The sequence below is a fragment of the Dipodomys merriami genome, unplaced genomic scaffold, assembly GCF_024711535.1.
Source record: "Dipodomys merriami isolate MVZ:Mamm:240054 unplaced genomic scaffold, mDipMer1.0.p SCAF_150, whole genome shotgun sequence".
Taxonomy (NCBI): Eukaryota; Metazoa; Chordata; class Mammalia; order Rodentia; family Heteromyidae; genus Dipodomys; species Dipodomys merriami.
This window is the reverse complement of record NW_027202827.1, coordinates 1,593,263-1,665,351: the sequence shown is the minus strand read 5'-3', so window position 1 is coordinate 1,665,351 and position 72,089 is coordinate 1,593,263.

Below are 72,089 nucleotides of genomic sequence, written 5' to 3'. Positions count from 1 at the left end.
TTCCCAGTTCATGAAAGAAATATGCTACTTGATGCAGGAATTCACAAAATTACATTGCTAGGAAGAACTTAAACAATCATCCAACATCACAGAGTTGAGGGAGATGAATTGATCTCCTGAATAATTTACTTTTGGGTCAAATAAAAGCAGGCTGCCATGAAGAGAGTAGACTTTAGAGAAACATGATGAGTTGTATGTAAATAGTTGCTTTGCTAATTTTGTTAATTTGTGAACTAATACAGGGAAATAAAGTACAGCAAGGTAAAAAAATAAAGAACTCTGCATTGAAATACTCATTTGTGTGTACACACACGTGCATGTTCATGTGCTCATGCATGCATTCATCATTCCTGCTCTAAGCTTCTGTGCCCCAGGATAGTGGTCTACCACTTGAGCCACTGCTGCACTTCTGGTTTTTTTGGAGATAATCACATGTTTTTTCATGATTGGACTGGCTTTGAACAGTGGTCTTCTGATCTCGGACTCCCGAGTAGCTAGCTAAGCTAATTCAACCTCTGAGTAGCTAATTAAAATTCTGTCTGTCCTCTATACTTCACTGCTTTTTTATCCTTTTCCTGAGGTAATCACAAGCCTGTCATCTATGTGTCTAATTGCTTTAAAAATACTGTTACTGCTTGGCTTCAGGGGCTCCAATCTCTACTTTTAACTACTTAGGACGCTTGAGAACAAAGAGCAGGACAAATTTTAGGGGAGTTCCTTCCCAATCTATACCTGGGTGCATTGGATCATTTCCACCATCCTGCATTATCTAGAGACTAAAATTGGAAGGACTGCAGGATCCAGGAAACTAGACAAGTTGGTGTGCAACTCGGATGCCATTGATGCATCAGGTGCATGTCCTTGTGGAAAGGGAACCCCTGTCCTAAAATTAACCACTGATATAATGCCAGCCTAGCATTATTGTTCTTGTTAGGCTGGAATTATATTAGTGGTTAATTTTAGGATAGGGGTTCCCTTTCCACAAGAACAAGTTTAAAATCTCACAATTTTCCAAAACCAAAATAAGTACATACATTAACATCCCAAAACTTAGTACAATCTGTTCTTTGCTCTAATATCATCTTTAACTAATTATCATATGATGTGACAGAATAGCTTCTTCATTAAATTTATGATATATTTTAAAAGACCTAAAAAATTCTTTCTCACTTATTAAGTGCAAACGAATGGCATATTGCCTCATTTCTTACATATGTGACTGCCATTAAAAATCCATTCAATGATTATTATAGTAATATATTCTAATTTATTACTTTATTTGTAAAAGATTTTAAACATTTTGCTTTTCTGCTGAAGTTTATGTATTTAAATAGTATCATCAAAATATATTCCTTGGTTACTTGGGGCAGTTTTTTATAAAGTTTTTAACTAATGGCTCCTAAGAATTCGTAATTGCTATATTATCTGTTTTATTTTTAATTTCAATATAATTTATTTAAAGGTAATGTACAGAGGGGTTACAGTTACATAATTAAGGTAATGAGTACATTTCTTTTGGAAGGAATATTGTTATCCCCTCCATCGATTTTTTTTTGTACACTCAATTACTGATGCTTTTGCTGTTGGTATTGTTCAAATGTACTTTTGCTTTCTTTTTCATACTTTTTTTATTATAAAATTGATATAAAAAGTGTTTACAGTTACTTAAGGCAACTAAAGGGTACACTTCATTTTATTTTCTATATTTCAACTTTTGGTCTTAATTATTTTCTTGTTTTTTAAGATAATTCTTTTTTCAGAGTTGTAGGATTAGTTCATTTAATTTTGCATGATTTTTACACATGTAAATTATTCACAAATATGTTACTTTTAAAATATTTAACATATGAATATTTAATATTATTTTCTTAATTATTATATGGTTGGTGAATTTACATAAATTGCTTTTCTTATAGTTCTAAACATATTTTTCCAGGTAACAAATAATTACTGTATTTTCAAGAATCACATACTATATTAAGAAAGGCTTCATTTCCTGGTCACTTTTTTGTAAATATTTGTACTTGAATTAAAAAAAAAGTTTGAGCTGGGCATGGTGATTTGGGTGTTCCGTTTTCTACCTATGGTAGTAACTGTGAATAGGGTTTGTAATTCGGGAGAGCCTGAAAAACTATGAGACCTTATCATAAAAATATCCAGAGTGAAATGATTTGAGATATAGCCACTCATAGCGAGATATAGAGCACCTGGTTATTGTATTCTAAATCTTGAGACTTAAATACCAGTAATATTAATCTTTTGTCAAATTTAAAGGATACATGTTTCAAAATGTTTATTATTTAAAACTTATTTACAAAGGTTCTCATGTCTTCTATTTCTTAATTTTCCATTTACTTAATCTATAAGAATCCAAGTATATTGTGATCATTTGATTTCTACTAAACGTTTAAATAATATGAGCAATATTATGATTTCATATATTAATCTTTTTATTATTTGTGATAATTTCCTCTATTTAATATTATAATATCAATATTCCAAATGTGTGTATGTGGTATGTGTGTGTATGTGTGTGTGTGTGTGTGTTTATGTGGTTTTTGTGTGTGTGTGCTTTGTGTGAACCTTTGTAATGCTTGGGAGATCACATCATTATTTCACATATGCTAAGTCAAGATTTTACCACTGAACTATACTGTGTAGTTATAATGTAAATAGTGTTTTAAATTATGGCTTTAAAATTTTCATTCCTAGTATGTTTTTTCAAAATTATATATGATTAAATGTGATCCATTTTCTATCCATGTTAGCAATTTGTATTGTTATTTAGAGTATTTCCACTGCTTTTTCACTTCCAAATTCTTGTGTTTGTTATTGATAAAGGTTTTGCTTTGCTTCTTTTCTCTCTTCATTCTTTTTGCCTTTAGAGTTTAGCTATTGTTTACTTTATTTCTTTGGAAATTAATTATCATATTGCTATTACAATTTATTTACATTGTAAGAGGTCTATATAATGCTTTATTTTCTATTTTATTTTTCCTATATTCTCTGACTCTCAGTCCACACTATTAGGTGGATTAAAAAGAACTTGATTAAGGACCCTTTGATTATTTTCCTCCTTCTCTTCTCTGAAGTCTTTCTGTTTTTGAAACACAATAACAATGACATACAGCTCCTAGGTGGCCCATCACTCTATCCCCTTTCACTCTTCTCTGTAGTCGTTATCATTCAACTTTATTATTCTATAGTGCTATCTAAATCTTAACTCATTCCTAAATTAATTTTAGTTGTTTTAAGCATTCTCTAAAGACATTTTTCACTATATAATATCTGGGGTCTTGTGTTTTCACAAGGTGCAAAATATGAGTGACTATCAAACATCTAGATATCTGTAGAATATTGGTCCACCTGCTCAATAAACTTGTATGTAAATTCAAGGAATACAGGTCAATCAGAACAATCTTGTAAAATGGTGTAGTTTGAGCACTCTAACTAGATTTGAATCTTATTACCATGTTTATTAGTGAAAGAACTGACACATAGAAGAATGTAACAGATTTATCAAAAATAAATTCTTAGTTTTATTGTCAATAGATTTTGAAAAGGATGCCATGACTTAATAAAAGAAAAATAGAATATTAAATGGGTATATTGGCACTACTGCCTCTCTAGTTTTAAAGAATGATCTTAGACTACTACCTCAAACCTTATACAAAAATTTTTAAATAAAAAATGATTATCAAAGTAAATGTGAGTTGTAAAATCCTACAAAACATACATGTAAAAATTCATGACAATGGATCAGTAACGGTTTCCAATAATTTGACATGGAAAGCATTAGTGGCTAAAGAAAAGCAAGAATGAACTAATATCAACTGATGATCTTTCTTAATTCTATGAAAGTAGTGAAAACATATCCAACAGATAGAGGGCACATATTTGTTAATGCTACAATGTTAATGCTACAGTGATCCTGAATCTTAAGTACTATTATATCTTCTAATTCTGTATAAATTTTTCCTGAACAGGATATTTCTATAAAGGACATATATAAATTAATAGTCAATAGGAGGAGCATATGAATTAAGCTCCTCTTTAGTATCTAAGAAAAAAGAAAAAGAAAATTCAGTAATATGACCAAAATATAAAAAGATGACACCAAATATAGTAATGCATTTGTGGAGTAATTGATATACTTCGCATAGTAGAATGATTTGTGTAATACTGCAGTCATTTTATTAAGCAATTTTTCAAGTCTTTAAAAGGTCAAAGAGAATTGTATATGTTCTAACTATTACACTTCTATGTATGTATTAAAGAGAAGTAAAAAACTTGAATGGATCGGGAATGTAGTTCATTGACTGTGCACTTGGACAGTATGAGTGAGAACCTGAAATAATTCCTCAAAACAAATTTTGAAAAGATACCCTATAGAAGATGTATGCAGGACAAATTCCTGTAACTCAATTTTATATCTATTTTAATATCTGTTCTAAAATTTATAGCATTTCTATTTGAAGAAATCCAAGTTTGTGAAAATTAGGCTTGGAAAACCTAAGAGTGTACAATTCACTTCCAAAGCACTAAAACGTATACAATGAAAGGAGATAATATATTGTATGTGAATTTCATGTCAGCAAAAAAATAAAACTATAGTTAAAAATACTTCCTACAAAATGCAAAATGACTAATGTTTTTGGTGTTGGCTAAAAATTCTTTGTAAACTGCAGTTTCTAAAACAAAGATGTGAGTTCTGTTTATTTTGAGTTTTTTGTCTGTTTTATACTTTATGCAGAGATAACCCAATCAAAAAATGTATGTGATAACTGGAATATCTAGGAATTATACATCACTTATACATAATTGATAACCTTTTCTGGAAGAAACTTTTAGCAAATGATAGAAAACACAAATCTATGCATCTGCATTTTTTGATAGCCATATGTTACTTGCTCAATCCAATTGCTTTTCTCTACTTTGCTAGAAAAAAGTATTCTCAGGATAAGAGCTAATAAAGTGAAAAGAAACAAAACATACAATCATCTTGATTTATTTGTGACAAAAACAAATGAAATAAAACAATTCCACTTAAGCGACTCCATTATTAGTATCTATGAAGATGATCCTGAATGCCAACATCCATTGAATTTTTGGAATTTTAATTTCTACGAACATATGAAAATTAGAATAAGAAAACAAATATAGTTTTAGAGAAAACCAGCCTTGGAATAATTTTCTTAATTGTTTTGAAATTACAAAAGAATTAATAGCATTAAAATTATACTTTCCTATGGAAATCATTTAAAAATGTATATCACTTATTATAATTCAAATACCAAGCCAGAGTAATTTTACAGAATAATTACAAATATTTTATTACTATTGTAAAATAGAATGAAAGACAGTCCCAATATATTATCATTATTCTTAATTTTAAATCATTACCTAAATATCTTAAACAATCTAAATAGTCATGTCTTTAACATAGATGTAAATATTCTATACTTTTTACCTAACATTTTCCATGGGCATGTATTCATGTTTCTAAGAAATGTTCACAGCAGGTAAAAGATGCTTCTGTGAAATTAATGTGATATATTTTGTTGTTGTTCTAGATGTTGTTTGCAAGGTTATGCATTGTCCCTAAGCCATTTTGTGTTCAAAGCCAGCAATCTACAACTTGAGGTATTGAGCTAATTCCTGGTTTTAGTGGCTAATTGGAGAATCTAACAAGTACTTTTCTGTCTGGGCTAGTTTCAAAAATAATTCTAAGACCTCATTACCCAGAATAGCTCGAATTATAGGTGTGAGTCACTGGCACTTGGTTTAATGTATTTTTTAATTTTAATTATGTTTCAAGATTTTTGTTTCATTATAATGTATATCGTTCTACACATAAATTTAGATATATGTATGTATTTCTGATGACAATCTCTAAGAATGTATGTCTTTCTACACATAATATATATATATATATATATATATATATATATATATATATATACAAATACATTTCTGAAGACAGACTCCTTCTAAAACTTCTTATGCTACTATTTTTTTACCTTTTTATTTCAAAGATATACAGTATGTTTTTCCAAAAGTTTCCTAGAATAAAATATCTAATATTTCTATAGAATGTAGCGTTTATTACTTTTAAGGGAATTTTAGATATACACATGATATTGTATTATATTACTGGAAATAATTCTGTTCAAACTCTTAAATATTTGTGTGTAGTGGTGAGGAGAGAGGAAGTTAATTCGTACTTGTTAGGAAATTGCAATACTTCAAAAATCTATTCTATAATATGTTATAAGCACATAGCCAAGCTACGTGCTATGGTTTAGTCTTTTGTTTCTTTGTTCAAAATTTTAATATAGATGCATTCACAGTGGTAACATTAAAATTATTAATCTAAAGACAAAACGAATAATTGCAAAATCATAGATACATATCAGAGTTTCAATAGTTACCACTTATGATTCTAATAATAATTTTGATGAGGATAATGATGATCACAGAGTACCCTGATAATGACAATATTGTGATTGAAAAGGAAAAAACTTTACACATTTTTGAAGCTATATTTCCCATTTTAAATATATAGTAAAAAATAGCGTTGGATTACATACAATAAGAATAACAAGAGGAGAGTTTCAATATCAAGAAATACTATCACATAAATGGGTAGAGACAGTAAAAACCCTAATGTTATTCCTGAAGTCTCTCTAATGTATACACACTTTTCTTGGTGGTATTATTTTCTTATAAATAAAATTATTTATTTCCATATTTTGATGGACTAAGGTATAGTTTTCAGCTTAGTGTGATTAGTTCAAAAACATTCTCCTATAGATACTATTCAGTAACCAATGTTTCCAATGATATATTAATGGTATGTTCTTCAATACATCTGAAAAAACATGACACTATTTATTTTTACATAGTACCACTTACATATCTGTAGTTACCTTAAAATGACATAGACCTTAGAGCCAGGAGGTAAAATTTATTTTTATTTCTGCAGGAAACAATTTGTGACTTTATACCAACAAACTGAATTTGAGTCTTTCCTTATTTGTAAGGTAAGGTGGAAAATGTAAGGACTCTTCACTTTTCTTTTTTCCTGCTCTAGAAGTCAACCCATATATTCTTCATTATTTCTGGTAGATTACATTCATTTATAGATGAGAAATGTAAGGCCAACAGTCAATGTAGTGAGTAAATAATGATACTAGAATTTGTGTCTGAGTTCTTCACTCTGTGTGCTTACAAAGAGAGTAATTTGGTGATGGAGGGGACCAATATGAAAAGACTATGGGAAAAAAGCATACTTTGGATACGGTTGTTTTAGGACTAGGTGACAGTGTTGAGTAAATGAAACAGGCTGGTGTCAGGGGCATAAAAAGTAGTATATAGAAATCATTTCAGTGGGGGCTGGGAAGGTGGCTCAGTGGTAGCACGCTTGCCTTGCATGCATGAAGCCCTGGATTCGATTTCTCAGCACCACATAAGCAGAGAAGAAAGCCGAAAGTGGTGCTGTGGCTCAAGTGGTAGAGTGCTCGTCTTGAGCTGAAGAACTGAGGGACAGCTCCCAGGCCCAGAGGTCAGGCCCAACGAATGCACCCACCCAAAAATTAGAAATCATTTGAGTGACAGAAACTGAGAAAATCTGGATCATTCATCTTATCTAATGGGAGGGAGTAGAAGGGTAAGAAGAAATCTAATGTGCTTCCACACGTTTGACTGGCAACTCTGTTAGTTCTACTCTTAGTTATAAGGACCACAGGTGGAAATGATGGATTTAGGGGAAAAATCTGATAGTTCTAAAGTTTAGTTGCAAAGATGGGTCTGTTTAGACATCATCAAAATATCCACAACCATGAATATGAAAAAGAATAATAAAATTGGGGGCATTATTGAAAGGAAAAGGAAAAGGAAAGTTCTGACACAGGTGTGAGCAATGTGGGCACCACTGTAGACAAGATTGGAAGAAAGAGATAAATAAGGAAATAAAAAAGTAACAAACACAGATTTACAGACGTAAAGGAAGGAATTTGAAAGAAGATATTGAAAGAAATATGCTATTTGGATTTGAAAAGTAAAAGGACATAGACAAGTTCAATAAGATCATTGTTTTGGTGAAAGTCATATTGATAAAATTTTGGGATATGAATATGAAGCCATAAAATTCTGGATCCATAAATTCAACAGATCCTGTTGATTTTAAATTTTGGGAACCAATGTTTTTATCCTGAACTTAGAAAAATTATACAGATATAACTGTCATGAACTTTACTCATAGGTATTGTGTGAACATTTTTGAAGGCTTTGTTTATTCAGGAGATTGTAGATTGAACTACAGCACAGACAAGCCTAATTTGTCCTACAGTTCCAATGTGTGGCCCATGTATCCACATCAGTTTGGGATTTTATTGAAATATTTTTAGATATGTTTGGATGTCTTATGAGCCTATTTGTTATAAATGTAAGCCAAGTAACACTAAGTATTAGGTTGAACAAACAGCATTACTGATGTGACTGAAGACTCCACGAACTGATTCTTCTTTAGAATAGAAAATGCCTCAATAGTCATTGACACATCATAACTGCCATATACTCCATTTAACTCTAGTTCTTGTTAGGGATATCTCCATGGTGAAATAACCCTGTCAATCATCCTGCCACAAATTCTTATATGTAGGGAATGCTTTTATAAACTTCAAGCTTTTATTGAATTGGAGAGTTCAGACTTTACCCTCACCAGTACGACTGAATGCCTAAAAAGGTAAGATATTTTGCTGTAATGCCTTCCTTTCATTTTCTCATACCCATTGGCAAGTAGGGAAGGATTCACCTACAATGCTGACTTGTACTAACACAACATCTTGGATCTAGTGTTAATAAGGATACTTACTAAATAGCTTTAGATTTTGTGGATATTTATATTTCTCATGGGAAACCTAATGAGTCCCATGGAAATTGACCTAAGGAGATTTTCAATTCTAATATCAGTTTTTCTCAAAATGCTTTAAATTCTACATTCTCTAATGTGGGCATAGGGTTACACTGTGGAACTTTTCTCCTCAAAGAGTGAGTACTACCCTATTGCTTAATATGGACAAAGTACTTTCATACATAGACTGGTCTTGTGCAAACAAGAAGTGGTAGTTGAACAATGTTCTTAGCAGTTTGTATAGATGAAATGGAAAGAGAGAAACTATGAACTCAAAAGGAATGTGCAAAAAAGCGAAAGGCACAAAGTGGAATGTGCCAAGGAAATGCTGAAGTATAATTTCAAATTATGTGCTCAGGTGTGAGGGTGGGTTCAAAGTACAGCTTAAGAAAATGTAGTTGGGTATCTTGGGGAAAAACTGCTTTAAACTCTTCGGGGATAATTGTACAAGTAGAAGCCCCTAACTCTGACTCTAATCAGCCACATCATCAACAACTTAGGTACTATTTTCCAAGTGCAAAGTGAGAAAAAGAGGGCTCATCTCAGTTAGTGTTCAGGTTGAAGTAATGGAAATAACATAATTTTTCCTATAAGACTTCACTTATTTTGGAGGGTTAAAGTAGGAAAAACCCAAGTAAATTTTTTGCATGTACCTAAATTAAGTGGGACATAGTATATTACTCTCCTTTTAACTGGGAAGTTGTAGATTATGTCTTTTTATACTCTAACTTGGGAAAATGATCTGCTGTCAGTCGTTTTCTTTCCCCTCCCCATCTTTTGCCCTAACAATTACATAATTTTTATTTAAAGAGACATACTTGAGCTTGCATTTCTAAATCCTTCAAAATTATCTGAACTAATTCATACTTCTGGAAGCCTCCTCTATCTTTCTCAAGGGAATATTTTGTCACTACCATTTTAACCCATATGATATTGGATATCTTCCTGCCTAATTCAGTGCAAGATATACATTAGACTCATCTAGATATCTCAACACTTGTACCAACATGAAATCCTATCTTCATAAAAATCATGATTTTAGTATATCTGGGGAGGTGGCATCTGTCATTTTTGAATGACCCTAAGTGATACTTACATGCAATCATGTTTTAAGTCAATATGCCTCTCAGGAGATGAACGAATTGACAAAATGTGATAAATATATACACTGTGGAATTCTATGCTTGCAATTCATATGGAAATGGAAAAATCCTACTAAGTAAAATAAACAAGACACAAAGAAAGAGATTTCATGGTTTCCCTAATTTGCAACAAGTAGGAAATATCTAGGATAGTCCTAGCAGATGAGCAGAATGGCTCAGTAGCTATGTATAAGATGATGATGAACAAAATGAACTTCTACATATGGAAACAAAGGTTTTCTTCGTGGTTGTTGTTTTTAATGTACTCTGTGATTCTTATATCTTTTGTGTTTTCCCCTATGGCTTGTCCCTTGCTGTATTTGATTTCAGTATCATGTGTTATTGTATATATGTTTATCTTAATTAGGGAAGGGAAGAGGAACAACAACATGGCGTGACAAAGGACAAAGTATAAACCAATGTAATAGCAATGCTCACAAGACAACATAATGGAAATTTACATTACAACTAGTGAAGGGTATTGGGGTGATGGAAAACTGTTAGAAAAGTGAGGTAGTGGATAAAAAGTTCTACATGTTATGTATTCACCATCTTACAATTACGGCAACCTCTTCTATATATTACCTTGATAATAAAATTAAATAAAAAAATAACTTACATAAAATATAATTTCACTGTATTGGTATAGTAAATACCATTCTATTCCCCCTTTCTTTATCAGAGGGTCATCAACTTGAATGTTATCAAACTATACAATATCTTCACAATATATTTGCCTTTATGTTGAAAAAACCATTACCTCATACTAAAAGAGAAAAGTTTAATTCTACGGAAACTCCTAACTTTTAAAACTGAATAATTGTTACGACAACAGAATATATGTATTCTTCAAAATTCAGATGACTACTAACTAATCATTTTCAAATTCTGATCATGCCATGCCAGAGACATTTAAAACAGTATCTGTTTGCATTTTAATTAATTCTGCAATAGATGAAATTTCCAATGTGATGTTACATATGTAAAAGTGAATAGAAAAAATAGCCACATTCTGGTAGAAGATAAAACTATGACCTATCTATAATAATTAATTCCTGAAGAGTAAACATTTGTTCATCAGAATAAACTATTATTTCTATGAGAATCAATCCCAAGTTTTTATCCTAGCCCTACAGTTTACAACTTGTAAGGTGCACCTTAAAATTGCCTAAATTCACATCATGACTAGCTTATCACTATTGTGAAATAAATACTACACTTCTGCTGTGATGCCCTCCCAATTGTGCAAAGAACACTACACTAAACTTTTCTGCATCATTTTCCCTCCAGTGGTATTCTTGAGATCAGAACACTTGCAAATAGTATTATATTATTATTTCATATTAATTTTATTATGTATTATTTTTATCTATCATAGATATTCAGGAGATCAGAATATCTGAATATTAAGATCTGAAGATTATGGCTCAAACCCACCTAGGTAGCAAGATTCCTTAGATTCTTATTTCCAATAAACTCATAAGGAATAGCCAGACACAAGTGGCACTGAGGTTCAAGTGGTAGAGCAGTAGTCTTGAGCAAAAACAGGCTCAGGGACATTGCCCAGACATAGAGGTCAAGCCCTAGCATAAACTAAACAACAAAAACAAAATATAAACAAGCATTAAATGTAGCTTTTTTCCCTCATTGTATGAGTATTTAAGAGGTATGTGAGGAAATTTCTTCCTGTGTTATGTATAGGTAGAAGAAAAAGATGTCATACAATTACTCTCTTCATACAATGTTACACCAAAGCCTCAAAAAATTGCTCTTTTTGAGGGGAGATCCGGGAAGATGGCGGAGGAGAAGCTGGAATCTGAACAAGCTCTCGCATAGAAAGCAGTTTTAGAGTTCTAGTGAACAGTCCTAAGCCAGAGAATCACACCAAGTGTGCCATCACAGGACAGAGAGTTAGACAAGAGAGGGGAAGCCAAGGAAACACATCAGCTGCCGCTACGGCAGCAGGGTCGCGGCGGCGACCACCGCCGCGGGGTCATACCTGAGACACAGAGAGTCCAGGACAAAGGAGCCAGACGCAGCAGAAGAGCGGATTCTACTCAACACCAAGAAGAACCGACAAGGAGCAGACATCTTCATCCTGCTGTTTGCAGACCAGAGACGACCCAGGATCCAAGACTCGGTGTGAGTACAAGCCCGACATCCTCACTCCTTCTCAGGAAGCAGAGGAGGGAAGGCTACCCCTCCCGCCCCAGCACTGTTGATCTCCATCTTGGATACCGACAAAGCTCAGAGGAGCTGCTAGCTCCAGCTCAGGCCTTGGAATAAAACGAGTCATTTAGCAGGTCACAAGAACTTAATGGCGAAGTGACCTGCCAGACTCAGCACCATCCAGGGAAAAGTCACCCAGCTCAGGCACCAGCCATTGGAGTGCCTTGCCTCACTGAGTAACCAGAGCCAGAGGCTGCCCCTCCCTCTAGCAGCCACCACAATCAATTGAAAAACAGAAACCTTGAGAATGGCTCCCGGCTGGGCGCTGTGAGCTTTATCACAAAATAGCCCCAGGGAAAAGCTACTGTTTGTTGAAAGGCCTCAACTCTACCCAGAACCTAGCCCCATCACCACATCCCCCTCTTTTGTGATTCTCAAAGCAGATCACCCTCCCAGAAAACTAACCTGGGAGGGGGATCTCAAAATCTTGGGTAAAGCAGAGCATTTTTCTGCCTCTTCCAACCAACCAACTTAAGAAACCAATCAAGCCATAGGACCTCAATCTGACCAGAGACTCCAACAAGAGACTGGTTAGAGACAAAAGGGAGATACAGGATTCTTCTCACTCCTCCCCCCCAAAAAAAAAATCAAAAGACTTTTTTTTCTTTTTTTGTCTTTTTTTTCTTCTTCCTTTCATTTTTTGCTTGTTTTTTGTTTTTTGTTACCTTATATATATATTTTTCCCTTCTAAAACATTTATTGATCTTTACTTTTTGCCTATTCTGAAAAAATAATTGTTTTCCAGTAACTTTTTTTTTTCTCATCTTATAATTTTTATTTTAGGAATATGTGAATGAGCGTTTTCCTTTCTTTTCTTGTCTTCTTTCTCTTTTTCTTTCTTTCTTATCTTTTTGTTTTTTGTCTAGCTCTACTGAGCTTATGATCTTTTCTTCTCCCTTTCCCATCCTTAAAGTTTTTCACATCTCCTCTATGTCCCTCTCCTTCTCGGAACATATTCACATTCCTCTCTGAATAGACGGTCTTTTAACCTCTATAATAACATTAATTTTTACGTTTCTATTTTTTTCTGGTCTCTCTCTCTCTCTACTTGCATCCTACCCAACCCATTTCCTGCATTGTGATTAGGACATAGTTAACTCTCCCTGTGCCTCCCCACACCAATCTATTCCTATTTTTTACCCACATCTCTCCCTAATCCTTACAATTTCTGGTTTTCCAAATTCTTTTCTGCGGTTCGAAGTCCTTTAACATATAGTTGTTTGATGTTGAATAGATGTATCTGTTGAACTAGATTGTATCTGTAGACTATTGACTGTACAAATGCAAACTTTGGTTGAGGGTTGCCTTAAGATAGTGTTCTAGAATAAAACTGGTGCAATCTTTATCTCAAATGGGCCGAGTAAGCCGGAAAAACACAAGAAAAATGGCAAATTCGGGCATCTCAATTCCCAATCTTGATAATCAGGGATTAGAACAGATAAAGAATAATCCAGAGGAGAGTTCCCAAATAGCTCAACAAACACTTATAGCAAACATGATAAATGAGAAGTTTGACAATGTACAAAGGACTCTGTATGAGCGTGATAGGGAGAGAGAGGAGGCATCCCAGAAGTTTATACAGGAATATCATAAGCGTGAGGAAGCTACTCAAAAACTGATACAGGATTTGCGTGAACAACTTGAGAATGCTCAAAGAGAAAGGGAGGAATGGCGTGAGCAGGCAGAGAACACTCAAAGAGAACTGCAGGATTCCCACGAACAGGAAGAAAGAGAACTGCAGGAATCCCACAGATGGGAGGAAGCTAATCAAAGAGTAATTAAGGAATTGAGAGACTAGGTAGAGAATACACAAAGATCACTAAAGGCATTCATGGAATCCATTAACAAAGAGCTGAAGGAAGTCAGGGAGACCACAAAGGGAATGCTGAATGGAACCCAACAGAAGAAATGGGAGTCCAAAGAAACCATAACCAATTAACTAAGTGATTTGAGAACAAACACTGAACACCAAATTAAGGAAGTAAAGAAATTCATACAAGACCTAAAACAGAGCTTCAACAAAGAACTTGAAGCCATCAAAGCTGAACAATTAGAAGGAAAAGAGATAAAAAACAAAGTAGAGAGTCTTGACAGCAGGTTAGACCATGCAGAAGATCGAATCTCAGGGATTGAAGACAGCCTAGATATTATAGAGAAAGAACATACAACCATCCAAGACAAGTCCAAGAAATATGATAGGTCTATCCAACATCTGGAAGACACCATCAGAAGGCCCAATCTCTGGATAATGGGTGTAGAGGAGCAACTAGAAACAGAAGTTAATGGTCTAGGAAATTTGTTTAACAGGATCCTAGCAGAGAACTTCCCAAACATACAAAAAGATAGGCCTATTCAGATACAAGAAGCTTTTAGAACCCCAAATAGACCAGACCAGAATAGGACATCCCACCGTCACATTATAATCCACACAGGATCAACCCAGACCAAGGAAAAGATCCTTAAAGGTGTCAGGGACAAAAGGGTAATCACCTACAAAGGGAAACCAATTAGAATTACCTCAGATTTCTCAGCAGAGACAATCAAAGCAAGAAGAGCCTGGAATGACGTATGCCATGCCCTAAAAACAAACAATTATCAACCAAGAATACTGTACCCAGCTAAACTCTCCTTCATAACTGAAGGCCAAATAAAAACCTTCCATAGCAAAGAAAAATTGAAACAATACATCTCCACCAAACCAGCCTTACAAAAGATTCTTAAAGATGTCCTACACATAGAAAACCAACAAGACCGCAACAAAGGCCAAGAAACTGCTCCCAAACTGAGAATCCAAGAACCTTAGGAAGAACCCAGTTTTCGCAGCCCCCAAGAAGGTGGATAACATGGCAGGAACTCCCAAATACCTCTCAGTCCTATCTCTTAACGTTAACGCACTGAACTCTCCAATTAAGCGATATAGACTGTCTAGTTGGATTAAAAAACAAGACCCTTCTATCTGCTGCCTGCAGGAGTCACATCTTGCCCGTAAAAACAAACACATTTTCAATGTTAAAGGCTGGAACAAAATCTACCAAGCAAATGGCCCTCATAAACAGGCGGGAGTTGCAATCCTAATATCAGATAAAATAGACTTCAAATTAAAATTCGTGAGAAGAGATAAAGAAGGTCGCTACATACTAATTAAAGGATCTCTCTTTCAGGAGGATATTACAATTCTAAATATCTATTCGCCAAACAATGGAGCACCCAAATTTATCAAAGAAACACTACTTTCCCTCAAATCCCATATAGATCCAAAGACATTAATTGTTGGGGATTTTAACAGACCACTCTCCCCACTAGATAGATCAACTCGGCAAAAACTCAACAGAGAAACCGTAGATCTAAACAGCTGCATAGATCAACTAGACTTAACAGACATTTACCGAACATTTCACCCAGCAGCATCACAATACTCGTTCTTCTCAGCAGCACATGGAACGTTTTCTAAAATAGACCACATTTTAGGCCACAAAGCAAACTTGTCTAAATTCAGAAACATTGAAATTATACCTTGCATTCTCTCTGACCACAAGGGAATAAAATTAGAACTCAACACCAAAAGCCACCAAAGAAAGTCCGGTATCACATGGAGGCTGAACAACACACTGCTGAATCATGAGTGCGTCATGGAAGAGATTAGAAAGGAAATTCAAATGTTCATGCTATTCAACAAAAATGAACACACAAATTACCAGCTCCTCTGGGACACAGCAAAGGCAGTACTCAGAGGCAAGTTTATAGCTCTGAGTTCCTACATCAACAAATTGGAGAGATCGGAAACTAACAATTTAATGACACATCTAAACCTCCTTGAAAAAGAGCAGCAAGATAAACCCCAATCCAGTAGACGGAAAGAAATAATCAAAATTAAATCAGAATTAAATGAATTAGAATCCAAAAAAACTATAGAAAGAATCAACAAAACAAAGAAATGGTTCTTCGAAAAACTTAACAAAATTGACAGACCCTTAGCAAACCTTATCAGAAAAAGGAGAGAACACACCCAAATTAATAAACTCAGAGATGAGAATGGAAACATCACCACGGAAACAACCAAGATTCAGAACATTATAAGGGAATACTTCTCAAAACTTTATGCTAATAAGTTTGAGAACTTGACAGAAATGGACCTTTTCCTAGCAAATATTTACATGCCAAAACTAAACCAAGATGAGTTAAACCAGCTTAACAGGCCCATATCAAGCATTGAAATAGAAACAGCAATAAGAGTCATCCCAGCTAAGAAAAGTCCAGGACCAGATGGTTTTACAGCGGAATTTTACAAGGCCTTCAAAGCAGAGCTCACACCAATACTCCTCCAACTCTCCAATGAAATTGAAAGAGAAAGCTCACTACCCAACACATTCTATGAAGCCATCATAACCCTCATCCCAAAACCAGGCAGGGACTCATCAAAGAAAGAGAACTATAGACCCATTTCTTTGAGGAACATTGATGCAAAACTTCTCAACAAAATTTTGGCCAATCGACTTCAACAATTCATCCAAAAAACCATACACCATGATCAAACAGGATTCATTTCAGGGATGTAAAGCTGGTTATCTCAATAGATGCAGAAAAAGCATTTGACACTATCCAACACCCCTTTATGATGAAGGTTCTGGAAAAATTAGGAATCCATGGAACATTCCTCAATACAATAAAGGCTGTATATGACAAACCTACAGCCAGCATTATACTCAATGGTGAAAAACTAAAGCCATTTCCTCTTAACTCAGGAACAAGATAAGGATGCCCACTCTCTCCACTTCTGTTCAATATAGTATTAGAATGCCTAGCTACAGCAATAAGACAAGAAGCAGACATAAAGGGGATCCAAATAGGGAAAGAAGAAATAAAACTCTCCCTCTTTGCAGATGACATGATCTTGTATTTAAAGAATCCCATAGACGCCACTCCCAAATTACTCAAGCTGATTCAAAACTTTGGCAAAGTAGCAGGTTATAAAATTAACCCCAAAAATCAATGGCTTTTCTATATGCCAACAATGAGAAAAGTGTGGCTGAAATTAGGAAAGCAACTCCATTTGTAATAGCCCCACAAAAAATAAAATACCTAGGAATTAACTTAACCAAAGAAGTGAAGGACCTCTATGATGAAAACTTTAAAATCTTGAAAAAGGAAATCAACACAGAACTTAAAAAATGGCAAAACCTCCCATGCTCCTGGATTGGCAAGATTAACATCGTGAAAATGGCAATACTTCCCAAGGCTATCTACAAGTTCAACGCGATACCTATCAAAATTCCACCCTCATTCTTCAAGGAAATAGAAGAGGCAATCCAAAAATTCATATGGAACAATAAAAGACCCCGAATAGCAAAAACGCGCCTCAACGGAAAGAACACTGCTGGAGGAATATCAATACCAAATTTCAAACTCTACTATAAAGCCATACTAATCAAAACAGCTGGGTATTGGCATAAGAACAGACCTCAGGACCAATGGAATAGAATTGAAAACCCAGAAATGAACCTACAGACCTATAGCCATCTAATCTTCGATAAGGAAGCTAAAACAATAGAATGGAAGAAAGACAGCCTCTTCAGTAAATGGTGCTGGCAAAATTGGTTAACTACATGTAGAAAACTAAAGCTAGATCCTTATATATCACCCTGCACCAGAATCAACTCCAAATGGATCAAAGACCTTGAACTCAAAGCAGACACTCTGAAAACATTACAGGATGGAATAGGAGAAACCTTCGGTCTCCTTGGCTCAGGCCGAAATTTTCTGAATAGAGACCCGGAAGCACAACAAATCAAAGAAAGGTTGGACAAATGGGATTGCATACGGTTGCAGAGCTTCTGCAGGGCAAATGACATAGCTAGCAAGATCAATAGAAAGCCCACCGATTGGGAGAAGATCTTTACTAGCCATACAACGGACAAGGGTCTCATATCTAAAATATACTTGGAACTCAAAAAATTAAACCACCCATCAACAAATCCTCAAAGAAACAACTGCCCAATAAATAAGTGGGTGAAAAACTTAAAGAGAAGCTTCTCTGAAGAAGAAAGTAGGATGGCCAATAGACACATGAAGAAATGTTCAACATCCCTAGCCAGAAAAGAAATGCAAATCAAAACAACATTGAGATATCACCTCACTCCAGTTAGAATGGCAAAAATCAAGAACTCTAACAACAACAGATGCTGGAGGGGATGTGGACAGAAAGGAACCTTTCTTCATTGTTGGTGGGAATGTAAACTTGTTCAACCACTTTGGAAAGCAGTATGGAGGTTCCTCAAAAGACTTCACATAGATCTCCCCTATGATCCAGCAATCCCACTTTTGGGCATTTACCCAAATGTTTACAAACAAGACCACACTAAAGCTACCAGCACAACTATGTTTATTGCAGCATTATTTACCATAGCTAAGATATGGAACCAACCCAGATGCCCCTCAGTAGATCCCAAGAAAATGTGGTATATATACACAATGGAATTCTATGCCTCCATCAGAGAGAATGGCATTTCCCCATTTGTTAGGAAATGGAAAGGCTTGGAAAAAATTATATTAAGTGAAGTAAGCCAGGCCCAAAGAAGCATAGGTCCCATGGTTTCCCTTATTTGCAATATCTAGTATAGGTATGAGTCAATCGGAAAAGGTCAGATAATGTGATGTTAGGAAAATGAACCCTTAAATATGTATTTTAATGTTTTCGTTTCTTTCATGCATGTTTCTAACGCATTTATAAGATTATTTCTTTGTTGCTTTGTATGTCCCTCCCCCACAGTGTAACCCCCGCTTTCACTATATTTGATGTCAGTATAACATGTGGAGGAGATGGGGGCAAACAAGTCGTTTAAGGATTCAGGTGGACCTGTTGCAACAATGAGAAGTACAAAATGTCATGTCAAAACCAGCTTTACAATGTCGGTGGGGGGGAGGGGGGTATAATTAGGTGGGGGGAGGGGGGAGGCTGGGAAGGGAGGTGAAGGGTAAACAAAGGAGGAGGCTGCAATGCTTGGTAAGAAATGTATGCATTATCCTGCCCATGTAATTGTAGCCCCTCTGTACACTATGTTCTCAAATAAAATAAAATAATATTAAAAAAAAAGATTCACAAAAGTATAATTTAAAAAAAATTGCTCTTTTTCTAAATTTATATATTAATAGCATCCATTTGTTGGCAACTTTGTCTAGATTATTCAGATTATCATGTTATACATGATCTGTTGGAATTATGTATTAACTAATTTCTAATTATACCTCACTTGAAAGAATATTCTAGGCAATTAGAATGCCAGAATCATTTGTGAATTTCTAAATTAAATCTTCTACTTGAAAACATTTTTGTAGTATCCTAGAGAATATGAAATTACAAACAAAAAGCAATTATTTCAAATCTAAATTCTAATTTAGGCAGGTCTCCAAAGTCCTACATTAGATGAACTTTGCTATTTCTCCAGGCTTAAGCTTTTGTAATCCTTCATCATTTCTTTAGAATCCAACAGAATGGTGCTTACTTTTTCAAATTTTTGATTGGGAATCATGAGCTATTTTGCATCTAGCAATGTTCTGTAATGAAGAGAGCATGTAAAACAGAAGTGAGGATGATATATGAGTTGCATTTCACTAGGAAACTTGACTTATCCAAACATAGTGAAAAAATTAGCCCAAACTTCCAACTGGGTATTCCTTTCTTGTTGTTTGGCTTGTTTTATTGAGACAAATTATACTACCTGGTCCAGGGAAGGTATCGCTATGTAATTCCACTCTCTAATCTCCTATCTTAGTCTGAGTGCTAGAATTCTAGGCTTGTATCACATTGCCCTGCCATAGTTTGTTGGTTTATTTAATCTAGAAACAGGCTAGCAATTCTGAACTTCTCCGATGATCTTATCCACTAGACTGACTGGTTTGACTGTTTATGTACAATTTTCAAAGATGTTCTAACATTTGACACAGGATATGAACATTTTCAGATGCATCTGCAGGGTTCTCTGATTCATTCCTCCATGGATCTGATCCCTTTAATAATGATTACTTGACTTTCTTAATATCTCTGGTCCCTATCTTTGTAATATTCTCAAGCTTTTTGGGGGAAAGTTCACTTGAGGACTTTCTAATATTTAAAATTATCACTTGTTGTAGTCTTACTCAGGACATATTTACTGTTATTTTCCAACTTTTTCTACACATTCTGAGAGTTGTTTTATATGTGTGTTTACACATATAAGTGCCTCTGTGTATGTGCATGCTTGCGTGTATTTATGCCAAAACCTCAAGCTCTTATTCAGCAGTCTTGCTCATACCTAGTATTCCATCACTTCAGCCATTCTTACAATGCAGGTTTAGGCTGATTAATTATAGGTATTGTGGCAAATACTTTTTTTCCCAGGCTGGATGCAAACTGAACTTCCCAGAATCCTTTACATTCTTAGGTTTTATCTTTCCAGGAGTATCATTTTTTAAACTTGAAACAGTTTTGTGAGTGTAAAGTCTAACCTGTAGCCCAGATTTTTAACTTAAGAATTCATATAAAAATAGATTAAAATACACATTACATACATTGAGTGTACACTGCTAGATAAGTGATCTTAAGCCAGATGACAGTGGCTCACACCTATAATCCTAGCTACTCAGGAGGCTGAGATCTGAGGATTGCAGTTCAAATCAAGCACAAGTAGGAAAGTTTCTGAAGCACTTATCCCCAATTAACAACCAGAAAACTGGAAGTGGCACTGTGGATCAAGCGGTAGACTGCTAGCCTTAAGGTGAAGAGTAGAGGAAGTGTGCCCAGGCCCAGACTTCAAGCCCCACAAATACCAAAGGAAAAGAAAAGTAAAGAAGTAAAAGATATGTGAACTTAGCCAACAGTTCATTGCTAGTATAATTCCTGCTCTCTCCACATGGCTTTCTTTTTCCAGTTAAGTTCATGCTCTTATATATGACTTGCTTTGAAACTAGAATTATTCTTCCATTCTAGTTTTTACAAACTTGCATGATTAGTTGCCATGATTTAGAGATAGAAGAAGAAACAGAGTGGCCTCATCCTTCATGTTCCACTGAGTAGTAATGCTTTCTCTACATCACTCCCATAGATATACATACTGGCCTTGGCTTTATTGTTTCAAATTTGTCCTATTTGCAGAGTCTTCTATACTGTTTTGAACAACCATACTTAAACACAGAACTTCTTTTTCTCCTATTATTCATGTTGTTTCTCCTACTGTTAACTTATGTACACTTGTGAAAAAATGTACAACACACACACATATTTCTGAGAACCTTCTTCTCACTTAAAATTGGTCTTAATTTATAGAGCACTTAGGAAATTTGAACTTAATGTACTCCAGGATAATGGTTTTTCATGTTTTTTTATTGGAAAAATGTTGTTCAGAAGGTTTAGAGTTATATCTGTAAGTTAATTAGTACATAATCTATTAAGCATTGTTACCTCTTCTTTTGTTTTTCCCATCTTCCCTTTCCTCCTCACCGCCCCAAATCCCCCCTCCCCTCCCCAAGTTATAAAGTTCATTTTCTACATAGTGTCTTGTAGAACTCATTGTTACAATGGGTCATACTCTAACCTTGTTTCAGCATTTTATTATTTCCCTTCCCCTACCCACATTAGAAAAAGGTATATGCAAGATGCAGATCACCGACATCAAATACAGTAAAAACAGAGTTTATACCATGGTGGTAGAAAATAGAAGAGAAAAAAAATCACATAGTACCTGTTAGGTAACAATAAAGAAAAATCAAGTTGTGTCCTATCTTGGAGTCCCTTTCACTTAACATCATTTTATATGGCTATATGTACATGTATAATGTTTTATAAGTGATTTAAATTCCGTATTTTCTCATGACTAAGTTGTTTCTGAAGCACTTTATCTCATGTACAAAGATGTGCTTGTGCTATTTCAATGAAGCCACAAAACGTTCATTTTACCTGGAGCAGCACCATAGATTGTTACTTGAAGTAACTGGAAGGAACTGTTACTGGAAGTGGAAACTGATTCCAAGAGAGGAATTGACCATAGAGAAATGACAAGTTCAACTTAATTTGTGCGCTCACTTTACTGTACAAGAAAAGAATTCAAAGCTTGAAGGAAACTCTGTCCCTGACTTTTTCGAGTGTGTTCTTTACTCACATAAAACTTGTCTGTAAATTTCTAGTTGAGAGTATTACAAAAGTAAACAATATGCCATTTGAAGGCCAACATAGATTAAAAGGAAATAACCTTGTTTTAAAAGTGTTCTACTGCAAAGAAACAAAGACATGTAGGTTTAAAGGTAACATGCCTAGATATTTCACTCCTGACATGATTGTCTTGTTGCAGAAGTCAGTTATCCATTACTTTAATCTGGTCCTGAGTTCACCATAGCAATAAGGATTCCAAAAAGCAGGATCCAGTGAGTATGATCAGCAAAAGGAGCCTCTTTTCAAACCAGTGCTTTAAGGATGGTCCAAAATAAATATGTGGACGTTTTTTGCTTGCTTGTTTGTTTAGTTTGTGCTGGTTCTGGGGCTTGAACTCAAGTCTGGCCCCTGTCCCTGAACAGTTGTCTTTCCTGCCCTATTGTCACCATAGCTAGTACTCTACTGCTTGAGCCAAAACTCCACTTCTGGTTTTTTGGTGTTTAATTAAAGATAAGAGTTTGACAGACTCTTCTGCCTGTTGGCTTTGAGACTGTAATAAATCCAAGTGAGATCAACTGTATGGATTTCTCTTTTGAACCAATACATGTTAGATGAAGTTTATTATAAAGCTTAGTATTCGACAAATTTTTAAAAGAAGAGAATATGTTCAGCAAAGAAATCATAACTTAACTCAGCAAAAGTAGGTGCGCTGAATTATTATGGAATTATGTTCTCTGTTTGGGAAGATTAGTATTGACTTCATCGTGCCTTTTGAGGAACTTTTTCTGTTGGTCATGGGGCTTGACCTCTGATCCTGGGCGCTGTCCCTCAGCATTTCAGCTCAAGTTGAGGGCTCTACCACTTTAGTTACAGCACCACTTCCAGATTTCTGGTGGTAATTGAAGATAAGATTTTCATGAATTTTCTTGACCAGGGTGGCTTTGAACGACCATCCTCTGGTTTCAACCTCCTGAGTAGCTAGTATTACAAGTGTGAGTCACCAGCACCCAGCTCATATTTGCATTTATGTACACCTAATGACACTATGTTGACAAAGAATGGAAATTTGAATCAAATGGTGTGACATTGCAGCTTTTCAATAAAATGGAGGTAGCAATAAATATGTCCTCTTTTTCCATGTTCTTACATTAATGACTCATGACCTATAAGGGACTCTTACATTAGCATCCTCTGTTGTCTGCATTTGTGGACTTAGTATCAGAAATTGTTCATAGAGAAATAGAGAAAGACAGATTTGTAGAAAGCAAAGGAGATCAAGTTTGAAAGAGCAGCATAGAAGTATATACAATTTATCACACAGAAATTACGAACTAGCCTAAGTTATTTGGTTATTTATAATCAAAAATGGTTCTCTAGAACAGTATATGGTATAACTTAGTTATTATTATCATTTATTCCTTCCATCTGGAGTTATTCCTTCTGTCAAAACTACCAATTAACCTCTGCCTTTTTGGTGTCTTAACTTACCAAAAAGATTTCCAAATTCCACTTATACTACCCTTCTGATTGTGATTAGCAGTGGCCACTCAAGAGCCTGGAATCTTTAAATTTTCAGGATTAATCTTCACTGATATCTAAGCACATTCTTGGTATTAATTGCCATGACCTATTAACAAAACGGTTTTTTTTTTGTTCAACACAGTATTCTAATATAGGTTAAGTACATGAATTAAGGACTATTGATAGGTATCAGTTGGAAGGAGCAATTATATATTCCAAGTATGGGTTCTTTATTTTGCATTTCCTAGCTAAATGACTCTTTTGACAGTCCTGGGGCTTGAACTCAGGGCCAGGGAACTGTCCCTGAGCTTCTTTTTTTATCGAGGCTAGCATTATACCACTTGAGGCAAAACACCACTTCCACTGTTTCTTTTTCTGTTTATGTGGTTTCATGCATGCTAAGCAATAACTCTTCCATGAAACCACATACCCAGAGCCCTAAATGACTTTCTTTTTTTATATTAATAAGTTTTTTGTGTGAAAATACAGTACAGAGGGGTTATAATTACATGAGCAAGGTAATGAGTACATTTCTTATCAAACATTTTTGCCTTCTCCTTTGTTTCCCCTTATCATCCCTGCCCTCCGATTCCCCCCCATCCACCGCCAAAGTTGTAAAGTTGTTTTTTCAACATAATGTCTTGTTGCAATAAGAATTTCTTTAGATGACATTACTTTTTTATTCGGTTAATATGTATTACAATTTTGGCCAAGTGGTAGAAAAGGAAGTGGAAAACAATACTAAGTCCAGTAAGGCTGACATTCCGATCACATCACTAAGGAAGTAGTGTTAAGACCTTCAGGACTCTTAGGGCTGTTGTATGTGACATTATTATGTAAAACACTATTAACTGTCATCCCAGACATCCATAACATTCTGCTTCCACTTTCCAGGTCAAGAACCAAATATGTACGCCTTTTTATTGATTGGGTGTGTTTCCTAGGAAGGAAGAAAGAGGATGTAGTAAGTGATGGTGGAAAAAGATGTATATTGGGTCCCTGTCCACATTTTTTGCATTTTTAAAAAGCGCTACTGATGAACTCCCACTTACATCTAATTGACTTGCTGTTTGCACAAGATGCAGATAAATGAAGACATTTATTCTGGTGGATAGGCACATATATTAACAAAATCCATTTCTGGAAAAATAAGATACTAGGTAAGAAATTACAAATTATTGTCTATAAAATGGTTTCTTTTCTTGGAGAACAAAAGGTAGTATTGAAGTGATTACTCCAACTTTCTTTGAAATTTTATGCTGTTTCAGTATCAAAATGTTCTCTAATTTCTGTAACATCCAAACATAAACGACATGATTTGAAGATCTCAGTCGTTTTAGAAAATAAGGAACGTAATAGCATCCTTCCTGCAGAGACATGTGATGGCAAGTATGATTGTATTATGGTTCTCTTTTTTTTCCCTCTTTATCTCAAGTGTTGCATATCTTGGCATATTACTCTATGTCCTGAATCAGCTTCCTGTAGGTGAGATTTACCTCTACTCTGCAGTGTCAAGATGGGTCATGTGACTTACTTCAGCTTACAAAAGTGAACCAGAAGTCGTGAAAGGTTATTTCTAGGGGAAGATTTCTATCTCATTATCTGTGTCTTTTTCTCCTTAGCTATAAAAATAGCATATTTACAGAGGGAGTCTTCTTTCAACTTATGTGTTGGAAGAGTGTAGCATGTGAAATTGAGGCAAAACTCAAATACATCCTCATACATATAACACAGGCAGAACTAAGCTAATATTAGAATATATTAAGATGCTAGTTTCTTACCATTCTTTATATATATATATATATATATATATATATATATATATATATATATATATATATATATATATATGATAGCTGGCTATAGCACACCAGAATTCAACAAATCCTAAACAAGAACTAAACAAATTGATAACATTTCCTATTGGAAGATATTATTTTTTTTTCAGGTAAAGGGTAGGTTTATTCAGTAGACCTTCTGGGACCAGGCAAGGTTGGCACTCCACGTGGCTGGAAAAGGCCTGGGAAAGAGCGAGAGCTGGGAAAGAGAGGAAAGAGAGAGGAAAAAGAGATAAAAGAGCAGAGAGAGAGAGCGTGTCTGCAAAAAGTGGGAAAGAGAGAGAACTAGGAAAGAGAAGGGAGGTAGAACAAAGAGAGGAAAGAGCTAGAAAAGAGCAGAGAGAGCAGAGAGAGCAGAAAAGAGCAGAGAAAGCAGAGATTGTGCAGAGAGAGAGCAGAGAGCAGAGAGAGCTAGGAAAGAGCAGAGAGAGAGCGTCTGGGCCTGAACTAGGCCTTATGTGCGGAGAAAGGTATGGCCACATCAAATTCAGATGTGACCTCTTCCAGGTGTCCAAGTTGCCTAGGTAACGCAGGTACTACATGGAGCATTCCAGCTGGCACCAGGCCATTTTGGTACTCAATGCGATGGGGAAAGGCCAGGGAAAGAGAGCTGGGAGAGCTGGGAAAGAGAGAGAGCTGGGTAAGAGAGAGAGAAGAGCTAGAAAATAACAGAGAGACCAGAGAACAGAAAGAGCTAGAAAAGAGCATAGAGAGCAAAGAAAGCTAGAGCAGAGAGAGAGAGCAGAGAGCTAGAAAAGAGCAGAGAGCAATATTACAATTTTTATAAATAAGCATTCTCCATGTGATCACTTGTGGGGTTATCTATTTCTATAGATGTTTTTAATCACTCTAGAGCACTGGATCTAATATCCACAATCATTATCCAGATCTTGTGATTGAGATGAGGAAGAAAAAAAATCTAGATTTCTCCTTCTCTTTTCTTCTTCTCCTTTTTCTATTGTGGATTCTCATCTTTTCTCCAAATTCTCCCATTAATTAAGGAAGAATGACACATTGTGGATATGAAGCAAAAGGCTTCAAAGCCAGAATTTTATTCTTTCAGTAAATCAGAGTGGCTCAAGCAAGAATAAAAACATGATTTTTTTTCCCTTTCTGGATTTCACCATAGACTCTGAAGATGACTCTAAATAGCTAGTGAACCATTTGCCTTGGCTAACTTTTTAAAAATACTGTTTTTTTTTTAAAAAAAGATAATTAAAAAAATTAAAAATAATTTTAAAATAAATAGTAATTTGTTGTTTGCTTTTGGGAGGCATGAAATAAGACTGCATTAACATTGTGTGAGTTGAGAGGCTTAATTTTATCAGAATCCAAACATAATGAAAATTAGATGATTTTAAAATAAATAGCCTGTAGATACATTTTTACCTTAACATACCCACAGAGACATATTTTTTTCTTCTTTTCCTCTCCGTGATGATTCAACTTCAATAAGCAGTTAATGTAATTCAAATGGATGTGTTTCTTCCCGAAATAGAATAGACCCAAAAAAGTTAGAAAAAGAGAACCAGTATTGGGTAATGCATTTTTAAAAATAGCAGTCAAATGAATATTAACCATAATTCCAAAATAATAACAATCAAATGCTCTTGAAAAGAGAAGATTGTAAGCAGAATATACAAAAAGTTATAGTTCCATAACTACTTCAGGAGCTGCTCTCTGGCATTTAGGATTTCTAGTACATGACAAGGTTTTAATGATGATTAGTTGCTTTCAGGGATTAATTTTTTTCTAGTTATATTTCATTGAAGAAATATGTTGTTCAAAATTAATGAAAGGATAACAGTTTATATTAGAAAGAATGCTATACACTCATTTTACATAGCAAAATACTTTTCCATAATATCTGTCTTCCCCAAATAACTAATCCCTCAAATGTACATTTGCATTATATGTATATAAGTTTGTAAAATAATCACCTTTCATAATCCAATGAACACAAATATGAAGAATTATCAGATAGGGGAAATATAATCAAATGCGTACTTTAAAGTCCCAGGTGTAGTTTGAAAGGACATGATGAGGTTTCAACCATCAGAGACATGAAAAGATGCTACATTAGAAAATAAAGAAAACAACAACAACCCAGATTCTGAATTTCTGGAAAGCAGAACAGCAAGTAAATGCTTTTTCCACTAGAATCATTTGAAAAATATTTTAGCTCTGTAGGTGGCTCGATTTTAATCTAGTGAGACTTCTTTTAAATTTCTGTCCTTTAGAACTGCAAAATGATAAATACGGATTATTCAAGCCAACTAACGTGTAGAAATATTTTACAGCAGATTTAGATTAGTAAACTAATTCAACTACAGCCTTTTCCTGATGCAACTACAGGGACACCACATTTCCTAGTTTTTGAGAATATGAGAAAATGTTGCCACTGGCTTTGTACACATGTATGATGTGAATACTACTTACGGGCCTTACATAAAGAAAACTTGAAATTCTAAATAATATTTAAATAAGAGATTTCCTATCTTTATTTTCACATTTGGGGATCACTAAATACCAAAATTATGTAGAAGGCTAGGGTAAGAATATGGAAATGAAATCTGTCTCCTAATATTATAAAGATAATTTATGTCATTTTGAGTTACAGTTTTTAAAGTAATAAAAAAATAAGGTAAAACAGATACAAAAACTCAATTTTCTATCCCTCCTAACTTTCCAACAGTAATTAGAGAATCCAGTAAATGTACAGCCATCCCAGGATGGTATAGGATGGTATAGGATCACTAGATGGTCAAAAAGAAGATAACAAAAATGGTTCCCCTGGAACAATTTGAAACAAAATGTACATCTACAGATTGTGATATAGCTAGAAAATAGTTTCCACTATTCTAAGTCTTTGATATTTTAGGTTTGTTTGCACAGCATCTTTCCACTCTTAAGAAATGACCCTTTATTAACACTCAAGTGTTTGCAGCTTATAACCCAGAAACAAACAATGCTTCTAAATGTAAAGAAGAATGATATTAAGAGTAATCAAGGATACTTCCATAGTTATAGCTGATAAATAATAATGATATTGGGGAATAGTCCCATAATCTTGAACTTTTTCATGACTGTACTCTTCTCCAACACAAGAAGTCCTAATCAAAATATGATAAACATTAATAGAGGATTTTTATATTTTTATTGTTCACTCCAAAGCAAATACACTTTCCTCTTTGCAAGCCTGGCTTTGAAAGAGTCAGATCCTCAAAACTATTTTATAGACAAAAGTTTACTTCTTTGACTTAGGTGTTTTCCTGCCTTTGGGTGTTGCTCTCCATTATTTTGGCAACTGCATAGAAAAACAAGATAAATCCATTATGCTTGTGTTGAATTGTTCAAAGTCAAGCTGTCTTCAAACAAAGTTTTCTGTTCCCTTCTTCACTGCTAATTAAAGTTTAATTATTGCTCTTTAAATGCAACAAAACGTGATACTTTTACGTACATTCTCATTGAAATTGATGATAACAAGAGTGTCTGTGATTGCTTTTTTAATAGATTTCAAGTATTTTCCTTGGCTATTTTCATTATTGCCTTTGTTCCGGTCTTCTAATCAGAAACAGAGGGTTACCAAAAATATCTTCCTAAGATATAGGATGTTATGTAGAAAAAATAGATGTATAATTAAAGATTTTCATCTCCTTAAAGACTGAAAAGCTCAGAAGACATTTTGCTATTACTGGCATTATTAATATGATTTGAATGTTTTGGTACTTAAACTAAGTGAAATACATGTGAAATGTTACTTGTTCTAGCAATGATTATGGCTTATAGTTTTCTTCTCCAATGAGTTGAAATCTCTGACTATTTTGGAGGGCATATTGATTTTAGGGTAGGAGGCTTAATTATAGAAAGCCAAGGGAGATTCCTAAAACAGTATTGCCTTTCACTTATCACTTAATTATACTTAAAGTATATAAGTATAGAAATATACAAATATGAATTGAGTAACAAATGTGCGATTTACAAATTTGACTCAATAACAACTAATCCAGAAAGCAATTCTTTATATTTATATAAACTATTATACTTAGTAAGGATTTAAAAATTGTTAGAATATATTTTTAACATTTATTTCAAAATATTTGTTTATTTGTAACTGTTTATTTTTAATTTTTGTTGTTAGTGGGGATTGAAATCTGGGCCCGGACATTGTCCCTCAGCTCTTCAGCTCAAGACTAGTGCTCTACCACTCGAGCCACTACCAGTTTTCTGGTGGCCCATTGGAAATAAGAGTCTCACGGACATTCCTGCCTAAGCTGGCTTTGAACCATGAGTCTCAGCTCTCAGCCTTCTTAGTAGCTAGGGTTATAGCATGAGCCACTGACTCCTAGCTACACAATTATTTTTTACATAGCTATGAAATATTGCTTGATAATCCCATTCATTTATATGTTGTGTAATAATAAAGCTACATCATATCCATTAATTTCTGCATGTAACATTTCTTTTTAGAGAGAATGCTCAAAAACTTATCTTCTGGCTAGGATGAAATATCTATTCTTAACTATAATCACTTTTCTTCTTGTGGTATACAGTTAATATATTTAGTTTTAGTCCTGGAAGTCTGCTAATTAAAGTTACATAAAACATGAATTGTAAAGTGAAAGAAATTCATGGTTCCATTACATGTTTTAAGAAAACAATTATGCCTTTTGTTTCCAATTATATTTCGGTGGGAATGTGTAATATTCATTGATTTAATTGTTAAAATTTATTACCGTTACATTATATCAAGTTGATTCAAACTTGTTTGGTCCTGGGGTTTGAACTCAGAGTCCCTGAGATTTGTTGCAATTTTTTAACAATTTACGATTTCAGTCATGCCTCACTTCTGGCTTTTTTGCTGATTAATCAGAGATACGATTATCAGGGAGTTTATTTTGTGGGCTGCCTTCAAACAGCAAAACTCAAGTCACAGCCTCCCAAGTAGCTAGGATGAGATACATGAGCCACCTGCTCACCACTTTTTTATGAACTTTCATAGGCTAAATTGTTTTACACTTTCCATGAGTTCAACTCTTTCATTTTCCTTTCCTATAATTTTAATGCCAAATCTCAAAATTGTCAAAACATCTTCCATTGCTGTAAATTCCCATCTCTCTTTTTGTTTTATATGCCACGTTTTAATCCTGCTTGAAGTTAACATTTGAATAAATTGTTATGTTTAAGTCAATGTTCACTTTTTAATTTTCCCAAATACTGCCTAATGTATCACCGCTTATTAAACAGAACATCATTCCACAAATGTTTGGTTTTACCCCTTATTAAATATTCCTTGATAATATTTAATGTGGATCTAATCTGGTGCCCTACAGACCCATTGAGCTGGATAATCTTTCCTCTACAAATATAACAATTTTACACTAATAGCTTTAATATTGGACAGAGAAATATATTCCAGATTATTTTTCTTTGTCAATGACTCAAATAGTGCTAGTCAGGTGTTCTTAGAAATTGTCATAAGCATAAATAAAACTGTGAAGCTGAGTGCTGTTGTCTTATGCTTGTAATTCTAGCTGCATAGGAGGCTGAGATCTGAGGATTGTGGTTGAAATTTAGCTGGAATGGGAATGTCTATAAGACTGTTATGTCCTATTAACCACCAGAAAACCAGAAGTGGCACAGTTGCTCAATGAGTAGAGCATTCACTTTGAAATGAGTAGCAGAAGGACAGCGCCAGGACCAGATTTCAAGCCCCATAAATGACCAAAAAAAGGGGAAGAGACAATTTATATCTTTTCTCAATTGTATCCTCCAATCGACAAAAATTATGTCTCCATTTATTTAGATGTTTGCTTTTATATTCAGCATTGTATAATTTTCAATGATGGTGAGTAAATAGCACTTTAATACATTTTGACAATGTGTGAAGGTAACATAAAGAAATTCAAAGAAAACAGTTGAAATATAAAGAGCAATGGAAATGGAGAAAGCCAGAAACGGGTTAATTAGGGCCTTCATCAATATGTGAGAATGTAAGATATTGCAATAAGATATCTTCATATAATTAATATGCACCAATTAATATCTATCTTCCAAAGGCTTTTTTATTCAAGTATGACATAAAGGATAAATACACATTCTGTGGTGAAATGAAAGGAAGATAGATGAGAAAATGCATACTTATAATGATTGTGTAAATAAACTAAGAAATTCAGTCAACATTCTGAGGGCTCATGGCTCATTGGACTCGAAAGTTGCTGGTATCTAAAATAATTCTAAAATGTTAGACTTGATCCTATCTTTAAAACTGCTTAATACTATTGCTTTTTGAGTCAATATTCTTTTCCTTGTTGCTGGTTGTGGTGGTGGTTCTGGGCCTTGAACCCTGGGCCTGGGCTCTGTCCCTCAGCTCTTCCACTCAAGGCTAGAGCTCTACCACTTGAGCCATAGTATCACCTCCGGTTTCTGGTGGTTTATTGGAGATAAAAGTCTCATGGACTTTTCCTGCACAGGCTGGCTTTGAACCATGATGCTCAGATCTCAGCCTCCTGAGTGCCTAATATTACAGGCATGAGCCATTAACTTACAGACAAATAAAAATTATAATATATGTATCTGTATATATACATGTATGTACACATCTATATATTCTTATATATGTATACATATATAGGTATTTGAATATATACACATATAAGTATGACTATATGCATATGTACATGTAGTGTGTACACATATTTATTTATTTAAATAAACTTGAATCAGAAATATATTAAGAGCATATTAATGCCAATGAAATACTTTAACCATCCTGAATAAGTTATCCAAAAATCCAAATACATATCTCTATAGTAATATAATAACAATCAAGGAACATATGGAAAGATCATAACATACCTAGACATATAGAGATTAGTGGAAATAGAAAGAATAAGATAGCCGTGCACAACCATTATGTAGAAATTGCAATCCTTATACATTGGTGCTTGGCACTTAAAATGGTATAGTCAGTTTCTTAAATATACTGGAGATCTTTAAGACATTACACATAGAATTGTCTCTATGATCCAGTATTTTGAATTATAATTTTATATACAAAATAGGTTACAACATATGTCCAATGAGACACATGTACAAGAATATACATAGCAAAACCCTTCATAATATCATATAATAAGACATGGAAATGCTCATTGAGGATGTTAATCCAATATACACAAGCATACAAAAAATATGCTCTATCCATGAGAAAAATTTACAGGGACTTACTTTGGAAACAGTGATATTACATGGGAGAAATGGATAAAATAGACTACATTTTCTAATTATATGAGGTTTTTAAAATTGGCACATCTGTAGAGGTAGAATATGAAATATTAGCTGCTCAAAGGGAGAGTAGGTTGAAATGATGACAGGAAATGACTATTAATAAATATTTGAGTTTTTTGAGAGTGTAGTAATGATAAAATGTTCCTGAACTGAAGGTGATGTTCTTACTCAACTCTTTAACATTCTAAGAATCATTGGACTTTATCGAAGAATCACAGATTGCATTTGCATTAACCTTAGGAAATTTTTTAGAATAGTAGTGGGTTAATCTGAGTGATAATTTAGAATTTAAAATCACAGAATTCTATAATGCACAACTTTAGTACACTGATGAATAAGACTATCAAGAAAATATGATCTGTGATATGTCCTCTGAGTGCCTATATATGACATTAAGAGACTGAGTATTCTACAAATTCATGTAAATTGAGCTATGAGATAGGATTGAGAAGGATGAGGGATATTGATCATAAGATGCATTGTATTGGCCATGGAATGTGGCTTAGTGGTAGATGCTTGACTTGCATGTGTGAAGCCCTGGGTTTGATTTCTCAGTACTACATAAACAAAAAAGCAGGAATTGGCACTATCACACAAGTCATAGAGTACTACCATGAGGAAAAAAAACTCAAGGACGTTGCCAAGGCATGAATTCAAGCCCCAGGACTAGGCAAACAAAAAGGTGCATTTTATTAAGCCAGGCACTAGCGGCTCACGGCTGTAATCCTAGATAATCAGGAGGCAGAAAATTGAGGTTTGAAGCCAGCCCAGGCAAGAAAGTCTGTGATATTCTTATTTCCAATTAAATCTCAGAAAAATCAGAAAGTGCTGCTGTGCCTCAAGTGATAGAGTTCTAGCATTCATCCAAAGGAGCTCGGGGACAGCCCCCAGACCCAGAGTTCAAACCTCAGGAGAGGAAAAAGAAAAAAAAACTCACTATACACTGTTAATATACTGCTTTGTCAAACAGCAAGTCCCACACAACTACTTAAAGTTAATTAAAAATATGATAAAATACAAGTCATTTTGGGAACCAGACAAAGATGGTATACAGGGAACAAAGTATATATTATATCATGCAGTTTGAGTTGAAATTTGTTCTATAGTCTTCTTAAATCATTTATGAAATTGACAATACTGACAATTATAGGTCAATTTCCTTGAGGAACACATTGTACGCTGCTGTCTTTTATACGAAATCATAGAGGTGATATTTTGCCTTGTATTGAACTATATCTGATATTTTAAAGTAGATTTGTCCTAATATAATATTAATTTAATCAATCATTTCATTAGGGTGAGGTTGGTTAGATTTTTTCCAGTAAATCTTATCCCTATAATAAATGAGAGCATGCTGTGACAGTCTTCTATTAATATGAAAAAATACTTTATAAAATTAACTTAAAAGGGGGAAAGATTAAACTTGACTTCTGATTTTATACATTTCAGATTATGTTTCTTATCCTCATTGACATGGGTTGGTGGTGGCACAGTACCCCATGTCAGGAATATGTGTTGGAATATGTGTATTCGTGAACGACAAGAATAGGAGTGGGAGAGGGCGAAGGAGGAAGAGGGAAGAGAGAGAAGGAGAAGGAAAAGAAGGAGGAGAAGGAGACAGAGAAGAAAAAGAAGGAAGAGGAGGAAAGGACTTTGATCTGAACACCTTTGATCACAAGTTCTCAGCGACCAAATCTCTACAACTATGCCCACATGAAAGGTTTCACCTCTTTATGGCAACTTAGTGAAAGCTAATTATTAATCTCAATCCTTTATGATTTCAGATTCAATTTCTAGAGTGGTGGGTAGATATTTCTATACATTGTGATAACTTCTGTTCCTAAATATTTACTTGAATTAATCAAAGAAGCTATTTGGCATGGAGGTGGTTTGGTTATACCATTGCTGGAGAAACATTTTGAGTGCAAATACATTTTATTTAACAGATAAGGAAGCTTCAGAGATTTCATTTGGTGACCTTCAAAAATGACGATTTCATCTAACTCATAATGACTTTAATTTTTCATAATTTTATGACATTTCTATTCAAGTTTTTGTCATCTATAGTTAGATTCTTTCTTTCTAGTTGAAGGAAAAATAAATACTATCACAATCATTTACTTCTTAATCATTCCATAGAGTAGGAATAATATGAATTTCCTACCATTCAAAAATAAGTTATATTCAAGTCTATAGGAATAATTGCATGTAATGGAATATCTTGCTCTATTTCATATGGAGACCGATTCAATTTCTAAAAATCACTGTTGACATAAAATACATGAAATTCAGTGTTTCTCTGAAATGTCTCGGTACTCAAACCTCAGAAATAAATAACTAGTAATTAAGATGTTTATATACTCCAAAAATGTATGAATCTATATTTTATGCCAAAAAAGTTTTGGTTTAAAAGAAGAGAAAATTATGTGACCAGAGTAGATAATATTTAATTTAATGAAAAATTACTTCATTCACCCTAACAGAGCCTATTGCTTTTAGCTTACATGAGAAATTTGATTAACGATCCCTTCATCACTTTTGAATATTAGAGTATTTCAATTTGTGCAAAGATTCTGTCATTTAAACCTTTGAGTGTATATTTTTCATAAAAATGAAAACGTTTTTTCACACTGCAGGTTCAGATTCACTAACTAAATAAATATCTAAATATTAATTGGTTAAATTGAGCCTCTAGAATTCAAATAATAACAAATTTATTTTATTCTTACATATATTATATCAGTGCTGAATATGGGTATCTCAAGCTTGTGATCCTCACTACTCAGGAAGCTGGGATTCAAAGCCAGCCTTGACAACAATGATATCATCTTATAAATATGTTAGAAACAATTACAAGAAAAAAAACATTTGAATACTTATTTTGGGGTCCATTTCACCTAACATCAACTTATCTGACCTTTGCTGCTTGTCTCAGATATGTCCCTCATCCACTTCTTTCATTGTATTTGATGTTGGTACAATTTGTGGAGTGGAAGGGAAAAACAAATGGTTTAAATAAGGATAAAGGTGGACCCATTAAAACTATGAGGTGTAAACGTCGTTATATTGTAAAATGAACTTTACAACTTTGGCCGGGTGAGGGGCGGAGGAGGGGTAAATGGGAAGGTTTGGGAGGGGGAAACAAAGGAGGAGGCAACAATGCTTGATAAGAAATGTACTCATTACCTTGCTCATGTAATTATAACCCCTCTGTACAGTATTTTCACAGTAAAAAAAATAAAAATAAAAAAGTCCAGACTTGCCAAGAGTTTGTGAGTCACATCTCAATTAATCACATACACATCAGAACACATGCACACACACACAAAGCCAGAAGTGGAGTTGTGGCTCAAATGTTAGAGCAATGTCCATACTAAGTAAAAAATCAAGGGATAGGTCTGGAGTTCAAATCACAAGAACAACACACATACAATATTATGTATAAATTGTTATTTTAGTTTAAAGAAATAAACAACATCATGGAAAGTAATATTTGTTACATATCCTGAAATTTTGTGAAGTTGTTTTTATTATCATTTGTCTTAAGATATAACTTAGGTTATTAAAATTAATGTTAATATAGTATATTTATAATTACTCATAATATCTTGGAGTATAAGAGTTGGTATTTTTTCTATAGCCATAAGAGATAGTCTGAGTAAAAGAAAGAAAGGAAGAAAGGAAGAAAAAGAATGAAAGAAAGAAGGAAAGAAAGGAAGGAAGAGAGAAAGAGAGAGGAGTAGGGATGAAGGGAAGGAGGGAGGAAGGAAAGAAGAAAAGAAGGAAGGAAGGAAAAAAGGAAGGAATTAAGGAATTAAGGCACAAAGAAATGAAGGAAGGGAGGGAGGAAGGAAGGGACAAAAACAATTTAATTCATAAAATGTGCTATTTAGCCCAACATAAACTTGTAATTAACCCTTTAGTACATGCAAGTTTGCAATTTTCATTTCTCTGCATGTTCCCAATGCATGAATGAAACCAACAAATGACGGTTCAGAAATAACCAGGTGAATCTGTTTGCATCTGTAGTAAAAATGTATGCAAATATTTTTCTCATTTTACATCCATCATCAAATAATTATTTGCAAACAATTTACATTTAGTTATAAATATTCTAAAAATTCAAGTAACCAAGAGATGTCAATATATTATATAATGTGAATACTAGTAATTATAATGCTATTAATATTAGTCTTTATGTTATATTAATTGTAACAATTTTCTTATGTGTTTTATCAGCGAAATTAGCATACTCTGATTTTGGTTTTATCTCTTTTCACAAATTTTAATTTGAAGTCTATTTTATCTGATATTAGGATTGCATCTCCCGCCTGTTTATGAGGGCCGTTTGTTGGTAGATTTTGTTCCAGCCTTTAACATTGAAAATGTGTTTGTTTTTACGGGCAAGATGTGACTCCTGCAGGCAGCCGATAGAAGGGTCTTGTTTTTTAATCCAACTAGACAGTCTATGTCGCTTAATTGGAGAGTTCAGTGCGTTAACGTTAAGAGATAGGACTGAAGGTATTTGGGAGTTCCTGCCATGTTATCCACCTTCTTGGGGGCTGCGAAAACTGGGTTCTTCCTAAGGTTCTTGGATTCTCAGTTTGGGTGCAGTTTCTTGGCCTTTGTTGCGGTCTTGTTGGTTTTCTATGTGTAGGACATCTTTAAGAATCTTTTGTAGGGCTGGTTTGGTGGAGATGTATTGTTTCAATTTTTCTTTGCTATGGAAGGTTTTTATTTGGCCTTCAGTTATGAAGGAGAGTTTAGCTGGGTACAGTATTCTTGGTTGATAGTTGTTTGTTATTAGGGCATGGCTTATGTAATTCCAGGCTCTTCTTGCTTTGATTGTCTCTGCTGAGAAATCTGAGGTAATTCTAATTGGTTTCCCTGTATAGGTGATTACCCATTTCTCCTTGACAGCTTTAAGGATCTTTTCCTTGGTCTGGGTTGATCCTGTGTGGATTATAATGTGATGGTGGGATATCCTATTCTGGTCTGATCTATTTGGGGTTTTAAAAGCTTCTTGTATATGTATAGGCCTATCTTTTTGTAAGTTTGGGAAGTTCTCTGCTAGGATCCTGTTAAACAAATTTCCTAGACCATTAACTTCTGTTTCTAGGTGCTCCTTTACACCCATTATCCTTAGATTGGGCCTTCTGATGGTGTCTTCCAGGTGTTGGTTAGACCTATCATATTTCTTGGACTTGTCTTGGATGGTTGTATGTTCTTTCTCTGTAATATCTAGGCTGTCTTCAATCCCTGAGATTCGATCTTCTACATGGTCTAACCTGCTGTCAAGACTCTCTACTTTGTTTTTTTATCTCTTTTCCTTCTAATTGTTCAGCTTTGATGGCTTCAAGTTCTTTGTTGAAGCTCTGTTTTAGGTCTTGTATGAATTTCTTTACTTCCTTAATTTGGTGTTCAGTGTTTGTTCTCAAATCACTTAGTTGATTTGTTATGGTTTCTTTGGATTCCCATTCCTTCTGTTGTTTTCCATTCAGCATTCCCTTTGTGGTCTCCCTGACTTCCTTCAGCTCTTTGTTAATGGATTCCATGAATGCCTTTAGTGATCTTTGTTTATTCTCTACCTAGTCTCTCAATTCCTTAATTACTCTTTGATTAGCTTCCTCCCGTCTGTGGGATTCCTGCAGTTCTCTTTCTTCCCGTTCGTGGGATTCCTGCAGTTCTCTTTGAGTGTTCTCTGCCTGCTCATGCCATTCCTCCCTTTCTCTTTGAGAATTCTCAAGTTGTTCAAGCAAATCCTGTATCAGTTTTTGAGTAGCTTCCTCACGCTTATGATATTCCTGTATAAACTTCTGGGATGCCTCCTCTCTCTCCCTATCACGCTCATACAGAGTCCTTTGTACATTGTCAAACTTCTCATTTATCATGTTTGCTAGTAGTGTTTGTAGAGCTATTTGGGAACTCTCCTCTGGATTATTCTTTATCTGCTCTAATCCCTATTATCAAGATTGGGAATTGAGATACCCGAATTTGCCATTTTTCTTGTGTTTTTCTGGCTTACTCGGCCCATTTGAGATCAAGATTGCACCAGTTTTGTGCTAAAACTCTATCTTAAGGCAACCATCAACCAAAGTTTGGGTTGTACAGTCAATAGTCTACAGATACAATCTAGTTCAACAGATACATCTATTCAACATCAAACAACTATATGTTAAAGGACTTCGAACCGCAGAAAAGAATTTGGAAAACCAGAAATTATTAGGATTAGGGAGAGATGTGGGTAAAAAATAGGAATAGATTGGTGTGGGGAGGCACAGGGAGAGTTAACTATGTCCTAATCAAAATGCAGGAAATGTGTTGGGTAGGATGCAAGAATAGAGAGAGAGAAAAAGAAGAGACGGAAAGGGGAATGAAGAGAGACCAGAAAAAAAATAGAAACGTAAAAATTAATGTTATTATAGAGGTTAAAAGACCGTCTAATTAGAGAGGAATGTGAATATATTCAGAGAAGGGGAGGGACATAGAGGAGATGTGAAAAACTTTAAGGATGGGAAAGGGAGAAAAAAAGATCAGAAGTTCAGTAGAGCTAGACAAAAAACAAAAAGATAATTAAGAAAGAAAGAAAAAGAGAAAGAAGACAAGAAAAGAAAGGAAAACGCTCATTTACATATTCCTAAAATAAAAATTATGAGATGAGAAAAAAAAAGTTACTGGAAAACAATTATTTTTTCAGAAAAGGCAAAAATTAAAGATTAATAAAAGTTTTAGAAGGGAAAAAATATATATATATGGTAACAAAAAACAAAAACAAGCAAAAAAAAGAAAAGAAGAGGAAGAAAAAAAAAGAAAAAAGTCTTTTGATTTTTTTGGGGGGGGTAGGATTGGGAAGAATCCTGTATCTCCCTTTTGTCTGTAACCAATCTCTTGTTGGAGTCTCTGGTCAGCTTGAGGTCCTGTGGCTTGATTGGTTTCTTAAGTCGGTTGGTTGGAAGAGGCAGAAAAATGCTCTGCTTTACCCAAGATTTTGAGATCCCCCTCCCAGGTTAGTTTTCTGGGAGGGTGATCTGCTTTGAGAATCACAAAAGAGGGGGATGCGGTGATGAGGCTAGGTTCTGGGTAGAGTTGAGGCCTTTCAACAAACAGTAGCTTTTCCCTGGGGCTATTTTGTGATAAAGCTCACAGCGCCCAGCCTGGAGCCATTCTCAGGGTTTCTGTTTCTCAATTGATTGTGGTGGCTGCTAGAGGGAGGGGCAGCCTCTGGCTCTGGTTACCCAGTGAGGCAAGGCGCTCCAATGGCTGGTGCCTGAGCTGGGTGACTTTTCTCTGGATGGTGCTGAGTCTGGCAGGTCACTTCGCCGTTAAGTTCTTGTGACCTGCTAAATGACTCGTTTTATTCCAAGGCCTGAGCTGGAGCTAGCAGCTCTTCCGAGCTTTGTCGGTATCCAAGATGGAGATCACCGGTGCTGGGGGGGGGAGGGGTGGCCTTCCCTCCTCTGCTCCCTGAGAAGGAGTGAGGATGTCGGGCTTGTACTCACGCCGAGTCTTGGATCCTGGGTCGTCTCTGGTCTGCAAACAGCAGGATGAAGATGTCTGTCTGCTCCTTGTCGGTTCTTGTTGGTGTTGATTAGAATCCGCTCGTCCGCTGCGTCTGGCTCCTTCGTCCCGGACTCTCTGTGTCTCAGGTACGACCTCGCTGCGGTCGTCACCGCCGTGACCCTGCCGCCGCAGCGGCAGCTGATGTGTTTCCTTGGCTTCCCCTCTCTTGTCTAACTCTCTGTCCTGTGATGGCACACTTGGTGTGATTCTCTGGCTTAGGACTGTTCACTGGAACTCTAAAACTGCTTTCTATGCGAGAGCTTGTTCAGATTCCAGCTTCTCCTCCGCCATCTTCTCCTAGTCATCTTTTCTACCGCCATAGACTCCTATCAGTTTCCCAGGCTCCTGAACCTCATAATTAATTTTTTGAATATTTTTATTTTCTTTAGTTGTACAAAGCTGTTGCTATTCACTGAAACAGTATATGGATACAGTGCATCTTGATCAGTGTCACCCCTTTCAACACTCTCATCCAATCCTTATGTATCTCAATATTATATTATGGAATTTCTTGCCATTTAACAAAGCAGTTTAGGTATACAATGCACCTGGAATTGTGTCACCAATTCAACGTCTTCAACCTCATTTCAAACTACCCCGTGCTTTGTACATTTCAATTCTGGGAAGCATACAATGGATTCTTGCCTGTATTCTATCCATTTCCCCTTCAATTTCCTACCCCTCTCACATTGCCCACCTCTATCCTCTCTTTCACTACACATTTACTGGTATTCATTTTGTTGGTTTTCACTTAGCCTTTTAAGAGAATTATAGTATTTTCACTCTCCATGGACTCTGACACTTCAGCTAATTCATTTGTACCTCCTTGCATACCATCCAATGTGTTTACTTTTACATTTAGAGACACTCCTATCTACCACAAGTGAGGAAAGTCATGCAAAGTAAGTTTCTCTGGGTCTGCTTTATACACTTAATATTATTTCTAAGTGTTTCATTTTTCCTTTAGAATGGTGCAATGTAATTCTTTCTGATGAATGAACAGAATTCCATTATGTATGTATTTATATGTTTGTACATATATATATATGCATATATGTTTGTATACATACATTTATATACGTACATATATACTTGTAAATTGGGACCAATAAAATTATATATATATGTATATATATATATCAAGAAATATATATGTATATATATATACATATATATATATATATATATATATATACATATATATTTCTTGATCTCTTTTTACAATGAGAGGCATCTGGGCTGATTCCATATGTTGGCTACAGAAAATAATGCGATAATAAACATGATTATGCTGGTAACTTCAGAGTGGCCTTGTTTCTGCTCTATTGGAAAAATGACCATAAGTGGAATTGCTGGATCATAGGTGGGTAGCTCTCTATTGAGTTCTGTGAGCAATTTCCATACTGTTTTCCAAAGTGATTGAGCAAGATTACATTCCCACCAACAGTGTAATAGAGTTTCCTTTGGGCCACATCCCTATCAGTATCTGTGATTTTTCCTTTTTTCATAATGGCATCGTAAGAAGGGTGAGATGAATCTCAGTGTTGTTTGGATTTGCATTTCTTTTATGCAGAGAGATGCAGATATTGGTCATTCTTACTTCTTCTAAGAAGTTATCTTTAAGTCTTTATCCCATATATTAATTGAGTTCTTGTTTATTTGAGGGTTGATTTTTGTTGGGTTCAACTTTTTGATCTCTAAATATGGGTTAGTTATGAAAACATTTGTCTAAAGCTTAGCTAATAAAAATCTTCTTCTATTCTGTTCTCTTTCTATATATCATGCTTACTTTTTCCGTTGCCATGTAGAAACTCTTCAGTATGATGCGATTCTATTGATCCAGAAAGAATGATATTACACCATTCATAAGGAAATGGAAAGACGTGGAACAAACTTATATTAAGTGAAGAAAGACAGATTCAAAGAAAAATAGGTTGGAGTTCCGGGAAGATGGCGGAGGACAAGCTGGAATCTGAACAAGCTCTTGCATAGAAAGCAGTTTTAGAGTTCCAGTAAACAGTCCTAAGCCAGAGAATCACACCAAGTGTGCCATCACAGGACAGAGACTTAGAGAAGAGAGGGGAAGCGAAGGCAAAAAGACACATCTGAGCTCTCACCAGCAGCCGCCGCGGCAGGGGCGGCAGGGTCGCGGCACAGAATGCAGGGGGCCATAATTGAGTGCTCACATGGAGAGTCCCTGATGAAGGAGCCAGACGCAGCGGACGAGCGGATTCTACTCAACACCAACAAGAACCGCAAGGAGCAGACATCTTCATCCTGTGGTTTGCAGACCAGAGACGACCCACGATCCAAGACTCGGTGTGAGTACAATCCCGACGTCCTCACTCCTGCTCAGGGAGCAGAGGAGGGAAGGCCACTCCCCCCCCCCCCCCCGGCACCGGTGATCTCCATCTTGGATACCGACAAAGCTCAGAGGAGCTGCTAGCTCCAGCTCAGGCCTTGGAATAAAACGAATCATTTAGCAGGTCACAAGAACTTAACGGCGAAGTGACCTGCCAGACTCAGCACCATCCAGGGAAAAGTCACCCAGCTCAGGCGCCAGCCATTGGAGTGCCTTCACTCACTGGGTAACTAGAGCCAGAGGCTGCCCCTCCCTCTAGCAGCCACCACAATCAATTGAAAAACAGAAACCCTGAGAATGGCTCCAGGCTGGGCGCTGTGAGCTTTATCACAAAATAGCCCCAGGGAAAAGCTACTGTTTGTTGAAAGGCCTCAACTCTACCCAGAACCTAGCCTCATCACCACATCCCCCTCTTTTGTGATTCTCAAAGCAGATTACCCTCCCAGCAAACTAACATGAGAGGGGGATCTCAAAATCTTGGGTAAAGCAGAGCATTTTTCTGCCTCTTCCAACCAACCGACTTAAGAAACCAATCAAGCCACAGAACCTCAAGCTGACCAGAGACTCCAACAAGAGACTGGTTAGAGACAAAAGGGAGATACAGGATTCTTCCCACTCCTCCCACCCAAAAAAAAAAAAACAAAAGACTTTTTTTTCTTTTTTTTTCTTCTTCTTCTTTTTTTTTTTTGCTTGTTTTTTGTTTTTTTGTTACCATATATATATATATATATATATATATATATATATATATATATATAAATATAAATTTTTTCCCTTCTAAAACTTTTATTAATCTTTAATTTTTGCCTCTTCTGAAAAAATAATTGTTTTCCAGTAATTTTTTTTCTCATCTTATAATTTTTATTGTAGGAATATGTGAATGAGCGTTTTCCTTTCTTTTCTTGTCTTCTTTCTCTTTTTCTTTCTTTCTTAATTATCTTTTTGTTTTTTGTCTAGCTCTACTGAACTTCTGATCTTTTTTTCTCCCTTTCCCATCCTTAATGTTTTTCACAACTGCTCTATGTCCCTCCCCTTCTCTGAACATATTCACATTCCTCTCTAAATAGACGGTCTTTTAACATCTATAATAACATTAATTTTTACGTTTCTATTTTTTTTCTGGTCTCTCTTCATTCCCCTTTCCGTCTCTTCTTTTTCTCTCTCTCTATTCTTGCATCCTACCCAACCCATTTCCTGCATTGTGATTAGGACATATTTAACTCTCCCTGAGCCTCCCCACACCAATCAATTCCTATTTTTTACCCACATTTCTCCCTAATCCTAATAATTTCTGGTTTTCCAAATTCTTTTCTGCGGTTCGAAGTCCTTTAACATATAGTTGTTTGATGTTGAATAGATGTATCTGTTGAACTAGATTGTATCTGTAGACTATTGACTGTACAACCCAAACTTTGGTTGATGGTTGCCTTAAGATAGAGTTCTAGCACAAAACTGGTGCAATCTTCATCTCAAATCGGCCGAGTAAGCCGGAAAAACACAAGAAAAATGGCAAATTCGGGTATCTCAATTCCCAATCTTGATAATCAGGGATTAGAACAGATAAAGAATAATCCAGAGGAGAGTTCCCAAATAGCTCTACAAACACTAATAGCAAACATGATAAATGAGAAGTTTGACAATGTACAAAGGACTCTGTATGAGCGTGATAGGGAGAGAGAGGAGGCATCCCAGAAGTTTATACAGAAATATCATAAGTGTATAAGTTTATACAGAAATATCATAATCCTGTATCAAAAACTGATACAGGATTTGCGTGAACAACTTGATAATACTCAAAGAGAAAGGGAGGAATGGCGTGAGCAGGCAGAGAACACTCAAAGAGAACTGCAGGAATCCCACGAAGGGAAGAAAGAGAACTGCAGGAATCCCACAGATGGGAGGAAGCTAATCAAAGAGTAATTCAGGAATTGAGAGACAAGGTAGGGAATACACAAAGAACACTAAAGGCATTCATGGAATCCATTCACAAAGAGCTGAAGGAAGTCAGGGAGACCACAAAGGGAATGCTGAATGGAACCCAACTGAAGGAATGGGAGTCCAAAGAAACCATAACCAATCAACTAAGTGATTTGAGAACAAACACTGAACACCAAATTAAGGAAGTAAAGAAATTCATACAAGATCTAAAACAGAGGTTCAACAAAGAACTTGAAGCCATCAAAGCTGATCAATTAGAAGGAAAAGAGATAAAAAACAAGGTAGAGAATCTTGACAGCAGGTTAGACCATGCAGAAGATCGAATCTCAGGGATTGAAGACAGCCTAGATATTATAGAGAAAGAACATACAACCATCCAAGACAAGTCCAAGAAATATGATAGGTCTATCCAACACCTGGAAGACACCATCAGAAGGCCCAATCTAAGGATAATGGGTGTAGAGGAGCACCTAGAAACAGAAGTTAATGGTCTAGGAAATTTTTTTAACAGGATCCTAGCAGAGAACTTCCCAAACATACAAAAAGATAGGCCTATTCAGATACAAGAAGCTTTTAGAACCCCAAATAGACCAGACCAGAATAGGACATCCCACCATCACATTATAATCCACACAGGATCAACCCAGACCAAGGAAAAGATCCTTAAAGCTGTCAAGGAGAAAAGGGTAATCAACTATAAAGGGAAACCAATTAGAATTACCTCAGATTTCTCAGCAGACACAATCAAAGCAAGAAGAGCCTGGAATGACGTATGCCATGCCTTAAAAACAAACATCAACCAAGAATACTGTACCCAGCTAAACTATTCTTCATAATTGAAGGCCAAATAAAAACCTTCCATAGCAAAGAAAAATTGAAACAATACATCTCCACCAAACCAGCCCTACAAAAGATTCTTAAAGATGTCCTACACATATAAAACCAACAAGACAGCAACAAAGGCCAAGAAACTGCACCCAAACTGAGAATCCAAGAACCATAGGAAGAACCCAGTTTTCGCAGCCCCCAAGAAGGTGGATAACATGGCAGGAACTCCCAAATACCTCTCAGTCCTATCTCTTAACGTTAACGGACTGAACTCTCCAATTAAGCGACATAGATTGTCTAGTTGGATTAAAAAACAAGACCCTTCTATCTGCTGCCTGCAGGAGTCACATCTTGCCCGTGAAAACAAACACATTTTCAATGTTAAAGGCTGGAACAAAATCTACCAAGCAAATGGCGCTCATAAACAGGCGGGAGTTGCAATCCTAATATCAGATAAAATAGACTTCAAATTAAAATTCGTGAGAAGAGATAAAGAAGGTCGCTACATACTAATTAAAGGATCTCTCCTTCAGTAGGATATTACAATTCTAAATATCTATTCGCCAAACAATGGAGCACCCAAGTTTATCAAAGAAACACTACTTTCCCTCAAATCCCATATAGATCCAAAGACATTAATTGTTGGGGATTTTAACACACCACACTCCCCACTAGATAGATCAACTCGGCAAAAACTCAACAGAGAAACCGCAGATCTAAACAGCTGCATAGATCAACTAGACTTAACAGACATTTACCGAACATTTCACCCAGCAGAATCAGAATACACGTTCTTCTCAGCAGCACATGGAACTTTTTCTAAAATAGACCACATTTTAGGCCACAAAGCAAACTTGTCTAAATTCAGAAACATTGAAGTTATACCTTGCATTCTCTCTGACTACAAGGGAATAAAATTAGAACTCAACACCAAAAGCCACCAAAGAAAGTCCGGTATCACAGGAGGCTGAACAACACATTGCTGAATCATGAGTGGGTCATGGAAGACATTAGAAAGGAAATTCAAATGTTCATGCTATTCAACAAAAATGAACACACAAATTACCAGCTGCTCTGGGACACAGCAAAGGCAGTACTGAGAGGCAAGTTTATAGCTCTGAGCTCCTACATCAACAAATTGGAGAGATCGGAAACTAACAATTTAATGACACATCTAAACCTCCTTGAAAAAGAGCAGCAAGATAAACCCCAATCCAGTAGACGGAAAGAAATAATCAAAATTAAATCAGAATTAAATGAATTAGAATCCAAAAAACTATAGAAAGAATCAACAAAACAAAGAGTTGGTTCTTCTGAAAACTTAACAAAATTGACAGACCCTAAGCAAACCTTATCAGAAAAAGGAGAGAACACACCCAAATTAATAAACTCAGAGATGAGAATGGAAACATCACCACGGAAACAACCAAGATTCAGAACATTATAAAGGAATACTTCTCAAACTTTATGCTAATAAGTTTGAGAACTTGACAGAAATGGACCTTTTCCTAGCAAATATTGACATGCCAAAACTAAACCAAGATGAGTAAAACCAGCTTAACAGTCCCATATCAAACATTGAAATAGAAACAGCAATAAGAGACATCCCCGCTAAGAAAAGTCCAGGACCAGATGGTTTTACAGCGGAATTTTACAAGGCCTTCAAAGCAGAGCTCACACCAATACTCCTCCAACTCTTCAATGAAATTGATAGAGAAAGCTCACTACCCAACACATTCTATGAAGCCATCATAACCCTCATCCCAAAACCAGGCTGGGACTCATCAAAGAAAGAGAACTATAGACCCATTTCTTTGATGAACATTGATGCAAAACATCTCAACAAAATTTTGGCCATTCGACTTCAACAATTCATCCAAAAAATCATTCATCATGATCAAACAGGATTCATTTCAGGGATGCAAAGCTGGTTTAATATACGCAAATCAATTTATATTATTCATCACATCAACAGGAGCAAGAATAAGAACCACATGGTTATCACAATAGATGCAGAAAAAGCATTTGACAATATCCAACACCCCTTTATGATGAAGATTCTGGAAAAATTAGGAATCCATGGATAATTCCTCAATAACATAAATGCTGTATATGACAAACCTACAGGCCAGCATTATACTCAATGGTGAAAAACTAAAGCCATTTCCTCTTAACTCAGGAACAAGGCAAGGATGCCCACTCTCTCCACTTCTCTTCAATCTAGTATTAGAATGCCTAGCTACAGCAATAAGACAAGATGCAGACATAAAGGGGATCCAAATAGGGAAAGAAGAAATAAAACTCTCCCTCTTTGCAGATGACATGATCTTGTATTTGAAGAATCCCATAGACTCCACTCCCAAATTACTCAAGCTGATTCAAAACTTTGGCAAAGTAGCAGGTTATAAAATCAACCCCCAAAATCAATGGATTTTCTATATGCCAACAATGAGAAAAGTGTGGCAGAAATTAGGAAAGCAACTCCATTTGTAATAGCCCCACAAAAAATAAAATACCTAGGAATTAACTTAACCAAAGAAGTGAAGGACCTCTATGATGAAAACTTTAAAATCTTGAAAAAGGAAATCAACACAGAACTTAAAAAATGGCAAAACATCCCATGCTCCTGGATTGGCAAGATTAACATCGTGAAAATGGCAATACTTCCCAAGGCTATCTACAAGTTCAACGCGATACCTATCAAAATTCCACCCTCATTCTTCAAGGAAATAGAAGAGGCAATCCAAAAATTCATATGGAACAATAAAAGACCCCGAATAGCAAAAACGCGCCTCAACGGAAAGAACACTGCTGGAGGAATATCAATACCAAATTTCAAACTCTACTATAAAGCCATAGTAATCAAGACAGCTTGGTATTGGCATAAGAACTGACCTCTGGACCAATGGAATAGAATTGAAAACCCAGAAATGAACCTACAGACCTATAGCCATCTAATCTTCGATAAGGAAGCTAAAACAATAGAATGGAAGAAAGACAGCCTCTTCAGTAAATGGTGCTGGCAAAATTGGTTAACTACATGTAGAAAACTAATGCTAGATCCTTATATATCACCCTCCACCAGAATCAACTCCAAATGGATCAAAGACCTTGAACTCAAAGCAGACATTCTGAAAACATTACAGGATGGAATAGGAGAAACCCTAGGTCTCCTTGGCTCAGGCCGAAATTTTCTGAATAGAGACCCGGAAGCACAACAAATCAAAGAAAGTTTGGACAAATGGGATTGCATACGGTTGCAGAGTTTCTGCAGGGCAAATGACATAGCTAGCAAGATCAATAGAAAGCCCACCGATTGGGAGAAGATCTTTACTAGCCATACAACGGACAAGGGTCTCATATCTAAAATATACTTGGAACTCAAAAAATTAAATCCCCCAACAACAAATCCTCAAAGAAACAACTGCCCAATAAATAAATGGGCGAAAGACTTAAAGAGAAGCTTCTCTGAAGAAGGAAGAAGGATGGCCAATAGATACATGAAGAAATGTTCAACATCCCTAGCCATAAAAAAAATGCAAATCAAAACAACATTGAGATATCACCTCACTCCAGTTAGAATGGCAAAAATCAAGAACTCTAACAACAACAGATGCTGGAGGGGATGTGGACAGAAAGGAACCTTACTTCATTGTTGGTGGGAATGTAAACTTGTTCAACCACTTTGGAAAGCAGTATGGAGGTTCCTCAAAAGACTTCACATAGATCTCCCCTATGATCCAGCAATCCCACTTTTGGGCATTTACCCAAATGTTTACAAACAAGACCACACTAAAGCTACCAGCACAACTATGTTTATTGCAGCATTATTTACCATAGCTAAGATGCCCCAGATGCCCCTCAGTAGATGAATGGATCAAGAAAATGTGGTATATATACACAATTGAATTCTATGCCTCCATCAGAAAGAATGACATTGCACCATTTGTTAGGAAATGGAAAAACTTGGAAAAAATTATATTAAGTGAAGTAAGCCAGGCCCAAAGAAGCATAGGTCCCATGGTTTCCCTTATTTGCAATATCTAGTATGGGTATGAGTCAATCGGAAAAGGTCAGATAATGTGATGTTAGGAAAATTAACCCTTAAATATGTATTTTAATGTTTTCGTTTCTTTCATGCATGTGTTTCTAACGCATTTATAAGATTATCTCTTTGTTGCTTTGTATGTCCCTCCCCCACAGTGTAACCCCTGCTTTCACTATATTTGATGTCAGTATAACATGTGGAGGAGATGGGGACAAACAAGTCGTTTAAGGATTCAGGTGGACCTGTTGCAACACTGAGAATTACAAAATGTCATGTCAAAACCAACTTTACAATGTCGGTGTGGGGGGGGAGGGGGGTATAATTGGGTGGGGGGAGGGGGGAGGCTGGGAAGGGAGGTGAAGGGTAAACAAAGGAGGAGGCTGCAATGCTTGGTAAGAAATGTATGCATTATCCTGCCCATGTAATTGTAGCCCCTCTGTACAGTATGTTCTCAAATAAAATAAAATTAAATTAAAAATAAAATAAAATAAAAAAAATTAATTATGATAGTTCAATAGAGAGTTGAACCTCAATTCAATTCCCATTTAAAACCCGAAGACTTGGAGAATAAAATTCAAATAATAAAACCTTATGAATCTTTTCTATCAGAATTTGTGATATTTAAATCAAAACTTTGCATTTTGTCAGCCATTGGGCTGTTAAAATATTTTAAAGTAAGTGGCTTAAAAATATCAGGAGTATATTATCCATACTCCAGAAGGAGGAGCTGCCAAACTGTAATATTTAGGGTTTACCTTCCTATACAGTAGAAATAAATGTCATTTTTACTTGACGAAACTAAAATATAAAACTGTATGCAATAAATAATCACATTACTTTTATCTTTCCATAATTTAACTTGTTTTACTAAATATTTCTCGAATAGTGTAGCTTTTGAAAATCAATAAATGTTGCATTTTCACATATGATTACATATCCTTCCAAGTGTTGTTTAAAATTGATCTACACTGAAATGATTGCTATTGACATCTTTCTGAAGATATTTATACTTTCAGCTGACCTTCCACAAAACTCATACCCAAAATATAACTTTTTAGTTTGTTCATACAAACATAGGAACATAAACATATGTCTCACAATGTTAATTACCTTTATCTGCTGTCATTAATGAAGTATAACTAATAGAATTAAGTATATACCCTGAGGGAAATAAGATACTTCCTTCTAAATACAAACTTGGAGGCACTCACACAATCACACACGCACACATATATATTTACCACTCTGACTCAGGTTAGATTCCTGACATTGGGTGTCAGCAGTGATCTAATAATCAAATTTTCCAGCCCAGACATTAAATACATTCATAATTCCACACAGACAAAAACACCAGATCATTCAAAATAATGAGAATATTTAACAGAACCAACCAGCACTGAGCCATCTACTCCCTGATTTCATTCATTCATGATGATGCATTTTTCATATCATAATTAAAAATATTTTTGTCTCTGATTAGCAGAAAAAATTTGCTATCATATAATAGAAATTGTAGGTAAAATTACTTGTAATCTGTAATAGATCTTATCAAAGACTTCTCTTTCCTACTTGGAGAGTGTTTCGGGCATTTTGCCCTAATGTCTATAATTAAATTACAAAGGACATGCCATATACCTTAATTCACTTTTCCTAAAGGTTATGCTATGGAGTTGAATCTGATTTGTTTGCTTATTCTAAATTAAATATTCTCAACAACTTGAAATTATTGTTTATGTTACTCCTAATCCATTTGAAATATCAAATAGAACTGGAAATTCCCCTCGGCAATGATTTGTGAATGTCATTAGTGGTTGTGGAGGGATGAAGGATTTGAATTATCTAGAATGCATTAAAAATGGCACTGTTATTCAAAGGGCTGATCATTTAGTCAGCTTTTAAAGTGTGGTGTTCTTATTTCATCTAAGAAGATAACACTATGATTTCCATCACGTTCTTGCCTGCAGAGAAGTAGAATTATTTCCTTTGTACAGTTGATGTCCAGCTGCGACTTTAGTGAAACCTACAAACAACTGCACCGGTTTTTAGCTGCTCTAGATTTTGAAATTTTCTTCCTGTAGCCCTTGTGATTTGAGCCCAGATTCATGGGAGAGTCACATAATCCACAGTAACAAAGCACCACAATATACAAAGACCACGTGCAAAATGAGGTTCAATTTTTTCTTTGTTGTTTCCTTTTTTTATTGATTGTCTTTTAAGGAGCTAAGGGTGTTTATTTCTCATTATTTTTGATGTGACTTAAAAAAATTTTCCAGATTTTTCAAATAAAATAAAGAGATATAAAAGAGACCTATTTAGTCACAAAATACAGCTAACCATTTACGTGATTTTTTTATTCTAATCCTGTTCTCAGTTATCTTCAAATAACTTTGAGATGAGCCTAGCATATGTGTAAATTGACATGTATAAAGCACACAGAATTCTGGAATCTTTGGACTGTGATTTCTATATAACTTCACTTAGAAAAGAAAATTATCACTTGGTTCATGTCTGAAGTAATCTACTTAAAACAAGTTTTATTAATTTTATTAATAGATGTCATAATCTATGGTACTGATGTATTGCATAAGTATTTGATTCCTTATGTCCCCTGAATTAACATTACATTTATTTTACTTTTTACACATGAAATAATGACATTCGTGAGGATAAAACATGCCTGTTTTTAATTTTGGTTGCCAAAAGGGAATTATTAGACATTTGGAACATCTAAATATGAACTTTCAAATTTCACTAGGACTTGAATTGTGTTACAAATTTAATATTAAAATAAAAAGCATTACTAAATAGAAAGCAATATTATTTTATTACACCTTAATCCCTGAATTGACTTCATGATAAAAAACAATTAGATTTATATAACAACATATACATACTCAAATGAACTATGAGATACAGAAACAGAAAACTTCTTTTTTGTTTTGTGTTTGTAGTTGTTTATAGTTTGTGATAATTCTGTCTTTTTTACCTTATGCCTGGAATATTCATTGTGTGTCTTCAGGAAAGTGAGGCGTGGGCACAGAGCTTTAGGGAAAAGAGTGAAAAATTGCAGCAGTGGAGTTCATTGAACATTGCTGAAAGTGAACTATTTAACACATGGGTGGGGACAGAAGGGTGGGACTGGGAACAAGTGAGGGAACTGAAGACATTTCACAAAAGGAAGTGTACTCATTACCTGACCCTTGTAATTAGAATCCATCTATAAATCACCTTAATAATAACAACAGAGAATTTTTAAAGTCAAACAGAATGTTGCTTGTCAGAATTCTAGATTTTTTTGTTCACTGGTTTGAGATTGTTGAGTCTATCTCTGAAAATAGCTAAATTGACATTCATTGGGTGAATTTTTGAGCTACTAGTAGATAAAAGTCAATTATGATTGTATGTTTTTTGAGACTGATTCATTTATTTTTTAATCTAATTTGTATTATTTCTGTCTAGTGGTTTTTGGTTTTGTTTTTCCTGTTCTGTCAAAGACTTAGTGGTGCATCATTAGTGCTGATTTAAGATTGTTCTAATTTGTTGATGTACATACTCAAAGCTATAAATATTCCTCTGAGTATTGTCTGTGCTGCTGCTGTGTCCCAGAGGAGGTAGTATTTTGTGTGTTCACTTCCACTGAATTCCATAAACGTTGCAACTTTCCTGTATATCTCTTCAGTGACTCACTGATGATTTAACAATGTGTTATTCAATCTCTGTGGGTTTCAGAATGTTATGTGATGCCTTTTGATGTCGAGATCTAATTTGGTACCATCATGGTCTGACAGGATACAAAGAGTAGTTTTGTTTTTATTTTTGAATTATGAAAGATATTCCTTGTGATATAAGATATGATCTAATTTGGAGAACATTCCTTGGGTGCTGAGTGGAATATATATTGTGACACTGGTAGGTGAAATACTCTGTAGATATCTGTTAGGTATAACTTGTCAATACAATTATTTAGCTGTAAAAAAATTTTGCTAAGTTTTCACCTGGATGGCCTGTCAGGATTTGTTGAAGCAACCAACAATTTATTTGGATATATGCATGTTTTTAGGGTAAGTAGTATTTCTCTGATGAATTTTTCTAGGATTCATGACATTGATATTTAGAATTTTTATATCCTTCTAATGGAGAGTTTTCTTTGTCGATATTTAATGTCCTTCTTTGTCTCTTTTTACTTTCATACCACTTTTATTTTCAAGCCATTTTAATCTAATATTTGTATAGCTACTCTCCTGTTTATGAGGTCCATTTTTAATTTGTAAAGATGATTTACAGATGGGTTACAATTACATAAGTCAGGTGATGAGCACATTTCTTTTTGAACAGTGTCACCTCTTCACACATATTCCCCCAGTTTTCCCTTTCAAACTCCCTCTCACATAAATTGTATAGTTCATTTACAATGTAAGGTCTATTGAGTAGCACTGCTGCATTTAAGCCTTTGTCCCACCATTTCTGTATTCCCCCTTGCCCTATCCAAACGTACATTTAAGACCAAAGGTGCAGAAATTTAAAAAAATGGCATCAGAACACTGAAGGAAAAAGCAAAATAATAAAGAAACTCTCATAATCATTTCTTGGAGATCATTTTAATGAACATTATTTTATATGATAATATTCGTACAGCTATTGATCCTTTGTGATCCTCTCCAAAGGGTATCCTCATTTGATCTCACTGTATAAATGTTTACAATCCCATAAAATTTATCATGTCCAAGTGTAATGTTTTCTCTTTTACCATCCAGTTGCGTTTACTTGTAGAATTAGAGGCAAATTCTACTACAACAAATGAGGGAAATTAGGCAAACTATGTTTCTTTTTTTTATTATTTTATTTTTTTTTATTTGTGAAGATACTGTACAGAGGGGTTACAATTACATGGGCAGGATAATGCGTACATTTCTTACCAAGCATTGCAGCCTCCTCCTTTGGTTTACCCTTCACATCATTTCCCAGCCTCCCCCCTCCCCACCAATCCCAATCATTCTCCTTCCCACCTTCCCCCTCCCCCGCACGGATGTTGTAACCTCATTGTGGACATGACAACTTGTACTTCTCATTGTTGCAACAGGACCACCTGTATCTTTAAACAACTGGTTTTTACCCATCTCCTCCTCAAGTTATACCGACATCAAATATAGTGAAAGCAGGGGTTACACTGTGGGGGAGGGACATACAAAGCAACAAAGAGATAATCTTATAAATGCATTAGAAACACATGCATGATATAATAAAGCATTAAAATACATATCTAAGGGTTCATTTTCCTGATATCACATTATCTGACCTTTTCCGCTGGACTCATAGATATACTAGATAATGCAAATAAGGGAAACCATGGGACCTATGTTTCTTTGGGCCTGGTTTACTTCACTTAATATAATTTTTTCCAAGTTTTTCCATCTCCTAACAAAAGGGGCAATGTCATTCTTTCTGATGGCGGCATAGAATTCCATTGTGTATATATACCACATTTTCTTGATCCATTCATCTACTGAGGGGCATCTGGATTGGTTCCATATCTTAGTTATGGTAAATAATGCTGCAATAAACATAGTTGTGCTGGTAGCTTTAGTGTGGTCTTGGTTGTAAACATTTGGGTAAATGCCCAAAAGTGGGATTGCTGGGTCATAGGGGAGATCTATGTGAAGTCTTTTGAGGAACCTCCATACTGCTTTCCAAAGTGGTTGAACAAGTTTACATTCCCACCAACAATGAAGTAAGGTTCCTTTCTGTCCACATCCCCTCCAGCATCTGTTGTTGTTAGAGTTCTTGATTTTTGCCATTCTAACTGGGGTGAGGTTATATCTTAATGTTTGATTTGCATTACTTTTATGGCTAGGGATGTTGAACATTTCTTCATGTGTTTATTGGCCATCCTTCTTTCTTCTTCAGAGAACATTCTCTTTAAGTTTTTCGCCCACTTATTTATTGGTCAGTTGTTTCTTTGAGGATTTGTTGTTGGGGGATTTAATTTTTTGAGTTCCAAGTATATTTTAGATATGAGACCCTTGTCCGTTGTATGGCTAGTAAAGATTCTCTCCCAATCAGTGGGCTTTCTATTGTTCTTGCTAGCTATGTCTTTTGCCATGCAGAAGCTCTGCAACTTATGCAATCCCATTTGTCCAACCGATCTTTGATTTGTTGTGTTCCGGGTCTCTATTCAGAAAATTTCGGCCTGAGCCAAGGAGACCTAGGGTTTATCCTATTCCATCCTGTAATATTTTCAGAGTGTCTGCTTTGACTTCGAGGTCTTTGATCCATTTGGAGTTGATTCTGGTGCAGGGTGATATATAAGGATCTAGCTTTAGTTTTCTACATGTAGTTAACCAATTTTGCCAGCACCATTTACTGAAGAGGCTGTCTTTCTTCCATTCTATTGTTTTAGCTCCCTTTTCGAAGATTAGATGGTTATAGGTCTCTAGGTTCATTTCTGGGTTTTCAATTATATTCCATTGGTCCAGAGGTCTGTTCTTATGCCAATACCAAGCTGTTTTGATTACTATGGCTTTATAGTAGAGTTTGAAATTTGGTATTGATATTCCTCCAGCAGTGTTCTTTCCGTTGAGGTGCATTTTTGCTATTCGGGGTCTTTTATTGTTCCATATGAATTTTTGGATTGCCTCTTCTATTTCCTTGAAGAATGAGGTTGGAATTTTGATAGGTATTGCGTTCAATTTGTAGATAGCCTTGGGAAGTATTGCCATTTTCACGATGTTAATCTTGCCAATCCAGGAGCATGGGAGGATTTGCCATTTTTTAGTTCTGTGTTGATTTCCTTCATCAACATTTTGAAGTTTTCATCATAGAGGTCCTTCACTTGTTTAGTTAAGTTAATTCCTAGGTATTTTATTTTTTGTGGGGCTATTACAAATGGAGTTGCTTTCCTAATTTCAGCCACACTTTTCTCCTTGTTGGCATACAGAAAAGCAATTGACTTTGCGGGGTAAATTTTATAACCTGCTGTTTTGCCAAAGTTTTGAATCAGCTTGAGTAATTTGGGAGTGGAGTCTATGGGATTCTTCAAATACAAGATCATGTCATCTGCAAAGAGGGAGAGTTTCATTTCTTCTTTCCCTATTTGGATCCCCTTTATGTCTACATCTTGTCTTATTGCTGTAGCTAGGCATTCTAATACTAGATTGAAGAGAAGTGGAGAGAGTGGGCATCCTTGTCTTGTTCCTGAGTTAAGAGGAAATGGCTTTAGTTTTTTACCATTGAGTATAATGCTGGCCTGTAGGTTTGTCATATACAGCCTTTATTGTATTGAGGAATATTCCATGGATTCCTAATTTTTCCAAAACCTTCATCATGAAAGGGTGTTGGATCTTGTCGAATGCCCTTTCTGAATCTGTTGAGATAACCATGTGGTTCTTATTCTTGCTCCTGTTGATGTGATGAATAATATTAATTGATTTGCATATATTGAGCCAGTTTTGCATCCCTGAAATGAATCCTGTTTGATCGTGGTGTTTGATTTTTTGGATGAATTGTTGAAGTCGATTGGCCAAAATTTTGTTGAGAAGTTTTGCATCAATATTCATCAAAGAAATGGGTCTATAGTTCTCTTTCTTTGATGAGTTCCTGCCTGGTTTTGGGATGAGGGTTATGATGGCTTCATAGAATGTGTTGGGTTGTGAGCTTTCTCTTTCAATTTCATTGAAGAGTTGGAGGAGTATTGGTGTGAGCTCTGCTTTGAAGGCCTTGTAAAATTCTGCTGTAAAGCCATCTGGTCCTGGAATTTTCTTAGCTGGGAGGTCTCTTATTGCTGTTTCTATTTCAGTGCTTGATATGGGCCTGTTAAGATAGTTTAACTCATCTTGGTGTAGTTTTGGCATGTCAATATTTGCTAGGAAAAGGTCCATTTCTGTCAAGTTCTCAAACTTATTAGCATAAAGTTTTGAGAAGTATTCCCTTATAATGTTCTGAATCTTGGTTGTTTCCGTGGTGATGTTTCCATTCTCATCTCTGAGTTTATTAATTTGGGTGTGCTCTCTTCTTTTTCTGGTAAGATTTGCTAAGGGTCTGTCAATTTTGTTTAGTTTTTCGAAGAACCAACTGTTTGTTTTGTTGATTCTTTCTATAGTTTTTTGGATTCTAATTCATTTAATTCTGATTTAATTTTGATTATTTCTTTCCGTCTACTGGATTGGGGTTTATCTTGCTGCTCTTTTTCAAGGAGGTTTAGATGTGTCATTAAATTGTTAGTTTCCGATCTCTCCAATTTGTTGATGTAGGAGCTCAGAGCTATAAACTTGCCTCTGAGTACTGCCTTTGCTGTGTCCCAGAGGAGCTGGTAATTTGTGTGTTCATTTTTGTTGAATAGCATGAACATTTGAATTTCCTTTCTAATCTCTTCCATGACCCACTCATGATTCAGCAGTGTGTTGTTCAGCCTCCATGTGATGCTGGGCTTTCTTTGGTGGCTTTTGGTGTTGAGTTTTAATTTTATTCCCTTGTGGTCAGAGAGGATGCAAGGTATAACTTCAATGTTTCTGAATTTAGACAAGTTTGCTTTGTGGCCTAAAATTGGTCTATTGTGGAAAACGTTCCATGTGCTGCTGAGAAAAACGTGTATTCTGATGCTGCTGGGTGAAATGTTCAGTAGATGTCTGTTAAGTCTAGTTGATCTATGCAGCTGTTTAGATCTGCGGTTTCTCTGTTGAGTTTTTGCCGAGTTGATCTATCTAGTGGGGAGTGTGGTGTGTTAAAATCCCCAACAATTAATGTCTTTGGATCTATATGGGATTTGAGGGAAAGTAGTGTTTCTTTGATAAATTTGGGTGCTCCATTTTTTGGCGAATAGATATTTAGAATTGTTATATCCTCCTGAAGAGAGATCCTTTCATTAGTATGTAGCGACTTTCTTTATCTCTTCTCACGAATTTTAATTTGAAGTCCATTTTATCTGATACTTGGATTGCAACTCCCGTCTGTTTATGAGAGCCGTTTGCTTGGTAGATTTTGTTCCAGCCTTTAACATTGAAAATGTGCTTGTTTTTACGGGCAAGATGTGACTCCTGCAGGCAGCAGATAGACGAAGGGTACTGTTTTTTAATCCAACTAGACAGTCTATGTCGCTTAATTGGAGAGTTCAGTCCGTTAACGTTAAGTGATAGAACTGAGAGTTATTTGGGAGTTCCTGCCATGTTATCCACCTTCTTGGGGGCTTCGAAAACTGGGTTCTTCCTATGGTTCTTGGATTCTCATTTTAGGTGCAGTTTCTTGGCCTTTATTGTGGTCTTGTTGGTTTTCTATGTGTAGGACATCTTTAAGAATCTTTTGTAGGGCTGGTTTGGTGAAGATGTATTGTTTCAATTTTTCTTTGCTATGGAAGGTTTTTATTTGGCCTTCAATTATGAAGGAGAGTTTAGCTGGGTACAGTATTCTTGGTTGATAGTTGTTTGTTATTACGGCATGGCATACATCATTCCAGGCTCTTCTTGCTTTGATTGCCTCTGCTGAGAAATCTGAGGTAATTCTAATTGGTTTCCCTTTATAGTTGATTACCCTTTTCTCCTTGACAGCTTTAAGGATCTTTTCCTTGGTCTGAGTTGATCCTGTGTGGATTATAATGTGACAGTGGGATGTACTATTCTGGTCTGGTCTAATTGGGGTTCTAAAAGCTTCTTGTATATGAATAGGCCTATCTTTTTGTATGTTTGGGAAGTTCTCTGCTAGGATCCTGTTAAACAAATTTCCTAGACCATTAACTTCTGTTTGTAGGTGCTCCTCTACACCCATTATCCTTAGATTAGGCATTCTGATGGTGTTTTCCAGGTGTTGGATAAATCTATCATATTTCTTGGACTTGTCTTGGATGGTTGTATGTTCTTTCTCTATAATATCTAGGCTGTCTTCAATCCCTGAGATTCGATCTTCTGCATGGTCTAACCTGCTGTCAAGACTCTCTACTTTGTTTTTTAACTCTTTTCCTTCTAATTGTTCAGCTTTGATGGCTTCAAGTTCTTTGTTGAACCTCTGTATTAAGTCTTGTATGAATTTCTTTACTTCCTTAATTTGGTGTTCAGTGTTTGTTCTCAAATCACTTAGTTGATTGGTTATGGTTTCTTTGGACTCCCATTCCTTCGGTTGGGTTCCATTCAGCATTCCCTTTGTGGTCTCCCTGACTTCCTTCAGCTCTTTGTTAATGGATTCCATGAATGCCTTTAGTGATCTTTGTGTATTCTCTACCTTGTCTCTCAATTCCTGTATTACTCTTTGATTAGCTTCCTCCCATTTGTTGGATTCCTGTAGTTCTCTTTCCTCCCGTTCGTGGGATTCCTGCAGTTCTCTTTGAGTGTTCTCAACATGCTCACGCCATTCCTCCCTTTCTCTTTGAGTATTCTCAAGTTGTTCCCGCAAATCCTGTATCAGTTTTTGAGTAGCTTCCTCATGCTTATGATATTCCTGTATAAGCTTTTGGGATGCCTCCTCTTTCTCCCTTTCACGCTCATACAGAATCCTTTGTAAGTTGTCAAACTTCTCATTTATCATGATTGCCAGCAGTGTTTTTAGAGCTATTTAGGAACTCTCCTCTGGATTATTCATTATCTGTTCTGACCCCTGATTATCAAGATTGGGAATTGAGATATCCGGATTTGCCATTTTTCTTGTGTTTTTCCGGTTTACTCTGCCCATTTGAGATGAAAATAGCACCAGTTTTGTGCTAGAACACTATCTTAAGGCGACCATAAATCAAAGTTTGCTTTTCTACAGTCAATAGTCTACAGATACAATCTAGTTCAACAGATACATATATTCAACATCAAACAACTATATGTTAATGGGCTTTGAACAGCAGAGAAGAATTTGGAAAACTGGAAATTATTAGGGTTAGGGAGAGAGGTGTGTAAAAAATAGGAATAGATTGGTGTGGGGAGGCACAGGGAGTGTTAACTATGTCCTATTCCCAATGCAGGAAATAGGTTGGGTAGGATGCATGTAGAGAGAGAGAAAAAAAGAAGAAAGGGTAAAGGAAAGGAAAAGAGACCAGAAAAAAATAGAAACGTAAAATTTAATATTATTATGGAGATTAAAAGTCCGTCTATTTAGAGAGGAATGTGAGTATATTAATAGAATTGTAGGGACATAAGGGAGAAGTGAAAAACTTTAGAAAATGCTTAAAATATTATATAGGTATAAAGAGGTAGTACTGCTATTAAGGAATTTAAGTCTCAGAGGTTTTGAATTGTGTAATAAATTTGTGGATTAAGTGTGTACACAATGGGGGATAGGGTCTACTAATTAACTAAGGGTTTATCTGAGGATGTGCAGGACAAGAGTTAAGTCACATAAAGAAGATCAAAAGAGAGGAAGAGGTGAAAAGGATTAGAAAGGGAGAAAAAGAGATCAGAAGTTCAGTAGAGCTAGACAAAAAAAACAAAAAGATATTTAAAATTGAACGAAAAAGAGAAAGAAGACAAGAAAAGAAGGGAAAACGCACATTCATGTATTCCTAAAATAAAAATTATAAGAGGAAACAAAAGTTACTTGAAAACAATTATTTTTTCAAAAAAGTCAAAAATTAGAGATTAATAAAATTTTTAGAAAAAGAAAAAAATTTATATATATATATATATATATATATATATATATATATATATGGTACCAAAAAAAAGGAAAAAAAAGAAAAGAAAAGTAAGAAAGAAAAAAAAAGTTCTTTGATTTTTTTTGGGGGGGGAGGGGTGGGAAGAATCCTGTATCTCCCTTTTGTCTGTAAACAGCCTCTTGTTGGAGTCTCTGGTCAGCTTGAGGTCCTGTGGCTTGATTGGTTTCTTAAGTCAGTTTGTTCGAACAGGCAGAAAAATGCTCTGCTTTACCCAAGATTTTGAGACCCCCCTCCCAGATTAGTTTACTGGGAGGGTGATCTGCATTGAGAATCACAAAAGAGGGGGATGCAGTGGTGAGGCTAGGTTCTGGGTAGGGTTGAGACCTTTCAACAATCAGTAGCTTTTTCCTGGGGCTGTGTTGTGAAAAATAACTCACAGAGCCCAGCCTGGAGCCGTTCTCAGGGTTTCTGTTTTTCAATTGATTGTTGAGGCTGCTAGAGGGAGGGGCAGCCTCTGGCTCTGGTTACCCAGTGAGGTAAGCCACTCCAATGGCTGGCGCCTGAGCTGGGTGACTTTTCCCTGGATGGAGCCGAGTCTGGCAAGTCACTTCACCGTTAAGTTAAGTTCTTGTGACCTGCTAAATGACTCGTTTTATTCCAAGGCCTGGTTGGAGCTGGCAGCTCCTCTGAGCTTTGTTGGTATCCATGATGGAGATCACCGGTGCTGGGGGGAGAGGGGTGGCCTTCCCTCCTCTGCTCCCTGAGAAGGAGTGAGGATGTCAGGCTTCTACTCACACCGAGTGTTGGATCCTGGGTCGTCTCTGGTCTGCAAACAGCAGGATGAAGATGTCTGCTCCTTGTCGGTTCTTGCTGGTGTTGAGTAGAATCCGCTCGCCTGCTTCATCTGGCTCCTTCGTCCGGGACTCTCCATGTGAGCACTCAGTTATGGCCCCGGCTGCATTCTCTGCCGCGACCCTGCCGCCCCCTCCGGGGCGGCTGCTGGTGAGCGCTCAGATGTGTGTTTTTGCCGTGGCTTCCCATCTCTTCTCTAAGTCTCTGTCCTGTGATGGCACACTTGGTGTGATTCTCTGGCTTAGGACTGTTCACTGGAACTCTAAAACTGCTTTCTATGCGAGAGCTTGTTCAGATTCCAGCTTCTGCTCCGCCATCTTCCTGGAACTTTCCTAAATCACTGATTCTTTTTGTATTTTCTGTTATATGAAAGAAAATGTAGGTACAAAACTATTGAAATAAAATGCACACATATTTTGAAGTCATCACAGCTGGAAAAACAACCAACAAATTGGAACTTCCCCAGGAACAAAAACATGTGCCCAGTTTATTTTTTAAACTACAAAACTTTCAAACACATGTTAATTTAATTAGAGCTATAACTGTCCCTCAGAAATAAGGTTGTGTTAATTTGTAATTCAATTCATCTGGATCAACCTAATATAGAAAATCCCTTGAATGGATCAAATTGTTTAAAACAAATGTAACTGTATGTAAAGAAAGATCTGCACATACTTAAAAGAAAAAATGCTACAGTATGAAATCACAAAAATCATACCATTCTTAAAATTTCTGAAATGCAATTAGTAATTCCAAAATATCCATAATGAGAACTAAATTTTACTGACTTAACAAGAACAAAATGTGCAAATAATAGAATCTGACCAGTGTACATGAGTGTACATAATTTAAAAATACTCTAAATTATACAGTTTTTAGAAGACTGAATGTGGATTATCTAAAGGAAAACATCAGCACAATATATAAATGAAATTAAAAATCTCATGAAAAGAGAGAATAGTAGTAGTTTCTGAAAATAATACTTTAATAAATGGTGGTCAAAATCCAGTACTGACTAAATTGTATACCTAATTAGTTAGATCCAAAGAAGACCAAAGTTACTCGAGCTGATTTGAAACTGGCAAAGTAGTAGAATATATCAGTAACATTATTATTGATATTGACTCTGGCACGGAATTCATTTCCTCTTTGATCTGACAAATGAGTATATGAAAGAACATAACTTCTCCAACTAAATATCAAGACCTAACTAAACATATAACTAGAAAAGTCATCATGCAATCCGTATTGCAACTGGGATAAAAAGAAAAATCAGTCATACTGATTCTGTATTTATTTTAAACGTTGTCTTTTTTCATAAATTATTTCCTTTGTCTTGCATTTTTAAAACGTTGTGTTAAATGATTTATATCTTGGTAACTGATTTTGGATGCCTCCTTAAATTTTGTTCTGGATAAAATATCTCACTTCAGCTCTTAACCGATGAAATGATGTTGTTTACAAAACAAATTCTAATAACCTCTGTTTATAATACACAAAATCTCATAAGCATGATTTCAGGAAGCATAGGTTAACATTTTGATATCGTGGTCTCATGACTGATCAGGCCTATCTGCATGAGTAAAGTTGTACCTAGATTCCTCAGCCTAAATTTAGCCACAGTTAAAAAATGTTTATACCTTTATCTGTCACCTATCAGAGGTTAATCCTGAGTATAAAATCTAAGGAAAATCATAAGGTAAGAATTTAGCTCTTCTGGATATAAAGTAAACCAAACTGCAGCATAGAGTAACTCATTTGACTAAAGTCAATCTATTTCTCTGATACATGTTAAGCATTCCCTTACAATGTGTATTATTCTCAAGAAGGGAATGAAGAATACGAGACGAGGACTAAGCAAGTATTGTCTTCAAATATACATAATTTGGATTTATATCTTTATTTTGTTATAGGCATTTTTGATAAAAACTGTTTGAATAATTGATTTCCTGGTCAGGTATAATATATCCTAATTACATTTACCAAACTTCATTCAGAAAATGGTATATAGTAATTGAGTAGAAAGATATTCAATTAGTAGCAAAAAGTATATACCTATAGGGTAATATTTTGAAGAGTCAATTGGAAATATTCTAATATAATAACTTGAACAATTTCTCTCTCTCTCTCTCTCTCTCTCTCTCTCTCTCTCTCTATATATATATATATATATATATATATATATATATAACAGTTTCTCTCTTCAAGGAGTGATTAAGGAACATGCAGTTAATTCTGTAGTTATTTATGCTTTTTTATGTGGGAGAAGGAAGGATGGAAATAATGATGTTTGGAATAAGAAACATGCTCTTTAGGCAGGCAATCTACTATTTGAAACATCTCTCCACTGCTCTTTCATCAGTATGTCAATAATGCATTGTGTTTAAAAATAAAATTTAATTACATTTGCAAAGGTGTTCTTTTTCAGTATATATATTATTTTTTATTACAATGTTACATTTAGTATGTAATGTGAGTATGGGGATGTATGTGAGCATGAAAATCTAGGCATGTTTGTACATGTAGCTGACTCGAAGGAAACTGAATGTATGTGAGATACAGGATTCAAATAAAAGTTTAAGACCTGTAAGTTGCTAAATTGATATATATGTCTGGTTTGTGGAGTGTGATTTCAAGATCTCATTTTGGTAGGTTTTATACCAAGTAAGTAGATGTTTCTAATCCAAAATCGTAAGGATTAAAACAACAACTCTGTTTCATAATCATTCAGTCTTAGTAATCCAGACATTGCAATAAGTGGAAAAAATGATTGAAAGTATGGTGGGTCAGTTGTAAGCCTTTAGACACTCTACATTTTCCCCAAAATCTTCAGATGTACTCTTTGGATATAAATTACAGGTATATTTATAAACGTACAGATATAATATGATGTTATGTATATGTATATATTATAAATACATCATATATTTACTTATATTTTAAATGTGTATCACAAATATTGATTTATATTTAAATGTAATTCATCTCATCATAGATACCTAGACAGGCAGACAGACAGACAGACGGACAGACAGACAGGCAGACAGACAGAGAGAAAGACAGATAGACAGATAGACAGATAGATATAGATAGATAGATAGATAGATAGATAGATAGATAGATAGATAGATAGATAGATAGATAGATAGATAGATAGATAGATAGATAGATAGATAGATAGATAGATAGATAGATAGATAGATAGATTTTTTTTGGTCAGTCGTGGGGCTTGAACTCTGGGCTTAGGCGCTGTCCAAGTGCTCTTCTGCTCAAGGCAAGAGCTCTACCGCTTGAGACCTAGCGCCACTTCCAGTTTTCTGGTAGGTTATTGGACAAAAGAATTTCATGGAATTTCCTGCCTGAGCTGGCATTGAACTGTGATCCTCAGATCTCAGCCTCCTGAGTAGCTAGGACTATAGGCATGAGCCACAGGCACTCGACCATACTTATATCTGAGATTTGTTAGTGGAACAAAGGATACAGAAACTATTATTCTTATCATGAAAGGACTTCACACTGACAGGTATAAGAAAACAATAACTATTCACAGTTGCACAAAAACTCCTTAAGTGCCTAGCAAGACAGCATGTGTTTTCGTACACTGCATGTGGTGTGAGCAGTTTGCAACCCAAGTGACTGTGGGAGATATTGTACCCTAAACAAACCTGACAATTGCATAAACACCGCCCTCTATGACAGATTTAGAAAGGCCTATCTTAGAGATTCTTGTTAGGGACATGATGAAAAAAATTATAGTTTAGTTGTGATTACAGAACTCTTTTACACATATCACTCAGCCATTAACTATATTTCACATAGTTCCTATTGCTCTAACTTATATTTTCTTGGTTCAGTAAACTGTTTTTTGTTTGTGAAAACTTAGCTGTTCAAAACATAGACATAGGTTTTTAATATTTTTGAAATTGCTGTCTGCATAATGTTGTATGAGATGAGCTTCTCTTTACCATTTCATAGAAATAAACTTAATCTGATTCAAACTTGGAAAGAGGTAGCTTGTTCTCTCTCCTAGAAAGAATCTATATAGACTTCTTTACATGTAAACAGACCCTCATTTACTTGCAAAAGTCTGTCAGTGTATCAAACCTAACTCACCCCAGAGGTGAATTCTTCTCTCATGCTTCCTTTACATTAAAAATGGTAAGAACTGTTCAGTAATGTGCATACTTTTTAATATGAAGTGTGACTCCTATTTTCCTTAATCTGAATCAAGCAGAGGAATCAGTTTAAGATGTGAAAGAGCCTTAGAAACAGTCTTGGACCTTGGAAACTGTCCTTTGTATGAATTTTTGCAGAAATATCCCTTTTCAAAGACAAAGGACTCATTTTTTTTAATATTGTGCTGGTACTGGGGTATGAACTCCTGGACTTGAGCTATATCTGGGCTTTAATTCTCAATGTTTGCTCTATACCACCTGAGCCACACCTTCACTTCTTCCATTTACCACAAGTGGAGAAAAGAATCTCTTAGGTTTATCCACTTGGAATAGCTTCGAATTTCAATTGTCAAATTTGAACCTACCGACTATCTTGATGTAAGCCACTGGTTCTGTGCTAGAACTCACTTCTTAAAAATAAAAAATCACAAAAAGAGGAGAAAAAGTATTTGTTCAATTATTTATGTGTTGTCTGATAAACCAAAGCACTTACTACTGGAAGGGAAAAAGAGAAAATAGAGATGAATATGCAGGAGAGAGACACAAAGAATGAAGAAAGGAAGGGAGATTAAAAGAAGGGAGGGGAGTGGAAGGAAGGATACAAGAGGAGGGGGTAGCTGAGTAGAATTGTCTACTCCTCACTAAGGTTTTGTTGGACAATCAGTACCTTTACATTTATGTAGCCAAAGCTTTTTATTTTTGGTAGTAGTAAGCTGAGATATAAAATACCAATTTACAGGTAATAACCTGTTAGTGTGCTTCCTTCTGCACCAAGGAAGCCACAGTTAGGTTACTGTCAGAGAGAAGGCAAGAGTAAGCAATTTAAGTAATTCTGAGAAACAATAATGGACATGCCAGGAATGCTCCCTTGTATAGTGAAGTCAAGCTTCACTCTTGTTCCCTGCTTCAGTCTTCCTCTCAACAGAACAGCAGAAACAGGAGAGGAAGGAGATATGTGAGTAATGATTATCTCTCTGTTTACCCTCATCCCTTGGTCTGTCAAAATATAAAGCGAAAGGAGAATTAACCTGAACTAGTGGGGAACATGGGAGGAAAAAGTTCAGTCTAACTTATTGTGAAACTTTTAAAATAATTGGAGCAGCATTTCAAATACTGAAATAAAACTTTTTAAATTATTAACAAAAAGTAACTCGAAATTTATCGAAAATTTAGAAGACTTCAGAACTCACTACATAGTGGAATCTGAAAATTGAAACTCATTCCTGCCTCTATCATCAGAAATTGAAGATTGTCCCTAAACGTCCAATACTAGGTAAATTACCCTTGATATTCACTTATACTGTGTGAATATAATGCAGAAAATATGACTTTAAATTTAGACTGCTGAAGTGATAAGCAATGGGAATTCATGATGGATAACATAATGCTGACAGCATGGAAATCATTTCCCTTCCATCTTCAGTGAGTAGAGAATAAAAATGCTCTATTGGATGGCCCTGAAAGTCCAATTCTAAATTTAGGACAGAAGGCGAATAGTAAAGAAGATTTATCTTAGCCAATCTGAGATTAGAAATGTGGAGAAATATACTCATTTATGTATGTCAAACATGGAAGAGAGGATGTGGCAAGCCCATAGCCAAATGCCAAAGTAGAGATATTTAACAAAATAACATGAAGTTGAAACAAGTCTTAAAAGGGGATCTGGGCTAAAAGGGAGTAGGGTAGAAGAATGGAGAGGGAAATGGTGGAATAGTACAGTCATACCATTCAATGTACACATGTCAGAATATAAGTAGGAAACATGAAGGGATAGGTGGGGTTGGGGTAAGGGAAGGAAGAAAAATGCACTGTATATTGAAATGCACACACACTCTATTCAACACAGACATGATGAAGCAAAAGCCCTTTGCACAACTAGCTAAACATAATTTTTTTGAAGTTTTAATATTCAGAGACCAGAAGCATAAACCTTTAGAGATAAATAAGAAGAGAGAATTGACATATTGTTGAGGCTTGTTTCCCTTTCAATGTACAAAATTTAATGTGTGAAGTCTGCTGCAAATATAAATTTTATTTTGCCTATTCTTTTAAGCAAATTGCTTAAAATGTAGAGAACCAAATTCCAATATCGCTTCATTTCCAATAAAAAATATCGTATGCACCTTTAAGTTTCTCACTTATTTCTAAATACCTTAATGCAATGCATTATTGGAACTAATTTCATTCCATATTTAAATTTATTTTTTTGTTGTTGTTGTGAAAATACTGTACAAAGTGGTTTCAATTACATGGACAAGATAATGAGTGCATTTCCTATCAAGCATTGTAACCTCGTCTTTTGTTTCCCCTTCCCATAACTTCCCATCCTCTCCCCGCTCCCTACTCAGTCCTCCCCCTACCAAAATTTTAAAGTTTGTTTTCGACATAATGACTTGTACATCTCACTGTTTTAATGGTCCAACTGTATCCCTATTATATAAACGATTTGTTTTTTCCCTTCCCTTCCTCAAATTATAACAACATCAAGTTCAGTAGAGCTAAACAAAAAACAAAAAGATAATTTAAAAAAAGAAAAAAAAGAGAAAGAAGTCAAAAAATAAAGCAAAAACGCACACTCCTGTATCCCCAAAATAAAAATTATGAGAGGAAAAAAAACTTTCTGGAAAACATTGTTTTTATCAAAAAAGGCAAAGATTGAAGATTGAAAAATCTTTTAGAAAAGAAAAATATATATTTTTATATAAGGTACCAAAAATAAAAACTAAAAAAAAAAAAAAAGAAAGAAAGAAAATGAAGAAGAGAAAAAAGAAAAACAAAAAAACAAAAAACAAAACAAACCCAAAAATTTCTTTGATTTTTTTGGGGGGAGGAGTGGGAAAAATCCTGTATCTCCCTTGTGTCCGTAACCAGCCTCTTGTTGGAGTCTCTGGTCTGCTTGTGGTCCTGTGGCTTGGTTGGTTTCTTAAGTCAGTTTGTTCGAACAGGCAGTAAAATGCTCTGCTTTACCCAGGATTTGGCCATCCTCCTCCCAGGCTAGTTCATTGGGAGACAGATCTGCATTAAGTATCACAAAAGAGGGGGATGCAGTGATGAGGCTAGGTTCTGGTAGCTTTTCTGGGGCTGGTTTGTGAAAACCTCACAGAGCCCAGCCTGGAGCCATTCTCAGGGTTTCTGTTTACTGATTTTCAATTGCTTGTCGAGGCTGCTAGAGGGAGGGGCAGCCTCTGGCTCTGGTTACCCAGTGAGGAAAGCCACTCCTATGGCTGGCACCCGAGCTGGGTGACTTTTCCCTGGATGGAGCTGAGTCTGGCAGGTCACTCCCCTGTTAAGTTCTTGTGACCTGCTAAATAACTCGTTTTATTCCAACGCCTGAGCTGGAGCTCCCAGCTCCGCCGAGCTTTGTCTGTATCCAAGATGGAGATCACTGGTGCTGGGGGGGAGGGGTGGCCTTCCCTCCTCTGCTCCCTGAGAAGAAGTGAGGACGTCAGGCTTCTACTCACGCTGAGTCTTAGTTCCTCGGTCGTCTCTGGTCTTCGAACTGCAGGATGAAGATGTCTGCTCCTTGTTGGTTCTTGCTGGTGTTGAGTAGAATACGCTCGCCTGCTGCATCTGGCTCCTTTATCTGGGACTCTCTGTTGCTCAGCTATGGTGGCTGCACTTGCCCACCACTGCTACAGCTGTCACCGCCGCGGCGGCTGCTGGCAAGGGCTCAGAAGTATCTCCTTGCCTGGGTTTCCTTCTCTGGCCAAACTCTCTGTCCTGTGATGACTTACTTGGTGTAATTCTCTGACTTAGGACTGTTCACTGGAACTCTAAAACTGCTTTCTATGGGAGAGCTTACTTAGACTCCAGCTTCTCCTCCACCATCTTCCCGGACTCCTCTGTTTTAGATCTTGTATGAAATTCTTTACTTCCTTAATTTAGTGTCAAGTGTTTATTCTCAAATCACTTGGTTGATTGGTTATGGTTTCCTTGGACACCCATTACTTCTGTTGGGATCCATTCAGCATTTCTTTTGTGGACTCCCTGACTTCTTTCAGCTCTCTGTTTATGGATTCCATGAATTCCTCTAGTGATCTTTGTCTATGCTCATCCAGCTCTTGAAATTCCTGTATTACTCTTTGATCAGCTTCCTCATGTTCATGCAATTCCTGTAGTTCTCTTTGACCAATCTCAGCATACTCACACAATTCCTTTATTTTTCTTTGAGTTTTCACAAGCTGCTCATGCAATTCTTTTATCTATCTTTGAGTAGCTTCCTCACACCTATGAGCTTCCTGTTTTGACATTTGTTTGCCTATATCATGCTCACACAGAGTCCTTTGAAGGTTTTCAATCTTACAATGTTTACCATTAGTGTTTTTAGAGCTTTTTGGAAGCTCTCCTCTGGATTATTCATTATCTGTTCTGTCCACTGATTATCATGAGTGGGAGTTGAGATACCCGGACTTGCCATTTTTCTTGTGTTTTTCCAGCTTATTCTGCCCATTTGGCATAAGAGTAACACCAATTTTGTGCTCGAAAACTATCTTAAGTGAAGCATCAAGGAAGTTTGTAGTTGCACAGTCAAAAGCCTGCAGATCCTCCTGAAGGAGAGATCCCTTGATTACTATGTAGCGACCTTCTTTATCTCTTCTCACAAATTTTAATTTGAAGTCTATTTCATCTGATATTAGTATTGCAACTCCTGCCTGTTTGTGGGAGCTGTTTGCTTGGTAGATTTTGTTCGAAAATGTGTTTGTTTTTATGGGCAAGGTGTGACTCCTGAAGGCAGCAAATATTTTGCCCATGTAATTGTAACCGCTCTGTACAGTATTTTCACAATAAAAATAAACAAATAAATATTACAAAAGCCTGCAGATATAACCTAGTTCAACAGATACATTTTCAACATCAACCAACTATGTATTAATAGGCTATGAACCGCAAAGAAGAATTTGGCAAACCAGAAATTATTAGGTTTAGTGAGAGATGTGGGTATACATAGGAATAGAGGGATGTGGAAAGGTAGAGGGAGAGCTAACTTAGTCCTAATCTCAAAGCAGGAAATTGATTCAATAGAATGATAGTAGACACCGGGGGGAGGAGGAAAAAGAGAAAAAAAAGACAAGGAAAAATAGTAAAACAAAAATTAAAAATTGAAAAGTGAAACACTTAATATTATGCAGAATAAAAATGTAATATTCAGAGAAGGACTGGAATATGATAAGAGAAGGGGAGGGATAGAAAAGAGATGTCAAGAAATAAAAAATAAAAATGCTTAATATTTTATATAGGTATATAGAGGTAGTACAGCTATTAAAGAAATTAAGTCTAAGAGGTTTTGAATTCAGTAATATATTTCTGGATTAAGTGTGTATACAATCGGGGATAAGGTCTAATAATCGACTACAGGTATATCTGAGAATGAGCAGAAATGTGACTAAATCACACAAAGAAGAATGAAAGAGAAAAAAAGTGAAAAGAATGAGAAAGAAAGGAAAAAAAATATCAAAAGGTCAGTAGTGCTAAACAAAAATGGAAAAAAAGCACACACACACACACACACACACACACACACACACACACACACACACACACGTATACCCATAAAATAAAAATTATAAGAGGAAGAAAAAAAAGTTAATAGAAAACAATTTTTTAAAGTTAAAAATTAAGAATGTTAAAACAATTTTAATAAAAGGTGACAAAAAAGAGTTCTTTCTTTTTGGGGGGTGAGAAGGGAAGATCCTGTATCTCCCTTCATAACCA